This window comes from Anomaloglossus baeobatrachus, chromosome 4, assembly GCF_048569485.1.
Source record: "Anomaloglossus baeobatrachus isolate aAnoBae1 chromosome 4, aAnoBae1.hap1, whole genome shotgun sequence".
Lineage (NCBI taxonomy): Eukaryota > Metazoa > Chordata > Amphibia > Anura > Aromobatidae > Anomaloglossus > Anomaloglossus baeobatrachus.
In genome coordinates this window covers 446,776,475-446,848,563 of record NC_134356.1, presented here as the reverse complement: position 1 = coordinate 446,848,563, position 72,089 = coordinate 446,776,475, and the positions used below count along the sequence as shown (strand labels likewise).

Genomic DNA, 72,089 nt, shown 5'->3' with positions numbered 1-72,089 from the left:
GATTTCCAAGTAATAGAGGGTTAACCAGTATTTTATTACCCGGGGTATTTAAATGAGCTAACAGCGCTTTTAAAGACATAGCTGTATTATCACCTCCCCAAGCCCCAGAATAGTTGTACTCACCGACCGCTGGAGCATCTGTGGGATTCACCGATACATGTGGAGCCGTTACCAAGTCGGCAGCCTGTGGTTGAACCAAATAGGGTTCGGCATCTCTCCGGCGGCTTGATGTGCGACGAGAGCGCCTACTGGAAGTAATGGAGTCGCCGGATGACTCAGCCGTGGTTGATGGCGAACGCCATCTTGATGAGCGAGACCTACGGCTTCTCCGCGATGAACGTGACCGCCGCTCAGAATAAGCTGAGCGGCGACTGCGGTCCCTACTGTACCGCCTGCGTCTATATGGGCTGCGAGAACGTGAGGAGGAGTCGGAGGCAGCGGAGCGGTTTCCGCGCCCGCGGCGTCGCCTACCGCGGGCCGTGCTTCCAGCACCCGCAGCATCCTGAACAGGGAGAACCCGTGGTAAATTCTGCAGCTCAGGGGGCACAGCCATCGCCGGTTGTACTGCGGCTGGCAATGCCATCGCCGAAGGCGCAGCCGTTTGGAACGGCAGCACCTGCGGAGCCACGGGAGGCAAAGCCATACCCACCTGAGCTGCAAAAGGCAAGGCCATCATTCCAGGGGCAGCAGGAGGCACAGCCGTCACTACGGGCGCCGCAGGAGGCAAAGCCATCACCGCAGCAGCCGCAGGAGGTAAGGCCATCACTGCAGCTGCGGCAGGTGGCAAAGCCATTCCCCCCCCCGGGTTCATGGAATGTATTGACATTTGGGAAGGTATGATGTTGGAGGAAGCAGCAGCCCCCACCCTGCACACTTCTGAAGTAGTGCAGTGTGACAGAGAAGGGAACACAGTAGATGGTGGGGGCTGCAGACTATCAGCATGCTCCTCAGCCGATGAGGAGCTGCGGCTCTGATTACCTCCCATCCTATAAGGTGCGGGCGCTATGCAGGGAGGAGGGGTGAGCTGGTGCAGCAGGGCAGTTGTAGCAGGTGGGTTTTGGCGCGCAGGGACGTTATTTATTAAACTAAGCGGCGCCGCTTTGCCTGAGGGTGATGATAGGCTTGCGGCCGCCGCGTTCACTGCTGGGGGCGGGTGTGGGGACGCCACAGGGCGATTCGCGCGCGCCCGTGAAACTCCCGTTTCTTCTATCACAACTTATATATTCACCTGTACATCTCGTGGCTGTTATAGGGGTTGTGACTGTCACAACCTTTTCAGGTGAGTGTTTTTTGCATCACTCTCCATACCTTTAATTGTGGTAAGACCCTATTGCGCTTCTCCTTCCACAGTTCCTGTCTTCACAATGTTCATTCATTATTATTTAGGCCTCTTAGGGAACTTGAACCTGCAGTCATTTGATTGCTTATACTTTATACTTCAGTACCAAAGTTTTTTGATTTTAAGGAATACAGCACCAGAACCATCATCAGCACATTAATACAGATCTAGACTCACCATCAGTACATGAACACCGCACCAAAACCAGAGCTGTTGTTTCCAGTCATAACCAGACCATACATGAACCACATTACTATTGAAACTCAGTCAGTATCACATATAATCATCTACACCCAGGTATCTTATAGGTGAAATCTCAGACTGGAGTCATTCTCATGCCTTTCTTCTCCATTTGGTCCAGATACCTTGATGACTTTGGACATCCATAGATAATCTATTCAAACTTCCAACATCTCCATTTTTTTGCAGCACATCCCATCTTGATGCCTTTAAAAGTATATAATGCTCCTGAAGAAAAGTATCTATCGTAACTCTGCCCTTAATAATAATTGACCTTCACTGTGCTCCCTGAACAAAATATGATTCCCACACTGTCCCGCTTATGGTATATAGTCTCCACACTGTCCTCTCCTATAAAATATTAGCGTTACACCATCCAACCTTATGAATTATAACCTCCACACCTAGCACCCTTATGAACTAAAGCCTCCATGCTGTCCTCTCCTAATAAATATTGACTCCACAACGTCCACCCTTTTGAACTATAAAATACCATCACCCCTTATGATCCATCACCATTTATTATCTATAACCTCCACATCATCTGTCCTTGTGATCTATAACCTCCACACCATCCTCCCTTTTACATTATAACCTCCACACTGTTCACTCTTATGGTCTATAACTGCTATACCATCTTCCCTCTCTGGCCCCATACCAGGAAAAAACATCTGAAAATTTCTAATAAGGGCAGAAAATTAGAGACAGTGGATGTGTCGCAGGCGGAGGGGACGCGCTCGCCACGCTCAGGTCCGGGATTTCTGCTGCTGCTGCTCGGTGGCTCGAGCGGTGGACCGGACTCGGGGACTCGAGCAGTGCTCCTCGCCCGTGAGTGAAAAGGGGGTTGGTATGTTTAGGGAGATTGTTCATGACGCCACCCACGGGACGTGGTGATGTTGGCACCACCGCTGCTGGTAACTGGGATCCCGGGAGAGATGGTAGGGTGCAGCTAGGATGTTGTCCCCTCCGTGGGTAGGGGGGTTGGTGATCCCGGGGCCCGGTGGTGTAACGGGGAGGCCGGATGGCTGGGGTGCAGGGACTACGCGGCGCGGTGCCGGACGGCACTGGTGTACTCACTCAGACAATCACTGACAGAGTCGTAGGTAAACCAAAACGGCCGGATGCACAGGTCCCGCAGCCGGCTGCAGTGTTGTTGTTGTGCTCTCCCCGGACGGCTGATGGTGGCTGTCTTTCCCTGCACCTTTGAGAATGTTCTTGACTCCTGTGGTTGCCCACCGGTAGTCCGTAGGAGCCCGTTTTGCCCGCAGGCGCTGGCCCTTGGATCTCTAGCCTGTGGCGGTGGCTGTATATCCTCTCTGGGTGGATGGTTGCCTTCAATCGGGACTTGGTTGTTGGGAAACCCCTGGGGTTCCTGTCACACTCGGATTTGACTGTTGACGGCGGCTCCAAGCCTGGTCGGAGTCCGATGGCCCTGCCTGTGTGCTTAGCTTCACTCCGTTCCCCGGTCCGGTACCGGCGGGCCGACGCCCGATCCCGGTCCTTACGGCTCTGCGGAGTTCCACCAACTCCTGCAGACGGCCACCACCATCTGCCAACCTTGCTGTCAGTGCCTGGGCTCCAACCCAGACACTCAAAGTGTTCACTCCTCTCACTTTCACCTTCAAAACTAAACTGACACTTTTCCCGCCTCCAGGCCTGTGAACTCCTCGGTGGGTGGGGCCAACCACCTGGCTCCGCCCCACCTGGTGTGGACATCAGACCCTGGAGGGAGGCAACAAGGGTTTTTGGTTGGCTGGTGTAAGTGCCTAGGGTTGGGGTGTGTGTGTTGGTATGTATGTGACTACCTGGCTAGTCCAGGGCATCACAGATGCAGAGCCTAGTTTCCGAGACAGTGGTTGAGGCGGAATTTTAAAGCAGTTTTGAAAACAAGATGATCCCCCACTGGGCAATTTAGTTAGATGACCAGTCAATGACTGTAGCCGCGGAAATACCAAAACCACTAGTAAATCAGAGAGTGGAAAATTAGAAATGAAATGTCCTCAATGTGTAGTGCACCAACATGAAGGGCTACTCTTAGGGGTACTTTGCACACTACGACATTGCAGGTGCGATGTCGGTGGGGTCAAATCGAAAGTGACGCACATCCGGCGTCGCTGTCGACATCGTAGTGTGTAAATCATTTTTTATACGATTAACGAGCGCAAAAGCGTCGAAATCGTATCATCGGTGTAGCGTCAGTCATTTCCATAATTTCAGAAGGAGCAATGTTACGATGTTGTTCCTCGTTCCTGCGGCAGCACACATCACTGTGTTTGAAGCCGCAGGAGCGAGGAACATCACCTTACCTGCGTCCCAGCTGCAATGAGGAAGGAAGGAGGTGGGCGGGATGTTTACGTCCCGCTCATCTCTGCCCCTCTGCTTCTATTGGCCGCCTGCCGTGTGACGTCGCTGTGATGCCGCACGACCCGCCCCCTTAGGAAGGAGGCGGTTCGCTGGCCAGAGCGACGTCGCAGGGCAGGTAAGTGCATGTGAAGCTGCCGTAGCGATAATGTTCGCTACGGCAGCTATCACAAGATATTGCAGCTGCGACGGGGTGGAGACTATCGCATTCAGCATCGCTACCATCGGCTTGCAATGTCGTAGTGTGCAAAGTACCCCTTATTGTCCGGAATTGGATACAGGCACTTGAAATTGTTGAGCCATTCACGAAGGTTAGCTTCAGATGAACTATAGGCGTTTTAAGCCTTTTTGGAGATGAGAAATCCAAAAATTTGCTACTGCTCTGAAATCACTAAGCAATTGTTCTGAGAACACAAAGGACCTGTAGGAAATGAACATAGGCACAACAAATGTATCTTGAGTGTAAGAAAGAGTTAATTCGGAATGATACCTGCCTCTTCGGCTAGGGTCTGAAGTTCTATCCATTTAGCCTTTAGTTTGGAACATTTAATGCAATAATGATCTGGTTCACCACCATACAAACAAAGTATGCAGGCAACAAGGTCTTTCAGCTGGAGATAATCTGTAGCTATTAGTGATGAGCGAGTATGCTTGTTACTACTCGGTACTCGCACGAGTATCACTGTACTCGGGCTACTCGGCGGGTACCGAGTAATTTCGTGATACTCGTGCTTTACTCGTGGTCTTCATTTCTGCATGTTGGCGCTCTTTTGAGAGCCAGCCCTCATGCAGGGATTGGCTGGCAGACCACTGCAATGCCACAGCCCTGTTAGTTGTGGAATTGCAGTGATTGGCCGGCCTGCACAGCGTGACCGAGCCTTTATACCGGCCGGCGCGCTGTGCTCTGTACACAGCCATCTCATATTCCCTGCTTTCCACGCCCACAGGCGCCTATGATTGGTTGCAGTGAGACACGCCCCCACGCTGAGTGACAGGTGTCACACTGCACCCAATCACAGCAGCCGGTGGGCGTGTCTATACTGTGCAGTAAAATAAATAAATAAATAATTAAAAAAACCGGCGTGCGGTCCCCCCAATTTTAATACCAGCCAGATAAAGCCATACGGCTGAAGGCTGGTATTCTCAGGATGGGGAGCTCCACGTTATGGGGAGCCCCCCACCCTAACAATAACAGTCAGCAGCCGCCCAGAATTGCCGCATACATTATATGCGACAGTTCTGGGACTGTACCCGGCTCTTCCCGATTTACCCTGGTGCGTTGGCAAATCGGGGTAATAAGGAGTTATTGGCAGCCCATAGCTGCCAATAAGTCCTAGATTAATCATGTCAGGCGTCTATGAGACACCCTCCATGATTAATCTGTAAATTACAGTAAATAAACACACACACCCGAAAAATCCTTTATTAGAAATAAAAAACAATAACAAAGTCCCTCATCACCAATTTATTAACCCCGACAAACCCTCCATGTCCGGTGTAATCCACGGTCCTCCAGCGTCGCGTCCAGCTCTGCTGCATGCAGGTGACAGGAGCTGCAGAATACACCGCCGCTCCGGTCACCTCCACGCAGCTAATGAGGTGAGTATAGCGATCAGCTGAGCTGTCACTGAGGTTACCTGGATCCAGCGGTGGATGCAGCGGTGGCCGCGGGTAACCTCAGTGACAGCAGCTGATCGCGCTACTTACCGCCGCTCCGGTCAGCTTCACACAGCAACTGAGGTGAGAAGCGCGATCAGCTGCTGTCAGTCAGGTAACTCGCGGCCACCGCTGGATCCAGCGGTGGCCGCGATTAACCTCAGTGACAGCTCAGCTGATCGCTATACTCTCCTCAGTTGGTGCATGGAGCTGACCGGAGCGGCGGTGAGTAGCGCGATCAGCTGCTGTCACTGAGGTTACCCGCGGCCACCGCTGGATCCAGGTAACCTCAGTGACAGCAGCTGATCGCTATACTCACCTCATTAGCTGCGTGGAGGTGACCGGAGCGGCGGTGTATTCTGCAGCTCCTGTCACCTGCATGCAGCAGAGCTGGACGCGACGCTGGAGGACCGTGGATTACACCGGACATGGAGGGTTTGTCGGGGTTAATAAATTGGTAATGAGGGACTTTGTTATTGTTTTTTATTTCTAATAAAGGATTTTTCGTGTGTGTGTGTTTTTTAACTGTAATTTACAGATTAATCATGGAGGGTGTCTCATAGACGCCTGACATGATTAATCTAGGACTTATTGGCAGCTATGGGCTGCCAATAACTCCTTATTACCCCGATTTGCCAACGCACCAGGGTAAATCGGGAAGAGCCGGGTACAGCCCCAGAACTGTCGCATATAATGTATGCGGCAATTCTGGGCGGCTGCTGACTGATATTGTTAGGGTGGGGGGCTCCCCATAACGTGGCGCTCCCCATCCTGAGAATACCAGCCTTCAGCCGTATGGCTTTATCTGGCTGGTATTAAAATTGGGGGGGACCGCACGCCGTTTTTTTTAATTATTTAATTATTTATTTCACTGCACAGTATACACACACACCGGCTGCTGTGATTGGGTGCAGTGTGACACCTGTCACTCAGAGTGGGGGCGTGTCTCACTGCAACCAATCATAGGCGCCGAAAAGCAGGAAAGCAGAGAATACGAGATTGATTAATGACCGGCCGGCTTTTTCAAAAGAAGAAAAGCCGCAGGAGCAGTGTGAATGCCGTGCAGTGCCGCAGCAGTGATCGGCGAACGGTGAGTAAGAGAGAGGGGGGAGAATGACCGACAGACTGTGAGAGGGGGACAGACAAGACAGAGAGAGACCGACAGAGCGAGACCGACCGACGGGAGATAGAATGAAAAAAAAAATGACCGACATCGCTAGTAAAAAGCACAAAACGTGCGTTTTGGACATCGGAGTGCCACACAATGTTTATGTAAAATCTTTCATGTATTAATCTCAAAAAGTAACATACACCAGCTCTATCTCACTATTGGGTATGTGCCCTTAACATTTCCGCCATGAAAATTCATTTTGGGGTCATTTTGCAAGGTTTTCTGGTGAGTCCGTAAAAATGGCGTAAAACTCGGACAAAATTGTTCACAGCTGTGACTTTTGAGTGATAAATGCTTCAAGGGGTCTTCCCCATGCTGATGCCATGTCATTTGAGCACTCTTCTGAGACTTTTGTGACAGTTTTAGGGTTTCTCCATGCTGCCGGGGGGTCATTTCACAAAAATACTCGGGTCTCCCATAGGATAACATTGGGCTCGTTGCTCGGGCCGAGTACACGAGTATCTTGGGAGGCTCGGCCCGAGCCTCGAGCACCCGAGCTTTTTAGTACTCGCTCATCACTAGTAGCTATCAATTTTCTTGGTTTCCAGGTTCAGTCATTCTGGGAGGAGATTTTGAAGACATTTTGGGATATTAGATGCAAAAATCAATCATCTTTTTTTCTTTTCTTTTTAAAAACACAAGTCCACTTGGGTGGCAAGGGATATCAAGACATCAAGGGAGAATGGCAAATCTCTACCAGCGAGTTCATGATTGCTTCGACTGGATAAGCTGAGATAGAAAATAGCCAGGAGAGCATCATAGATCTAGTTAATTCAATAGAGTGTGGAACTGGAAGGTATAACGTCCCACTGAGTTAGTCTCTCTAGGTTTGGTAGATCCACTAAGGGCAGCTTTGCACACTACGACATCGCAGGTGCGATGTCGGTGGGGTCAAATCGAAAGTGACGCACATCCGGCGTCACTTGCGATGTCGTAGTGTGTAAATCCTAGATGATACGATGAACGAGCGCAAAAGCGTCGTTATCGTATCATCGCTGCAGCCTCCGACATTTCCATAATGCCGGTGCAGCGACAGGTGCGATGTTGTTCCTCGCTCCTGCGGCAGCACACATCGCTGTGTATGAAGCCGCAGGAGCGAGGAACATCTCCTTACCTGCCGCCGGCTGCAATGAGAAGGACGGAGGTGGGCAGGATGTTTACATCCTGCCCATCTCCGCCCCTCCACTTCAATTGGCCGCCTGCCGTGTGACGTCGCTGTGACGCCGCACGACCCGCCCCCTTAGGAAGGAGGCCGGTCACCGGCCAGAGGGACGTCGCACGGCAGGTATGTGCGTGTGAAACTGCCGTAGCGATAATAATCGCTACGGCAGCTTTCACTAGATATTGCACGTGCGACGGGGGCGGGACTATCGCTGCAGCATCGGTAAAACATTGTTACCGATGTCGCAGCGCGCAAAGCCCGCCTAAGCCTCAGGTCCAGGTTGGCACATGGACTTCAGGCTTTTGTGTAGCAGGCAGGAAGTCACATGTGGAGCAAGGACGTGGTACATTAGAGACCACAGGAGTACAGGTTGGAAAGGATGCAAGCAGGTCCAAAGCAACAAAAGCAGCAAATATTCAGGGTCGCAAGGCAGATGGAGACCAGCATCTGATCGAAGAGCACAACAAACAGCAGCGGACTATACCAAAACACAGATGGGTGTCTTAGTAGGCTTTTAATAGGCCTAGTCAGATGATGTCATGGAAGCATGCTGGGTCACTTGTAAAACCTAACGTGGAGCACAAGAGAGAGCAGCAGCCATAGTGGAAGGGGGTGAAGCCCTGCCGAGCTGAGGCTGGTGCATAACAGATCTGGACAAGATCTCTAGTGGGGGGGGGCAGATCATTCAGAGAAGAGTGACCTAACATTCATTGATCGGAGGGCAATGGTGAGCAGGAAAAGAGGGAGAAATGCCAGAGAGCTATAAATGCAGGGCCAGTCACTTTCTACTTATGGCTCATTTACATAAAAACTGTAAAAACAATTACTCAGAAATAGAATAAATGATTCATGGAACAAATGTGTGAATTTATTCTGCATTACAGCAACCTAACACCGATTACAAGATTTGGGGGTACTAAAACTTGCTGGCAGGTTGCCTTTAAGATTCACTTGGCCAATATAATGGCAAATTGCCGGAAATGATACGTACATTGTTTTTTGCCAGTCTTGAACTATGTTGAGCTGAAAAAAAGATGCACAAAATGAATTAATATTTCAGTACACCGCTTCCAGCTGTTTCTGAGTTTTTAGTACTTATAATTACTTAATGGAACTTGTGATGACTGGCAGTACTACCCTGTTCTGATAAGTTTTATTAATTATTAAGTACAGTACATATTTGTTTGCACAGTTTGGTTCAGAATATATAGACAGTGACAAGTTTTGGCATTTTAGCAATTTAATAAAACATAGTCAAGATAAAGTTACATAATCAATATTTGCTTAAAATGCAGACTCTCAGCCTATATTGTGCTTGACACGCTGCGACATCGCTAGTGATTGCTAGCAATGTCGCGAGTGATAGCACCCGCCCCCATCGTTCGTGCGACATTTGGTGATCGCTGCCGTAGCGAACAATATCACTACGGCAGCGTCACACGCACATACCTTTTCAGCGATGTCGCTGTGACCGCCGAACAATCCCTCCTTCAGGGGGAGGTGCGTTCGGCATCACAGTGACGTCACAGCGGCGTCACTAAGCGTCCGCCCAAAAGCAGAGGAGGGGCGGAGATGAGCGGCTTGAAACATGCCGCCCACCTCCTTCATTCCTCATTACCGGTGGACGCAGGTAAGGAGATGTTCGTCGTTGCTGCGGTGTCACACACAGTGATGTGTGATGCCGCAGGAACGACGAACAACCATTGGCATGCACCACCAACGATATTATGAAAAGGAGCGACGTGTCAACGATCAACGATTTTTGACGTATTTCAATCGTTGATCGTCGCTCCTAGGTTTCCCACGCTGCGATGTCGCTAACAACGCCGGATGTGCGTCACTAACAACGTGACCCCGACGATATATCATTAGCGATGTCGCAGCGTGTAAAGCACCCTTAAGGCCGGGGTCCCACAAGCGTTTGTTCTCTCATGCGAGAGTATCAGATCGATTATGCTAATGACACTCAGCTCAATTACTGATCAGAGTTTAAGCTGAGTATCATTTACTGTGATCTGATTCTCTCCCTTGCGAGAATCGGAGCAAACATGGGAAGAAGATGGAAAAATTTATTTCTCCATCTTTTCCATTGTCTGTGTCGGTGTAAATCGGTCTGCACTAGGATAACAAACTTAGATAATAGTATAATGCCTCAAGCATATGGAAAAATATTGGAAAATACAATGAAAAATGCTACTTGCTAACTTGAACATGTGAATAATGAATTGCATACCTGCCATGAATATTAGGAAAAAGGAGATATTTAGCAATCGCATTGATCAATGTAACTGAGCCCCAAAACCTCGTCAAGGTATATCTCTATATTGGGGTCCCTAGCTCTGTGACCCTAACTGTGTGTCATCTCATTGCAATTAAAAACTGCTGTTGGTGGAGAGGGGTAACCAAGGACTTTCTTATATAGGAGATGGAAAAAACATGGCCGAAAGGGGCGGAGCTGTGTTCACATTCAGAAAAAAAACTACATATAACTGAATAGGATAACTGAAGTGAGCACTAATATATATATTATGAGTGCAAGCCAAAAAATACATACTATATAAGGATAAGGCTGCACATCAAACTTAGATAATAGTATAATGCCTCAAGCATATGGAAAAATATTGGAAAATACAATGAAAAATGCTACTTGCTAACTTGAACATGTGAATAATGAATTGCATACCTGCCATGAATATTAGGAAAAAGGAGATATTTGGTAATCGCATTGATCAATGTAACTGTGCCACAAAACCTCGTCAAGGTATATCTCTATATTGGGGTCCCTAGATTTGTGACCCTAACTGTGTGTCATCTCATTGCAATTAAAAACTGCTGTGGGTGGTGTGAGGTAATGTGGTCGGCTGCACGGCAGAAGACACGGGATCCAGGCACCAATGTTCACAGCACACGGTTTATTACACAAACCAAAAGTCCAACAACAATATACATGTGCTTCCCGGGCAGACCCTCAGGGAGTTGTGTTCACTCCCTCACTCTAAGGCCCCCCGCCCATGTTCCTGTTTCCTTTTAACCCTCCTTTCAGCCTGCAGGGAAACAGCATACACCCTGGAGTGGAGTTGCTTTCTTTGCATGGAGTGAGCACAACCGGGGCGAGACGTACCGGCCGTCATAGATAACCCCGGTCACAATCTCACAGTGGAGAGGGGTAACCAAGGACTTTCTTATATAGGAGATGGAAAAACATGGCCGAAAGGGGCGGAGCTGTGTTCACATTCAGAAAAAAAACTACATATAACTGAATAGGATAACTGAAGTGAGCACTAATATATATGTATTTTTTGGCTTGCACTCATAATATATATATTAGTGCTCACTTCAGTTATCCTATTCAGTTATATGTAGTTTTTTTTCTGAATGTGAACACAGCTCCGCCCCTTTCGGCCATGTTTTTTCCATCTCCTATATAAGAAAGTCCTTGGTTACCCCTCTCCACCCACAGCAGTTTTTAATTGCAATGAGATGACATACAGTTAGGGTCACAGAGGTAGGGACCCCAATATAGAGATATACCTTGACGAGGTTTTGGGGCTCAGTTACATTGATCAATGCGATTGCTAAATATCTCCTTTTTCCTAATATTCATGGCAGGTATGCAATTCATTATTCACATGTTCAAGTTAGCAAGTAGCATTTTTCATTGTATTTTCCAATATTTTTCCATATGCTTGAGGCATTATACTATTATCTAAGTTTGATGTGCAGCCTTATCCTTATATAGTATGTATTTTTTGGCTTGCACTCAGAATATATTAGTGCTCACTTCAGTTATCCTATTCAGTTGCACTAGGATAACATCCAGGTGCAGGCCGATGTTTTGCACACACCCATAGACTTGACTGGATGCGCGCCATCCAATATACGCTGCAATAGGCATGAGCTAAAAAGCGCTGGTCGGCACAGCCCCTGAATATAATATTGGGCCGAGGGCTATCTGATAAAACATCAGATAGTTGTTGTCCATGTTATATGTTCGTGCGCGTGTGCCTTTAATTTGAGTATTCACATCCTAATTGGAGTAATGGTTTAGGAATTAAAACTCTTTGATAAGTCGCTGTATCTTATCAAGAGACCAAAAGCAATTGGACAATTATTTCAAAAGCTCAAGAATGGGCTGTATGGGCTAGTCCCTCGATAATCCATCATCAGTTAAGCAGGTAACAGGTCTGGAGCTGATTCCAGGTATGGCATTTGCATTTGAAAGCTGTTGCTGGAACACTGGAACGTCAACAGCATGGGAGGTGAGTATAAGACTTTATATTTTAACAGGGGTAAACATTGTGAAGGAGAAACGGTCCAAGTCGTGGACAACCCTATTAAAAACAAAATGACAAAAAAACCATAAACACAGAAAAGTAGGATTTTTGTGTACTCACCGTAAAATCTCTTTCTCTGAGTCTTCATTGGGGGACACAGGACCATGGGTTATGCTGCTGTCACTAGGAGGCTGACACTAAGTAAACATAAAAAAGTTAGCTCCTCCCTAGCAGTATACACCCCGAGCCGGAGGCGGGCTCAGATCAGTTGGTGCACAAGCAGTAGGAGGAGTACCAGACTCACCATACATAAACACAAGTTGTAACTAAAACAATGCAGCCGTGCAAACAAGAGGTCTATGAACATAAGACCACTGAAAAAATAGCAGGCAAATGCAATTGAATAAACCAAAATAACAAGCAGGGTGGGTGCTGTGTCCCCCAATGAAGACTCAGAGAAAGAGATTTTACGGTGAGTACACAAAAATCCTACTTTCTCTATCGTTTCATTGGGGGACACAGGACCATGGGAAGTCCAAAAGCAGTCCCTGGGTGGTAAAACCGAAAAAGCCGCAGAGGAAGAAAAACAACCTCCTCCCTCGGCGGGCTTGCACTATAATTGAGTGCTGCCACCCTATTACAGGTGTGCAACTGCTGCCTGCAAGACCTTTCTCCCAAAAATAGCATCTGCCGATGCTTGGGTGTGAACCTGGTAGAACCTAGTAAAGGTGTGCAGGCTAGACCAGGTGGCGGCCTTGCAGACCTGGTCGGCCGACGCCTGATGCCTAATCGCCCAAGAGGCTCCCACTGCGCGGGTAGAGTGCGCCTTTACCCCCCGCGGCGGCGACTTGTCCCGAATCCGATAGGCCTCTGATATGGCGGAACGGATCCATCTGGCAATTGTGGCCTTGGTTGCCGATTCACCCTTCTTGGGACCAGAAGGAAGAACAAACAGACCATCTGACTTACGGAACGGCGCGGTTCTGGAGACATAAATTCTAAGTGCACGCACTAGGTCCAGGGTGTGCAAGGACCTCTCCAAGCTGTGAGAGGGGCCAGGACAGAAGGACGGAAGAACAATTTCTTCGTTAAGATGGAACGGGGAGACCACCTTTGGGAGAAAAGCGGGATCTGGCCGGAGAACCGCTTTGTCCTGGTGAAAAATCAAAAAGGGGGAACGACAAGAGAGAGCTGCCAGCTCTGACGTCCTGCGAATAGAAGTGATGGCAACAAGAAACACCACCTTCCAAGACAGGTGAGAAAGGGAAGATTCTCGCAAGGGCTCGAATGGGGAGCCCTGAAGTGACCCTAGGACTAGATTAAGGTCCCACGGTTCTAGAGGCCGACGGTACGGCGGTGCCAGGTGGGCCACTCCCTGGATGAAGGTCTTAACCTGTGAACGAGCGGCCAGTGGCTTCTGAAACAGGATTGATAACGCCGATATCTGGCCTTTTAGTGTTGCGAGCGAGAGACCCGCATCTAGGCCTGACTGCAAGAATGCCAATAGGGAAGGAAGGGAGAAGGCGAGAGGAGAAGAAATATTCTGATCTTCACACCACCTGAAGAAAACCTTCCACGTGCGGTGGTAAATCTTTGATGAAGATGGCTTCCTGGCCCTAATCATTGTCTGAATCACTCTTGAGGAAAAACCAGCCTTAGCTAGAACCCAGGATTCAATGGCCAGGCCGTCAAATTTAGGACCTGTGAGTTCTGATGGAAGAGAGGCCCCTGGTGCAGGAGATCTGGACGGTCTGGAAGGCGCCACGGAGCGTCTGCGAGGAGCTGAGTTAGTTCCGCGAACCATGCTCGCCTGGGCCAGTCCGGAGCCACTAGAATGACCGGTATCCCTTCCGCCTTGATCTTCTTGAGGACCCTCGGAATTAGAGGGAGCGGAGGGAAGATGTACGGGAGACTGAACTGGCTCCATGACAGGGTGAGGGCGTCGACTCCTAAAGCCAAGCGGTCGCGGCACCGCGCTACAAAGTGCGGAACCTGACGGTTGAACCGGGAGGCCATTAGGTCCACGTCCGGAACTCCCCATCTGTCGCAGATCTGGTCGAAGACTTCCCAGTTGAGGGACCATTCTCCGGAGGCGAGGCCTTCCCTGCTGAGGAAGTCCGCCGCCCAATTGTCCACGCCTGGGATGTGTACCGCTGAGATCAGGGAGTGATGACACACGGCCCAGTGCAAGATCTTCTTGACTTCTCGCATCGCCCCGACACTTCTTGTGCCGCCTTGGTGGTTGATGTACGCCACCGCCGTCGCATTGTCCGACTGGATCCTGACCGGGCAACCCTGTACTAGGTGCCGAAACTGCTGCAAGGCTAGCCGGATGGCTCTTATCTCCAAAATGTTGATCTGGAGGCAACTCTCTCTCGGTGATCATCGGCCCTGCGCTGTGTGATGTCGAAACACTGCTCCCCAGCCCTGGAGACTGGCGTCGGTGGTCACTATCTTCCAGTGGAGCGGGAGGAAAGACCTTCCTGATGCGAGGTTGCGTTGATTGAGCCACCAACGGAGGGAGTGGCGGGTCTCCGGCGAAAGATGAAACCTGCGGTCCAGAGAAAAGGGAGATCTGTCCCACTTCTTCAGCAAGGCCAGCTGGAGGGGCCGGAGATGGAACTGTGCAAAGGGTACCGCTTCCATCGCCGCCACCATACGACCGAGGACTCGCATGCCGAACCTGATGGACACTTGGCGCTGACGCCGGAGAGCGCGGAGTCCTCGTTGTAGGGAGGAGATCTTCTCCTGTGTGAGGAAAACTCGCCCTTGGATGGTATCGAATACCATGCCTAAAAAGGTGATCCGACGGACCGGGATCAGAGAGGACTTCTTCCGATTTATCAGCCACCCTAACCGTGAAAGGGTGTCGATCGTGACCTGAACCCCAAGACGACAGTCCTCGAAGGAAGAGCCCTTTATCAACATATCGTCCAAGTACGGGATGACCATGACACCCCTGGCATGCAGGACGGACATGGCAGCAGCCGTGATCTTCGTAAAGACCCTGGGTGCGGATGCGAGGCCGAAGGGAAGAGCCGTGAACTGGAAGTGATCTTCCGCTATCGCAAAACGAAGGAACTGTTGGTGAGAGGTGGCTATCGGGACGTGAAGATAGGCGTCTTGAATATCCAGCGATGCCAGGAATTCGCCTACCTCCATGGACGCGATGACGGACCGGAGTGACTCCATTCGAAACGGCCGAGGTCTCACCGACCTGTTCAGAAGCTTTAGGTCGAGGACGGGACGGACAGAGCCGTCCTTTTTGGGGACCACGAAAAGGTTGGAATAGAACCCCTTGAAACACTCTGCGGGAGGGACTGGTACCACGACTCCGGTTTGGAGGAGGGAGTCTATGGAGTGAAAGAATGCGCGAGCCCGCGCGGTAGACTCGGGAGGGCGAGATAGGAAAAAACGTCTCGGTGGCTTTGCTTCAAATTCTATTTTGTAGCCTGATGTGATGATCTCTCTGACCCAGGCATCGGCGGTCAGGGGGATCCACACATGCTGAAAACGAGACAGACGCCCTCCCACAAGTCTGGCGCAGTTGCGCGCCGACCGCGAGTCACTTGGAGGAACGTCGGCGGTAACCGGAAGAGGATCTCGTGGACTGGCGGGGGCGTGAACGCCAGGCGGGATTGGTCTTGAATGACGGGGTCTTCCTGTCTCTCGGAGGAGAGCGGCTTTTCCGCGGCTGGGGATTGGAGCTGAAGCTGCGAAAGGGCCGGAAACGAGCGGTGGGGCGCCGATTCTGGAAGCGCTTGGGGCGCAATTGGGGGAGAGATGTACTCTTTCCTCCCGTTGCATCGGAGATCAGCTGGTCCAGCCTATCTCCGAAGAGACGCTCCCCTAGGAAGGGCAGGGAAGTTAGTGACTTCTTAGAGGCCGCATCCGCGTTCCAGGACCGGAGCCAAAGGGCTCGACGGATGGCCACATTGTTGCTGGCGGCCTGGGTCGCGCAACTTGCAGACGCCAGGGCTGCATTGAGCAAGTACTCACCCGCGAGGGAAATCTGCGAGGCGATGGGAACCAGGTCCGGATTGGCAGGAATGGCGCGGAGACCGCAGCGTAGCGTGTCCGCCCAGGACATCAGGGCCTTCGCAACCCAAACCGAGGCGAAGGCCGGAGAGAGGGATGAGCCCGCTGCCTCGAAGGCGGAACGGGCCAACCTGTCAATAGTACGGTCCGTAGGGTCTTTGAGAGACGTACCGTTAGTGAGTGGAAGGACTGTGTGAGAAGACAGGCGGGAAATTGGGGGGTCGACCACAGGGGAACCTGCCCAATCCTTTCGAAGACCCTCAGGAAAGGGATAATGCAAATCGATGGACTTACCACTGGTAAATACCCTGTCCGGCTGTTGCCTGTGGCTGCGCAGTAACTCAGCGAATTCTGGATGTCCGCTGAATGTGTTCTGGGCCCGCTTCACCCGCTTAAAGGAGACCTGGGTGCTCTGGGAGGAGACCGGGTCCACCTGTACCTTCAAGGTCTGGTTTACTGCTTCTATCAGACTATTTACCATGCGCCGAATATCGGCCGCCTGCTCTGAGTCCTGCAGGGGTACCGCATCGGAATCATCCTCAGAGCAGTCAGAAGCCTCCCTGGAGGACTGACGGTCTGGACCTGGGGATGAAGGTGAAACCTGGGAAGAGTCTGAGGACGAGACCTGGCGGGTCCGTTTCTGAGCAGCAGAGGAGGACCCTGCAACGGGGCTCACCTGCTCCGGAGGCAATTGCGCCGGGTCTGCGGGAATCTGGGCGAGCGTCGGCAGCAGGCGTAGAGCTTGCGCGATGGTCCGAGAAGCCTCAGAGAGGGAATCTACGGACTGGGACAGGGACGCTAGCCAGTCGGGGGGGGGCGGGACGCAGGGCCCTGCAGCATATGGCGCTGTGGCGTCTGCGGTATCAGAAACGGCTGCGGAGTCCTGCGGAGGCTGCGCGTCTGTAGAACAGACGGAGCATAGTGGGGCGTCCTGACCCTGGGAAAATTTGGAGCTGCAGGAGGAGCATGCAAACAATAGTGCAAAGGGGGCCTGCTTGGATTGGGTGGGCTTAGCCTTAGGCATGGTGCAAACAGGTACTCTCCCTGGTGGCTGCTAGGAAGGAGACAGGAGAGGGTTAACTCGTCCCTAAACTTAGAGAATGCTACCTAGTGAGGGCTACTCCTTAGGAGCAGAGCTTACCCAGGTCCTGCGTGCTGCCCACCAGTCCAGAAGTGGAGTCCAGGAATGAGCTGGCCAGAAAATTCAGAACGCCGGCGCGCTGCAGCCTCAGGGGACCAGAGGCAGGCTAAAATGGCGAGGGGACGCTGGAGGAGGCTGGGGGAGGAGCAGGATTCCGGCGCGAAAAAACCCGGAGGATTCACAGCCCCCACCATCAGCCAGGAGGCAGAGCAGTGGGAGGTACAGAGGGAGACGACCGGCGGCCAATAGCGCTGCAGCGGGGGCGTGGCTAGGACGCAGGAGCGACTAGGCCGAGACCGGGGACTAAATTTATGGAGAGGGCCGGGGGAAAGAGCAGGGAAAGTCGGTCCTACCTGCAATCGGCGGCGCCGGCCCAGCTCCCTGGCCCTGCCTGTGAACAGCGCTGCTCGTCCAGGAAGGCTCCGGGGGAGAGCGTGCTGAAGGCAGGGTAGTGGACATCATGATGGGGGTAGACAGCCCCCTCCAGGAGAATGCAGCGTGACAGGGCCCCATCTATCACACACGCTGCAGAGGTTCCATCCCTGCTGTACTCCCCTGTACGCCCTTTGGGGTGATACCTCAGGGCGAATCAGGGGTGCCCACAAAACAACCTGCCCACACGCGCACCCCCGGGAGTGGTACCACGGGGACGGGCGGGGGAGAGGGCCCCGAAGTCTCAAGCCCCTGCGACCCTGGGGAGCGGTACCCACGGGGCTGCGGAGGAAGAGTGAAGCGAATACCTGCAGAGAAGAAGACGAAAGGTATGAGAGTGATGAGCGGCGCCGAAATAAAAGAAAAAAAAGCGCAAAAAACATACATGGCTGAGGGGGGCCGAGACGGCCCACATCAGCCTCCTACGACACTAAGCTAAAACTGATCTGAGCCCGCCTCCGGCTCGGGGTGTATACTGCTAGGGAGGAGCTAACTTTTTTATGTTTACTTAGTGTCAGCCTCCTAGTGACAGCAGCATAACCCATGGTCCTGTGTCCCCCAATGAAACGATAGAGAAAACTATATTTCAAAGAAAGCAAAAATCATATATGTAAATATAAAGTGTTTAATAGCATCAACAGCTCTACATCATTCATCATGTTATACTACTTATGCAAAATTTATGCCACAAAGGGTTGTCAACAATTTCCAACTGCCCACAACAAGAGTGGCACTGTTGTTTCTGGGAGAAAAATCAGATCCCTTTTCCTTTTCCAGAAGAAACCATTGTCATCACACTGACAATCGTAATAATTCACCACTAAAGAGGACTTGTCACTTGCTCAAAAGAATTGAGTTAAATACAATGCAAAAATAATCACTATCTATCTCCCCTGATTCTGCCAGTCTCTTCTGTTTTGTACCGCATCATTCCATTGCAGAGATATTCACATGTGTTTCTTCTGGAGTGGACTATGTGAAATTGTTTCTTCGTTCAACAGGTTGCTTCTTCAGAGTTTTCTCTCTGGCTGAGAACTTTCACTTCTCCCTCCAAGTTGCTATAATGCACAGCTTGACAGCTTCTGAGACGGATAGACTGCTAGATCAGCTGCCGAGCTGTAATTAGCAGCATCTGGCACGTAGGTGTTAAAGTGCACACCCATAGGCATATTATAATCAGGGCAACCTGGGCTACTACCCAGGGACCTAGGTTCTGGAGGGCCCAATGAGAGATTGTCCTCATTATAATATTTTGTGCACCACCATTGGGGGTGGTAATCCCCATGCAAGGAGACTTCCTGGATCTCCACTGCTGGTAAAGAACAATCCCTGTTAGCGCTTAGTGCAGGGATTGCATGATCACACTGACCCTATAGGTTTTTAGGGTTTGTATTTAAGTCAGGATGAGAGTTATGGGGAATCTGCCCAGTAATGCGAGCAGGCCAGGGTAACCTATGGTTTTGCTGCGCGCCAATTCTCCTGTGTCTGATTGGTGGCTAGTAAAATTGGAACGGGCTAGTTATGTATAAAAAGGGCTGCGAGACTCAGCTGTTCCATTAACAGCTGATGAAGACAAGTTTTCCACATGGAGGAGCTGATCCAGCAGATCGTGGGAGGGCCAGCGAGGAAGATGGACCTGAATGGATACGAAGATGCCTGGAGATATCGTCATCTGGAGTGTCGTCAGTTGCGGTTACACCAGTGCCGGCGGATGGCGGCGAGCGGTCGGCACTGTCAGAGGAAGGAGCAGTGTCGGGCGCATCCAGGAGAAGGAAAAGAAAGGAAGTTTACTCACCGCCGGCGGCTTCGGGGAGAGCGTCCGGAGGAAGGCGGAAGGCGTCAGCATCTCGGGCAGGAAGAAAGAATGGTTCCAGCATGGAGAAGAGATCACGAGAACAGAGCTCGGGAGTGAGAGGTCGGTCAGTGACTTCTCGCGGGACAGCAGAGAAGCCGCGAGACTTGCCGACGTCTTTGGGAGGTGACAGACAGCAGCGTCCAGGTGACGGAGTTTCCAGCTTCTGCCCTTGGCCACGGCGCAGGTGCGGCTCCATCGGTCTGCAGGGATCTGGTGCTGGGTTGTTATAGTCCGCTGCCGGCGCCGCCACCTCCTGTGCAAAAGAGCTTTACTGAGGCGGCGGTGTCGCAGGCATGGGCATCAGAACCTTCCTCCGGTGAAGATGTCGCAGCAACAGGAGATGCGGGTTAGATTTGTAGGAGGCCCGTCAGGAGAAGATATGAAGAAGAATTTTCAGGACCTGGTGACTAGAGCGAGTTTCAGAGCAGGGATGGTGAGCAATATAACATTCCCTCTTTTAGTGGGCGGAATGTTACCCTTGATGTAATCAAAGATATGGTGCTTAATGTATGTAAGGAATTTAGGGATGCTGATAGAAGGCAGTCCGAGGTTATCCCTGGGGCATTATTTAAAGAAGCACTAACTTGTCAATCCTCCCCATTAGGATTTCATTTAAGTAATGGCATCAAAGAAAAGATATGGAGGAGAGAATATATTGATATTTTTTTCTTTGCTGCCATCTAATAAGGAGCAATCTCTAGCTGGGACCGAAGTAAAGAATGAAGGGGATGCTCACAAGAAATTTTTTTATAAATCTTTTTATAATTGGCTTCAGGCCTTTTTTATCTTTGCATCAGTGTTAGGGGAAGATTTTTTTCATTTTTTTGTTCTGGACTGTTTCAGCATTTAGAAGCCAGTTTAGAAGCTTATAGGAATTTTGGCGGAACGGCTTGGTTGGTTTACAACGAGTCGTTCCGCCAGAAGATGGCTGTTCATCCTTCAATGAAATGGGGGGAGAAGGACGTGGGCCTGTGGCTTAATTTAAAGGGGTTATCCGGCTTCTTTGACTTTTTTTTTTTATTTCCCTATTGGGCTACATTGGGGCAGGTAAGTAGATAGAGACCACTTACCTGCCCCGCTGTCAGCCCCTCTCCCCCGGCTCAGAGCGGTCATGTGACCGCTCCTGCCGCGATTTTGCTGCTTCCGGTCTTTGCACGTCTACATGGGCAGGGCCATGTTGACATGCAAATGTGGAGCAGCATGTCACCTCCCTGCTGGGTGTCTACAGTGCGAGGAGTCACCGCCCCCTTCCCTGCACCCTCCCACACATTCCCCCGCACCTCCAGTAACCTCCCCCTGCACTGCTGTGGGGGTCCGTGACCTGGGGGCGGGGCCTGGCGGCAGCTGCCGTGGTGTCAGCTCCAGCACCGGGCCCCCTGCCCAGGATCGCACATTCAAATGTACCGGCATCACAGATCACCGATGCCGGTACATTTGAAAGTGCTGATGAGAAGCAGCGCAGCGCTGCTGCTCATCACTGTCCCTCCCGCTGTCTGTGCAATCTGCAGCACAGCGGTGACGTCACTACTGTGCTGAACAGAGCACAGACAGCGCACGAACGTGCAGGAGCGGTGGGGACCGAGGACAGGTGAGTATGTACTCCACATGTGTTCCCTATGGGGATGGGGATGGGGATGGGGATGGGGGGGCTGGCAGAGCCATATGTGTGCGTGTGCAGAGCCATGTGTGTGCGTTTACGGTGCAGAGCCATGTGTGTGCGTGTATGGTGCAGAGCCATGTGTGTGCGTGTACGGTGCAGAGCCATGTGTGTGCGTTTACGGTGCAGAGCCATGTGTGTGCGTGTACGGTGCAGAGCCATGTGTGTGCGTGTACGGTGCAGAGCCATGTGTGTGCGTGTGCGGTGCAGAGTCATGTGTGTGCGTGTACGGTGCAGAGCCATGTGTGTGCGTGTGCGGTGCAGAGTCATGTGTGTGCGTGTACGGTGCAGAGCCATGTGTGTGCGTGTACGGTGCAGAGCCATGTGTGTGCGTGTGCGGTGCAGAGTCATGTGTGTGCGTGTACGGTGCAGAGCCATGTGTGTGCGTGTACGGTGCAGAGCCATGTGTGTGCGTTTACGGTGCAGAGCCATGTGTGTGCGTGTACGGTGCAGAGCCATGTGTGTGCGTGTACGGTGCAGAGCCATGTGTGTGCGTTTACGGTGCAGAGCCATGTGTGTGCGTGTACGGTGCAGAGCCATGTGTGTGCGTGTACGGTGCAGAGCCATGTGTGTGCGTGTGCGGTGCAGAGTCATGTGTGTGCGTGTACGGTGCAGAGCCATGTGTGTGCGTGTACGGTGCAGAGCCATGTGTGTGCGTTTACGGTGCAGAGCCATGTGTGTGCGTGTGCGGTACAGAGCCATATGTGTGCGTGTGCGGTACAGAGCCATATGTGTGCGGTACAGAGCCATATGTGTGCGTGTGCAGAGCCATGTGTGTGCGTTTACGGTGCAGAGCCATGTGTGTGCGTGTACGGTGCAGAGCCATGTGTGTGCGTGTACGGTGCAGAGCCATGTGTGTGTGTGTGCGGTACAGAGCCATATGTGTGCGTGTGCGGTACAGAGCCATATGTGTGCGGTACAGAGCCATATGTGTGCGGTACAGAGCCATATGTGTGCGTGTGCAGAGCCATGTGTGTGCGTTTACGGTGCAGAGCCATGTGTGTGCGTTTACGGTGCAGAGCCATGTGTGTGCGTTTACGGTGCAGAGCCATGTGTGTGCGTGTACGGTGCAGAGCCATGTGTGTGCGTGTACGGTGCAGAGCCATGTGTGTGCGTGTGTGGTGCAGAGTCATGTGTGTGCGTGTACGGTGCAGAGCCATGTGTGTGCGTGTGCGGTGCAGAGTCATGTGTGTGCGTGTACGGTGCAGAGCCATGTGTGTGCGTGTACGGTGCAGAGCCATGTGTGTGCGTGTGCGGTGCAGAGTCATGTGTGTGCGTGTACGGTGCAGAGCCATGTGTGTGCGTGTACGGTGCAGAGCCATGTGTGTGCGTTTACGGTGCAGAGCCATGTGTGTGCGTGTACGGTGCAGAGCCATGTGTGTGCGTGTACGGTGCAGAGCCATGTGTGTGCGTTTACGGTGCAGAGCCATGTGTGTGCGTGTACGGTGCAGAGCCATGTGTGTGCGTGTACGGTGCAGAGCCATGTGTGTGCGTGTGCGGTGCAGAGTCATGTGTGTGCGTGTACGGTGCAGAGCCATGTGTGTGCGTGTACGGTGCAGAGCCATGTGTGTGCGTTTACGGTGCAGAGCCATGTGTGTGCGTGTGCGGTACAGAGCCATATGTGTGCGTGTGCGGTACAGAGCCATATGTGTGCGGTACAGAGCCATATGTGTGCGTGTGCAGAGCCATGTGTGTGCGTTTACGGTGCAGAGCCATGTGTGTGCGTGTACGGTGCAGAGCCATGTGTGTGCGTGTACGGTGCAGAGCCATGTGTGTGCGTGTGCGGTACAGAGCCATATGTGTGCGTGTGCGGTACAGAGCCATATGTGTGCGGTACAGAGCCATATGTGTGCGGTACAGAGCCATATGTGTGCGTGTGCAGAGCCATGTGTGTGCGTTTACGGTGCAGAGCCATGTGTGTGCGTTTACGGTGCAGAGCCATATGTATGCGTGTGCGGTACAGAGCCATATGTGTGCGTGTGCGGTACAGAGCCATATGTGTGCGGTACAGAGCCATATGTGTGTGTGTGCAGAGCCATGTGTGTGCGTTTACGGTGCAGAGCCATGTGTGTGCGTGTACGGTGCAGAGCCATGTGTGTGCGTGTACGGTGCAGAGCCATGTGTGTGCGTGTGCGGTACAGAGCCATATGTGTGCGTGTGCGGTACAGAGCCATATGTGTGCGGTACAGAGCCATATGTGTGCGGTACAGAGCCATATGTGTGCGTGTGCAGAGCCATGTGTGTGCGTTTACGGTGCAGAGCCATGTGTGTGCGTTTACGGTGCAGAGCCATGTGTGTGCGTTTACGGTGCAGAGCCATGTGTGTGCGTGTACGGTGCAGAGCCATGTGTGTGCGTGTACGGTGCAGAGCCATGTGTGTGCGTGTACGGTGCAGAGCCATATGTGTGCGTGTGAGGTACAGAGCCATATGTGTGCGTGTGCAGAGCCATGTGTGTGCGTGTACGGTGCAGAGCCATGTGTGTGCGTGTACGGTGCAGAGCCATGTGTGTGCGTGTACGGTGCAGAGCCATGTGTGTGCGTGTACGGTGCAGAGCCATGTGTGTGCGTGTACGGTGCAGAGCCATATGTGTGCGTGTGAGGTACAGAGCCATGTGTGTGCGTGTGCAGAGCCATGTGTGTGCGTGTACGGTGCAGAGCCATGTGTGTGCGTGTACGGTGCAGAGCCATGTGTGTGCGTTTACGGTGCAGAGCCATGTGTGTGCGTGTACGGTGCAGAGCCATGTGTGTGCATGTACGGTGCAGAGCCATGTGTGTGCGTGTACGGTGCAGAGCCATGTGTGTGCGTGTACGGTGCAGAGCCATGTGTGTGCGTGTACGGTGCAGAGCCATGTGTGTGCGTGTACGGTGCAGAGTCCGATGTGGGGCTGTTATTTGCAATGCTGTAGTGATACCAGGTCAGGTGCTGGGGAAGAATATACTGACAGGGAATGTGTGCAGGGGGCGGGCAGAGGGTGCGGCTGGACACTGGGGTGGGGCTGGACACTGAGGCTGGGCGGTGACAGCTGTGACTGGGAGGTTTTGCACAGGAAGTGGTCAGTTTGCTAGAGCTGAATGTAAACAAGAAGCTGCAGAGAATAAAGGTATAATTCAAGAGGAACAAAAGTTAGAAAACAAAAAATAACAATGTAGGTGTGATTTATATGACAATACAGCACAGATAAACTCAAACATTTTTGTTAAGCTAATGTCGGACAACCCCTTTAATGATTCCTCAGCGTGGTGCACTGAATAGACATTCTAAAGAGAGTTACTTGTCATCCGGACACGAGGCGCCCTCTTTCAGCAGAATTGTTAGAGAAGTTGTGGGACGTTTTCGGTTTGGTTTGTTATCATAGAGTAGAAGCTGTTTTATTTTGGTGCGCTTTCGTTTTAGCATTTTTTATAGCATTCAGAGTTGAAGAAGGGGCTTCACCTAGCAAATTTCAAGTAGGTGGTCTTATGTTGAGGGATGTGATTTTTATTTTTCATTATTGTTTAATTTTTATCTCTAAATCTAAAACTGACCAGGTGGGTAAGGGAAAGACAATTAAATTGACTGAGATTAATGGTTCTCGGGTTTGTCCAGTGAATAATTTAAGGGTATGGTTGGGGTTACGTCCCCCCTTGGCTGGACCGTTATTTGTCCACGCCAACGGGGAACCAGCCACTAGATTTCAATTTTGTAATTTAATGAAGCGTTTGCTAAAAGAATTGGGTATGGGAGATTTAAAGTTCTCTTCCCATTCTTTCCGCATAGGTTCAGCGACTACTGCTGCATGTTCGGGTTTAACAAGAGAGAAGATAAAAAAGATTAGTAGATGGAAATCAGTTTGCTATAAATTGTATGTTCGTCCAGATTTACTGTCTAATTAATTTTCTTTACTCCTAGGACCTTTAAACGTATGGATCATTGGTCACTCTTTTATATTTTGGGCTAAGAAAAGGGCGTCTATCAGAAATTATACTGAAAATCTTTCTTTTCCTGTTTTGTTTGTTAATATTTTTTGGTTTAGCCATAGGGAAATGCGATGGGAGCATTTATTGATAGAACTGAAGAAAAAGACTTCATTGGCTCCAGTTCCGGACTTATTGATGATACACCTTAGCGGTAATGATTTGGGGAAAGTAAAAACATTGGATCTTCTCTTTTTTATTTGCCGTGACTTGGATTAAATTAAGAACATGTTTCCAGGAGTAGCTATTGTGTTTTCGGAAGTAATTCCGAGGATGGTATGGTGTAAGAACGGTTTTGTTTTCCTAGAAAAAATTAGGAAAAGGGTTAATAGATTAATTGAAAAAGCTTTAATTTCTTTAGCTGATTTTTCTTATCGTCATTCTGAGCTGGAGGGTTTTATTCATTGGTTGTACAGGTAGGACGGAGTACATTTATCGGAAATTGGGTTAGATATCTTCAACTTGGGAATGCAAAATATTGTGGAAAAATGGCTGGGTTGCCGTGGGGGGGGTCACTAATTATGGATTAGTGCCCCTGGTGGAAGACTCGCCCAGCCATTTGTGTGGATTTGGTTATTGCACACGGTAAGATTTTTAAAAATATATTGGTGGTAATTTTTGTGGTTTTGATATGATATGGGTAATGGATTATTTATTTAACTCTTAATAAACAACACGGCCATGTATTTCCACAATATTGATTGCCTTTGTGTCAATTATTTTAGTATGTAAGGTATAAGAGAGGAGTGTAGGTTATGTGTGATCATAGAGAATAGAAGCAAAGCTACATGGGGAGCTCCCATCGCTTTCTCTGCAACATGACTCAGCCAACACCAAGTGAATGAAATCAGGGAGAGAGAACATTATAATGAATTAAGAGGAGGGGCAGGAGATAGGAAATTATAACAAATTGAGGTTGAGAGTGCGACAGAGGACATTATAATGAAATGGGGGTGGGGGATGGGACATTATAATTATAAGAGTGAGAGGTGGGAGAGAGGACATTGTAATATATTGAGGGTGGGACATGAGAGATGCAATTATAATAAATGAGAGAGAGAACATAACATAATCAATTGGGGAGAGGGGGTATGTAATTATATTGAATTGGGGGAGCAGGAAGAGCATAGCGGTGGGGTGTTGAGGTCACAGAAGAATGACTGGTAATGAATGTGAGAGAGAGTATCATTGCTAATTAATTGAAATATTTATAGGATAACAGAAAAGTGGCTAATTATGGTTGAAGCACACCAATCACCAGGATGTTCCTATATAACCTAAAGCCAGTGCTATACTGGCACTATCAGGCTGATTCTGTACCTACCTTTAGTGGTCAGCTAGGATGTGTAGGTTTTGAAACACAAGCAACTAAAGTTTGTAAAATTAGCAGCTTTTTGAGTGACAGCAGCTGCCGATCAGCTGATAGCTGGGGTGGGTATTCATAGTGGTTGCTGCCCCATCTGCCTGTCCATCCTCCCCCTGTTATTTTTGCTAATTCTTTTACAGAATCGTTTACTAAGTGCTAGAAGGACCTGTGCTGATGTCATAACCATGTGAACAGAAGGGCGTGGCCTCAGCCAACAGAAAAATAATGTTGCTTCCTTATATCAGCTATGTTGGCTGAGGCCCCACCCCTAACATAATTAGCATAAATAACAGGGGAGGAAAGACAAGCAGGGGGCATGTCTGTATTCAGTGGCACATTGGGGGCTGTTTGTTACTTAAGAAACACGTGTAGATATATGTAGCTTTTTTATTTTCACAGGCAAACTCTGCAGTGACCAAGTCACAATGTTAGGATATTAACATCAAGATTTGACAATCTGAAAAAGAAAAAGGCTCTAATCAGTTGAGACGAAGCAGTTGGTTACTAAATATAAATATTTGTTATGCATTGGGCTATGTTTGCTGAGACTAACCGATGCCACTAAATGACCACCAATTGGTAAATCACTACCAATCTGCAGTTGTTTACTGCTCTCTGTCTGCTAAAATGCTAGTAAACAATGCGCACTGAGCGGCAATCTGTCTCATAATATATAACATCCCCTGTTCTTTATTACGTAGCACTCCCTTTTGTTATATATAGCACCGTCCTGTATTATATAGTGTCTTCTCGATATATATAGTGCCTTTTCGTATTACATGTTATCCTCTATTATGTATAGCGCTGTACATAATGGAAAAAAAATCTGTGGCACGCTCAGTGCGCCACTGTCTTTCATTTTGCTGCTGCAGATGTGCATCCAAGCACCTGTGTTAATCGAGTAACTTATTACATGAACTCTAAAGCGGGCTTTACATGCTACGAGATCGCTACAGCGATCTCGTTGGGGTCACAGATTTTGTGACGCACATCCGGCCGCTGTAGCGATGCCGTTGCGTGTGACACCTATGAGCGATTTTGCATCGTCGCAAAAACGTGCAAAATCGCTCATCGGCGACATGGGGGTCCATTCTCAAATATCGTTACTGCAGCAGTAACGAAGTTGTTCCTCGTTCCTGCGGCAGCACACATCGCTCCGTGTGACACCACAGGAATGAGGAACATCTCCTACCTGCCTCCCGGCCACAATGCGGAAGGAAGGAGGTGGGCGGGATGTTACGTCCCGCTCATCTCTGCCCCTCCGCTTCTATTGGGCAACGGTTCAGTGACGCTGTTGTGACGCTCAACTAACCGCCCCCTTAGAAAGTAGGCGGTTCGCCGGTCACAGCGACGTCGCAGGGAAGGTAAGTAGTGTGACGGGTCCAGGCAATGTTGTGCGACACGGCCAGAGATTTACCCGTGTCGCACAACCGATGGGGGCGGGTACCCACGATGGCGATATTGTGGCGCCCTGGACAAGCCAGGGGCCACAGAGAACAACACCAACACACCCCACACTCCCAGCAGGCACACCAAAGTCAGAACACAAAACCCTTGTTGCCTTCCTCCAGGGGCTGATGTTTACACCAGGGGGTGGGCCAGGCGGTTGGCCCCGCCCACCGAGGAGTTCACAGTCCTGGAGGCGGGAAAACCAGGCAGACCAGTCTTGGTAGTGAAAGTGGAAAGAGGGAAAGTAGTGAGAGAGGAGAAAAGTGACAGCTAAGCAGCCTGAAGTTGGTCCGGGTGTGTGGCCCGGACAGATCAGCAAGGTTGGCAGACGGTGGTGACCGTCTGCAGGAGTGGCCGATTGGAGTCTACCGTAAGGACCGTGGACGGGCGGTGGCCAGGCGGTACCGGACCGGTATGCAAAGAGAAGCCAGCACCATCTGGCAGGGGCTTACGGACCCCGGCAAGGCTAGGAGTCGCCGTGAATTTGCCAAATTCGTTAGTGAAGGGAACCTCCTGGGTTTCCCAACAGCCAAGTCCCGACAGAAGGCAACAGTCCAACCAAGTGAGGGAGACACCGCCACCGCCAAGGCAACCGTTTCCCAGGGCCAGAGCCTGCGGGCAAAAGGGGCTCCTCCGGCTCATATCCAAGCTGGGGAGCGGGTTACCGGTGGGAACCCATTGGAACCATCTACCGTATCTAGGTGCAGGGAAAGGCAGTCACCATCAACCTGCCGGGAGAAAACAACACTGCAGCCGTTTGTGGGACCCGTCCATCCAGCCGTGTGTTTTATCGAGAACTGTGTCCTCATCATTGGCTGAGTGAGTACAACCGTGCCGTGCGGCACAGCACTGCCCCCGCGACCCTGCACCTCACCAGGCCCTGTAAACCGCCTGCCATCTATCCCTACGCCATCATCGGGCCCCGGGACAACCAACCCCCTACCCACGGAGGGGAGAACTAACAACAAAGCTGCTCCCTGTCACCGCTCCCGGGATTCCCGTCCAGAGCAGCGGTGGTGTCACCAATATCACCACAACCGTGGGTGGCGTCACGGACAATAATCAAATCCCCCACCCATCAAATCCCCTTTTCACTCACGGGCGAGGAACGCCGCTCGAGTCCCCGGGATCCGGCCCACCGCTCGAGCCACCACCGAGCAGCAGCGGCAGCCGCAGCAGCAGCAGCGGCCGGACCCGAGCAGTGGGAGAGTGCAGCGTCCCCTCCTCCGCCCGCGACAATATCGGTACCGATATCGCAGTGTGTAAAGCGGCCTTTAATCCATCCCTGTGAAAAAATGTCCAGTTGAACTGCAAGCGGAGATTTCACCCAGTGCGCTCCAGTAGAAAACATGTGAATATCTCTGCAATAGACTAGCGCAGCGCAAAACATAAAACAGCGGCAGAAGCAGGGAAGCTCAGGGATTTTTACCAGGTATTTAAGTCTATTTGACAAATCCTTTTTTTTAAATTCAGCATATGTTTGTTTCTGTACGCTATATTTATAGCTTTGCAAATAAAGGGGAGAACTATAAAATATCAGTTTTTCCTCACCCTCACCAGGTCCATCACTGACTCTCCACTGCGGCTATATTCATTGTTGATAGGCTGCAGTAGTAACGTCATGTCTACATACATACAATCACTGGATTAAGCAGAGATTCTGATGCAGATGGCATGAGCTGCTAAGCACAAAGATTGATTGTAATAGTAATATTCATTGAAGAAGCGATGCCAGACCACGGAGGGTGAATAACAACTTTGATTGTAATTTTATAGGTCACCCTATTCTTGCATAAAATTTGGAAATGGACAACCCCTTTAAAATTCTTCAAGTTTCAAGTAGGGTTACTGGCAAATGTAATATTTCAAAATGTTACAGAGCTAAAAGTATCCTGAATTATTAATAAGGCCTAATATTGGAACAATTTACAATGAACTAGATGGAACTGAACAAGAACCACATTCTTATTAACAATTATCACACTGTTCTATCTTCCAACTTTAGGAATATCACAAAAACTTCAGTTGTTCTGTCGCGGGCGGAGGAGGGGACGCCGCGCTCTCCCACTGCTCGGGTCCGGCTGCCGCGGCTGCCGCGGTCTGCTGCTGCTCGGTGGCTCGAGCGATGGGCCAGATCCCGGGGACTCTAGCGGCGCTCCTCGCCCGTGAGTGAAAGGGGATTGGGATTTGGGATAGTTTATTGTCCGTGACGCCTCCCACGGTTGTGGTGATTTGTTGGCACCACCGCTGCTCTGTATGAGGATCCCGGGAATGATGGTAGGGATCAGCTAGTTGTTGTGTTGCCCCTCCGTGGGTAGGGGTTGGTGATCCCGGGCCCCAGTGATGAGGGGGAAGATGCAGGGCTTGGTGGGCGCAGGGACGCGGGGGCAGCGCTGTGCCTTGCGGCACTGTGGTACTCACTCAGCCTGAGACGTGGCACAGTTCTCGGTAAAACACACGGCTGGAAAGACGGTTCCCACGGACGGCTGCACTTGCTTTTCCCCAGTAGTTGACGGTGACGGTCCCTTTTTCCTGCACCTAAGATGATGATGGTTGCGATGGGTTCCCACCGGTAACCCGCTCCCCGGCTTGGATATGGGCCGGAGGAGCCCTACTTTGCCCGCAGGCGCTGGCCCTGAGAAACTGGTGCCCTGGCGGTGGCAGCGTCTCTCTGTCACGGTTGGACTGTTGCCTTCAATTGGGACTTGGTTGTTGGGAGACAGTCGTCCCCTTCACTGACGGATTTGGCAAATTATGGCGACTCCTAGCCTTGCCGGGATCCGAAAGGCCCCTGCCCTGGTGCTGACTGTTCTTCGTATACTGCTCCAGACCGCCGGGTCACCACCCGTCCGCGGTCCTTCCAGCAACCTCCGAGCAGTCCCCCTGCGGACTATCACCGCCGTCTGCTGACCTTGCTGTCTCTCAGCCCGGGGCACACACCCGGACTAACTTCAGGCTTTACTACTCTCACTTTTCTGTCACTTCACCTTTTCTTCTTAGCTCCACTACCACTTCACTTCCTTCTGCTTTCACTTCCTCAACTCCACTCCTTGTTTACTCCTTCACGTCCCTAGCTGGACTGCCTGGTTTTCCCGCCTCCAGAGCTGTGAACTCCTCGGTGGGTGGAGCCAACCGCCTGGCCCACCCCCTGGTGTGGACACCAGCTCCTGGACGAAGGCAACAAGGATTTTTGGGTTAGCTTTGATGTTCCTAACTGGGGTGTAGGGTGTGGTGGTGTTTTGACCTGTGACCCCTGGCTTGCCCAGAGCGTCACAGTTCCATATAAGCACATGTACCTCACAGCATATGAGGAGCAGGCAGGACAAAGAAAGTTCAGCATAAATGAGTACACCCCAAACGATTTGTCAGAAAACCTTTAGTATCCTCTCCGAATCAGTATTTTTTATGGGATACGGTACTGCAAAATACTCCCACACATGTGGGTCATTGATTGCAAACAAGATTTGTTATTTTGCACACATAAAAAGGTAATTTCCTAACAAATTAATCTTGCAAAATGAGTTCATCTCAGGCCCCCTTCACACGTCCGTGAAAAACACGGACGTGTGTTACGTTCCTTTTTTCGGGTCCGTGTTCCGTTTTTAGGTCCGTTTTTATGATACGTGTGGCATCCGTGTGAATGGCGTATGCTAGCCGTGTATGCAGGGCCGGCTCCAGGTTTTTGTGGGCCCCAGGCGGAAGAGTCCCAGTGGGCCCCATCCACACACAGACACCGATACGAACACGTACATATACATATTTAAAGACAAACTCACAAAAATACATATAAACAGACAAATCTATACAGTCATATACACTTACAGACACACACACACACAACTCTGCTACATACAGACAGACAAACACACACACAACTCCGCTACATACAGACAGACAAACACACACACAACTCTGCTACATACAGACAAACACACAACTCTGCTACATACAGACAAACACACACAACTCTGTTACATACAGACAAACACACACAACTCTGCTGCTCTGCGGGGCCCGCACCCGCGGCTCGGCGGGGACAGCACCCGCGGCATCAGCGGGGCCAGCACCCGCAGCATCGACGGGGCCAGCACATGCGGCATCGGCGGGGCCAGCACCCGCAGCATCGACGGGGCAGCACACGTGGCATCAGCGGGGCCAGCACATGCGGCATCGGCGGGGCCAGCACACGCGGCATCGGCGGAGCCAGCACACGCGGCATCGGCGGGGCCAGCACACGCGGCATCGGCGGGGCCAGCACACGCGGCATCGGCGGGGGGAGGGATTGGCAGGGCATACATCTGGGGGGGTAGAAGCAGCTCACCGGGGCCCATAATGGGGAGGCGGGGAGGGCACTTACCCGATTAGGTCACGGTGGAGAGGGGGCCCACACAGCGCCGGACAGAAGCTCGCCTCCTTCATCTGTGGGACTGAGAAGGCGGTAGCTCCGCCCACAGATGAAGTTCAAACCAGGATGTCTGCGCGCCTTAAAGTGACGGCGCCGCAGATTGCTGCCGAGGACTGCGGTCCCCGGAACTCGGCCGGGGGCAGCAGAACTGTAAAGGCGAGTGGGCCCCGGCCAAGGGACAGGAGAACTGACGAGGCCGAGTGGGCCTCCCCCGGCTCTCCAGGGCCCTGGCATTTGCCCGGGTTTGCCGGGTGCTGACGCCGGCCCTGCGTGTATGCGTGTGGAATGTCCGTGTGTGCGTGAGATACGTAAGTGACATGTCCGTGTGTTGCCCGTGTGAAATGTTCCGTGTGTGATGCACAATGTCGTTGATACATACCCGCTGACAGCAGACAGTGACGTGCGATGAGAATGAACTCAGGTGAACTGTACCCGACTTCATTGTCATACCGCGACTCTGTCTGTGTGTCGCGTACTGATTAGCAGTCACCCGTGAAGGACTCACCGGTGACCGCTAATCCACTGAGTGACTGAAGTGAGTAGCGCAATTAGCGTTGCCGTCACTCAGGCTACCTGCGGCTAGCTGGATCCTCCACCCGTGACCGCAACTCACCTGTGACTTCATCGCTGTCACTTGGGCGACTTGCTGTCACAGTTGGAGGATCCAGCGGATCAGCAAAGTTTTTTTTTTTTTTTTTTTTTTGGGGGTGGGGGTGCAATTAGAACTTCTGCTATGGGGCCACATGATTTCTATGTATGTCCCTGGTTAAAATGAAAACAAATGTAACTGTGTATCTATGTTTTTTATTGTTCCCGTGTAACTTAAACTAAAGCCGCTTTCACACGACAGTATTTTGCATCAAAATCTATCAGCCAAAAGCAGATATGTTTTCTAATCAGAGAAGATGTGCAAATCTTTCCATTGCAGTTTTTCATATTTTTAGTTACTTTCCTCCACTTCTTGTTTGGCTCACATTTACTGACTAAAATCAGCCCATATAAATGTAGCATAACTCCCTCCTGACAGAGCCAATTTTGACCTTATTGACAGGCCCCGTTTTTAAATCTAACTCGTCATTTTATGTTGTAATAACTCTGGAATGCTTGTATAAATTCCGTTGATTCTGAGAGTGTATTTTCGTTACATATTGCACTTGATGTTTATGGTAGATGTAGGTTGACATGATATCCATTTTTTTAAGAAAATATCTGAAATTTGATGAACATTTATAAAAATTAGCAAATTTCAAAAATGTAATGCTTATATCCGTAAACCAGATAGTCATACCACAAAATACTTAAAGGGAATCGGTCACCACCTAATCTGAGAGAAAAAAGAAGAGGTACTCCAAAATACCATAGCAAAATAAAGGGTAGGTCCAGATTTTTCTGGAGTCATACCCAATAAGCACAAACTCATTAGCATGTCAGAGAGAGGAGGACAAGAGTTTTTTAAGTGCAAAAATTGAACAAGTTTTATTAGACATAGTGGGGATACACATCCAAATAGTCATTAAAAACAGGTTAAAATTTAGTGACGTGTCGCCCCCATATTTGACATAAGCTGAGGTGTATACATATAAGGCATATGGGTAAAGCAAACTCAGTAATGCAAAGAAGACATGTGGGTATAATCTATCAACCTGCTGTATGTCTCAAAGCCATACTGCCAGACATATCTTGCTGCAGTGCTAGACACAGCTCTTAGTGTAAATCAGATCCCACCATGGCCCCTGCACAAACAAGTACCGATACCAGTGACACCCTGTTTCAATCAGCCGGGTGGAGAGGGGAGCTCCGTCAGGGATAGAGCCTCAGGAAGACCTACGTACGTTTCGATATTAATATATAGCAATCTTCATCAGGGAGGAGGCGTCTCCTCCCTGATGAAGATTGCTATATATTAATATCGAAACATACGTAGGTCTTCCTGAGGCTCTATCCCTGACGGAGCTCCCCTCTCCACCCGGCTGATTGAAACAGGGTGTCACTGGTATCGGTACTTGTTTGTGCAGGGGCCATGGTGGGATCTGATTTACACTAAGAGCTGTGTCTAGCACTGCAGCAAGATATGTCTGGCAGTATGGCTTTGAGACATACAGCAGGTTGATAGATTATACCTACATGTCTTCTTTGCATTACTGAGTTTTCTTTACCCATATGCCTTATATGTATACACCTCAGCTTATGTCAAATATGGGGGCGACCCGTCACTAAATTTTAACCTGTTTTTAAAGACTATATGGATGTGTATCCCCACTATGTCTAATAAAACTTGTTCAATTTTTGCACTTAAAAAACTCTTGTCCTCCTCTCGCTAATCTGAGAGAAGCAGAACGTAGGGCAGAGATCCTGATCCAGCGATGTGTCAGTTACTGGGCTGCTTAGTGCAGTTTTGATAAAATCACTGATTAATCAGCAGGAGATTATCATTAGAGGACTACTTATCCTGCTGCCAGGTAGTCCAGCATATTCATGAGCTCTCAATAACTGCTAGATCTGCAGCAGAGAAAACATTGATTTTTTTAAAAGGACAGCAAACAGCTCAGTAAGTGACACACTGCTGGAATCAGGGTCTCTGCCTCTACAGTATGCTGTTCTCAGATGGGGTAGCAAAAACTTGGTGACACATTCCCTTTAAGGTGGGAACCCCTGACGGTAAGTATGGGGGCTCTAGGTGTTGCTGCTGTGGCAAGGTGATGTGGGGTCTGGATATCACTATTTAGGAGGCTCTTGATGTGGCTTGTGATCTCTCACGGACCTGAATGTGGCTCTTATGTGGGCGTCACACGAGACGATCTATTGTGCGATCGCACCCGCCCCCGTCGTCTGTGCGTCACGGGCAATTAGTTGCCCGTGGCGCACAAAGTCGTTAAACCCCACACATACTTACCTACTGAGTGACATCGCTGTGGGCGGCAAACATCCACTTCCTGAAGGGGGAGGGACGTTCGGCATCACAGCCACGTCACACAGTGGCCGGCCACTAGAATCTGAGGTGCGGAGATGAGCGGGACGTAAACATCCTGCCCACTTCCTTCCTCCCGCATTGCCGGCGGGACGCAGGTAAGCTGTGCTCATCGTTCCCGGGGTGTCACACGGAGCAATGTGTGCTACCCCGGGTACGATGAACAACCGGCGCAGAGAAGAAGAAACGACTTTTTGAAAATGAGCGACGTGTCAACGAGCAACGATAAGGTGAGTATTTTTGCTCGTTCACCGTCGCTCGTAGCTGTCACACGCTACGATATATCAAACGATGTCGGATGTGCGTCACTAATGACATGACCCTGCCAACATATCGCACGATATATCGTCTCATGTGACGCCCGTATTAGGCTGGTGTCAGTCTTGTGAGTGACCAGCATGTAACTTGCACGAGTCTTGCATCGGCATCACCCGGCACGGCCTGACGCTCTCCGGACAGGAATCTCTCAGCTACATAGAGATACATACAGCTGACCGGCTCCTGTCAGGAGAATGTGCGGCCGTGCCTGGTGATTCGATGCGAGACTCACACTAGTCACTCACAAGTGTGACTCTGGCCGTAGAGTAAGAACGTTTGGGGACCATTGGTGTACATGGTTATTTGGAAAAGATCACTTTAAAAAATTATAAATTGTTCCATTACAAACAAGACCTCACATCACAAAGCTTCTTTTAAAAAAAATGGTTTGCATCTTACAGTGTGAATGAAGGAACCAAAAAAATTGTCTGACTGTCGGAACATATGTATAGAAAAATGTTATCTGTAGATGTGTATTTTACATATGCCTGTGTGAATGCATACGGAGGTATTATTGTGCAAAAGGACAATTATTAGCATGTAAATATAGTGAATAGCCTGGTAAATGTGCAATGTATATGCAGGTGGGCTGATTGGGGGAGACGCCCAGACACAGGGGCCCTTCACTATCAGTATCCCCCCCCCCCCCGAATAGGAGTCTCTATAGACAACTTTCCTACATAACAAAAAAGACATTGGTTTTGGAAATATCAAACGTTCACTGATTACACTAATCATCACCCTGACCTTTGTCTGGTTATAAGAACTGTATTATTATTGTTTCTGTTCCTGCATGTTTCAAGGTTAAAATTTTGTTTGTTAGACTTAAAATGTTATGGTGGAGTTTTCCGGAAGAATTCTATCACAGTCAAGGGCGCACAGTGAAGGGAAGGCCACAAGCCAAGGAGCAGATTCCACTTTACATGGCTCTCACAATTGTGAGGTAAGTGCGTATTGTGTTTAAGAATTACGGTGCCAACCATCCCTATTTGGACTATACCAGTGCCGGTCTCTGTGCTATTAAAGACCCCTAACAGTGTCTTCTCTCAACCAGAGTTCCAAATAAACAATGAGATGAAAGCAGGTCACTTCCATTGCAAAGTCTACAACTCAGGCATAGTTTACCCATAACTTTTACTAACGACTAAGTGGGTATAAGTATATGATAAAGCATCTTGGGTCGGGCATTTATTTGACTGTTGTGTTTTGAAAAAAAATAAAAAATCACAGTTTGGGTTTTTCAAGTATTTTATGTGTCTATATTTGTCTTCTTTATGTTTTTTTAAAGGGGTTGTTCATTACTTGAACAAACCCTCCTCAATTGCTATATTTCCACATGTAAAGTAAAAACAGCTTATACTCACCTCCAGTTCTTATACTCACTTCCAGTTCTTATACTCACCTCCAGTTCTTATACTCACCTCCAGCAATGTTTGTGGCGGGTCTCCTGGGGCTCACATGATGTTGTAAGAAAACCCAAACAAAATAAGTAAATGAGCAAATATTTCACTTCAGCCATATTAATTGTCACTCAAATGTTTACACATTTACTAAAATGCCATATCCAAGGAATGCCAATATTTACAAATACAATATATCACAAAAGTGAGTACATTTTTGTAAATATTTTACCATATATTTTTATGGGACAACAGTGTACAGCTTGTATAACAGTGTAAATTTGGTGTGGCCTCCAAATAACTCAACACACATCCTTTAATATCAAAACTGCTGGAAACAAAAATGAGCATGCCACTAAGGGAAAAGGTGTCAACATTTTGTCTGGCCACCATTATTTTCAAGCACTGCCTTAATTCTCTCGGGCATGGAGTTCACTAGAGCTTCACAGGAGCTACTGGAATACTCTTCCATCCTCCATGACAACAACACTGAGCTGGTGGATGTTAGAGACCTTGCACTTCCCCACCTTTCATTTGAGAATAACCCACAGATGCTCAGTAGGTTTTAGGTCTGGAGACATGCTTGTCCAGTCCAGCTCTTTTACCCTCAGTTCCTTTAGCAAGACTGGTGTGTTTGGGGTCGATATCATTTTGGAATACTGTCCTGTGGCCCAGTTTCTTAAGGGATGGGATCATGCTCTGCTTCAGTATGTCACTGTACATGTTGGCATTCACGTTTCCCCTCAATGAACTGTAGCTCACCACCACAGATAGCTGCCCTCATGAAGACCCAAACCATGACACTCCCACCACCATGCTTCACTGTAGGCAAGACACACTTGTCTTTGTACTCTTTTCATGCTTGCTGCCACACACACTTGACACCATCTGAACTAAATAAGTTTATCTTGGTCTCATCAGACCACAGGACATGGGTCCAATAATCCATGTCCTTAGTCTGCTTGTCTTCAGCAAAGCGATTGTAGGCTTTCTTGTGCATCATTTTTAGAAGAGGCTTCCTTTTGGGATAACAGCCATGAAGACCAATTTGAGGCAGTGTGTGGCATATGGTTTGAGAAGTGACAGGCTGACCTCCCCACCCCTGTAACCTCTGCAGCAATGCTGGCAGCATCATATGTCCATTTTAATAAAACAACCTCTGTTTTTCATGCTGCGCATGTGCACTCAACTTCTTTGGAACACATGCTCGCGTCGCCTCCTCCCTATGCAGCATGATTATCTGGCACTGAGTGGAACCTGTCTTGTTAAACCGCTGTATGGTCTTGGCCACCGTGCTGCAGCTCAGTTTCAGAGTGTTGGCAAGCATATTATAGCCTAGGTCATCATTATTTACAGCAACAATTCTTTTTTTCAGATCCTCAGAGAATTATTTACCATGAGGTCCCATGTTGAACTTCCAGTGACCAGTATGAGAGTGTGTGAGCTATAACACCAAATTTAACACATCTGCTCCCCATTCCCACCTGAGACCTTGTAACACTAGTGAGTCACGTGAGGGAAAATGGCTAATTGGGCACAATTTGGCCATTTGCACTATGTTGTATATAACCAATGGTATATTTATAGGTGCACTCTTTTATTTACTTGGGCATATTATATGCCATATGACAAATTAAATAGCTTTACCAAAAATGTATAAAATGGTCAAATTAGGACACGCAGTGCAGACAAGCATTGAAACAATTGTTCATAGCAATAATTCAAATTATGATTGTTTCTTTCTAATATGAGGCACATATTTCAGTTTGCTCTATACTAAGATGCAAAATAGGGTGTAAGCAGTTAGTCTTTCAACCGTGTAACTTTTGTGTGTCTACATATCCTACACAACCAAGAATATTAGAGACAAAGACCTGTTTGTGGAGAAACATTCTGAAGTTGTCACACAAGACAGGAAATGGGTTAATTTCCTAAATGTGCAATATGTATTCACATAACTCAACACCACATACATTCACCGTGTGAGAACATGGTCCTGGACAGGAATTAACGTGGTTTTACTGTTTCACCAACGCCATTTCCCTCAGCTTCAGTATGTTTAAAAATTAAAATGTGCTTTACTCATGCTCCCCAGGTCCAGATCTGAGTCTCTGCTACTTCTCTCAATGTCTCTTATAGTCTGCAGCGCTGATGTCATATTAACAACACTGCAGTCAATACTGAGCTCAGCGGCTCTGAACGGCGCTTGCCGTCAACTTGGGCAGAACCACTGAGCTCTGTTATTGGCAGCTGCTCTTTTGATGTGACATCAGAGCTGCAGACTACAACTGACACCGGGTGCAGCATTGAAGACTCAGTGCTGGACTGGGGAAGGGTGAGTAAAGCACAATTATTATTTTTTTTTAAACAAACTGCAGCCAGAGGACAAGGTTTTTTGCAAAGTCATGAAACCCCTTTTAAGTGCAGCTGAATAACTAGTTCAAACCTCAATACATGAACAGGTAGATTCAGAGGCGTGCCTAGAAGTTATGGGGTCCCATAGGAAAAGTCCAAATTGGGCCCCTCCCTAAAAAATATTCAAAATTCTGCATTGTAAAAGGAATCACAGCATATAGGCGCTTCACAAAAGCTTTTGAAGAGAGGGAAATGGATGCGTAATGTGTCATGTGCATAGTAAATCTGAAGCCCTTTAGTATTCTCATCCATTATAATACACTTTTATGCCCTATCCCTCTAGATCAATATGCCCCCCCCAAATACATCCCATCACACTGTATGATACCCCCTACAGTAAAGTCACCTACAGTAACAAAACATAGCCACATTATGATGACCTCATAGTCCCACCAGCAAAGTATGATGCAACCAAAAAGCCTCATACATTATGATGGCTCCCACAGACTTAGGCGGGCTTTGCACACCACGACATCGCAGGTGCGATGTCGGTGGGGTCAAATTGAAAATGACGTACTTCCGGCATCGCATGCGACATCGTAGTGTGTAAAGGTTCGATGATACGATTAACGAGCGCAAAAGCGTAGTAATCGTATCATCGGTGTAGCGTCGGCGTAATCCAAATTACGCTGACGCGACGGTCCGATGTTGTTCCTCGCTACTGCAGCAGCACACATCGCTGTGTGTGAAGTCGCTGGAGCGAGGAACATCTCCTACCGGCGTCACCGCGGCTCCCGTAGGATATGCGGAAGGAAGGAGATGGGCGGGATGTTTACATCTCGTTCATCTCTGCCCCTTCGCTCCTATTGGCCGCCTTCCGTGTGACGTCGCAGTGATGCCGCACAACCCGCCCCCTTAATAAGGAGGCGGGTTGCTGGCCAGAGCGACGTCGCAGGGCGGGTGAGTCCATGTGAAGCTGCCGTAGCGATAATGTTCGCTACGGCAGCTATCACAAGGATATCGCAGCTGCGACGGGGCGGGGACTATCGCGCTCGGCATCGCAGCATCGGCTTGCAATGTCGCAGCGTGCAAAGTACCCCTTACACTGTAGGATGAACCTCACAACCCCCCACACAGTATGATGGTCCCAATAAAATGTGATGGTCCCCATAGACCCACACTGTATAATGGTCCTCACAACTTCCTCAACATGCACAGACACTCCCACAGTATGATGGTCCCCACAGAACCCCCACACAAGATATTAAAGGTCTCTACAGTATGATGGTCTGCACTGATCCCTCCTAAACAGTAATATTAGTTCCCTCAGTTGCCTCCACAGTATGATGGTCCCCACAAGCTACCACATACAGAATGATGACGCCCATAGTAGTCCTCCTCACAGTATAAGACCCCACAGCCCCCTTACAAGTCCTGATTGATGAAAACATGTATAAAAATATTAACCTAATCCTGTTCCCTCAAAAAGCTGCTCTGCTTTATACAGCATGTGAACTGAGGATATGCACAGCAGGCGCAATATGGCAATGTCATCTTGCCTGCTGCACTGAGACACAGACTCACAGCTCAATGGTACAGCAGGGTGCCCTTTATCACCAGTCTCAAAAGTGGATACATGGTCTTCTATTAGTTTTGTTGCTCTGTGACATTTTTATATACTATACAGTGACATGCAAACGTTTGGGCATTCCTGGTCAAACTTACTGTTATTTTGAACGGTTAAGCAAGTTAAAGGCGAAATGATCTGTAAAAGGCTAAAAGTTAAAGATGACACATTTCCTTTGTATTTTAGGTAAAAAATATATATTTTTTTCATCTTTTAGATTTGAAAAATTACAAAAAAGACAATGGGCCTATGCAAACAATTAGGCACCACCAGGAAAAGTGAAAAATAATGTCATACAAACAGAACCACAAACATACAACCCTGACAAGTATGCGTTAGAATGTCAATAGTTCTCCAAATCAGTATAGTTTCCCTATTAGAGGAACACTAGATTGTTAGGTAAGAGTCGAGAGGTCTACTTATCACCCTCAACTCTCCCGACGCGTTTCACCCCCCCTAACGTAGTACAGGGGATCAACAGGGGATCAAATTAGAATCACTCCTCAAAAAATGACACCTGAAAGAAAAGAATACAGAATGTATATAGTGCATGTGAGACTATACAGTTATATATCTAGGACTTAATGTATCACTCACAAAAGAGACTACTATTTTCAGTCACGAGGAAAGTCTTATTTTTCCTTTGTTAGTAAATGGAATGGAATAATAATAAATAAAAAAAAAAAAAATAACAAAGGAAAAATAAGACTTTCCTCGTGACTGAAAATAGTAGTCTCTTTTGTGAGTGATACATTAAGTTATCTATATATATAATTGCCTTAGTCTGTCTGTCTGTCTGTCTGTCTTGCTCCAAAATTGTGTCGTTACAGTGACATTGTGTCCTTACAGTGACAAACGTCGGATCGGCCACTGGGCTCGGCCTAGCCCCGCCTCTCCACACGGATTGGAGGCTCGGCTCAGCCTGGCCCCGCCCCCACATGGATTAACCGTTTGGCCAGGCCCGCCCCCCGCACGTGATGCCCGCTAGGCCACGCCCCCCGCACGCGCTGCCCGCTAGGCCACGTCCCCCGCATGCGATGCCCGCTAGGCCACGCCCCGCACGCGATGCCCGCTAGGCCGCGCCCCCACATGCGATGCCCGCTAGGCCACGCCCCTGCACGTGATGCCTGCTAGGCCACGCCCCTGCACGCGATGCCCGCTAGGCCACGCCCCCTCACACTATGCCCGCTAGCCCACGGCCCCTCACACTATGCCTGCTAGGCCACGTCCCCCTCACACTATGCCTGCTCGGCCACACCCCCTCACACTATGCCCGCTCGGCCACGCCCCCCTCACACTATGCCCGCTCGGCCACGCCCGCTCACACTATGCCCGCTCGGCCACGCCCCCTCACACTATGCCCGCTCGACCACGCCCCCCGCACATGTTGGGCACCTGTACACCTCCCCCCAAGGACAACTCCTCCCATTATACTCCTCTTTCTCCAGGACTACTCCTGCCATTATACTCCTCCTATTAGAATCCTCCTATTATACTCCTCTCTGAGGGGTTCGCAGCATGGGGGATGGAGCACGATGGGGAGTGCAGCATGGGGGATGGAGCACGATGGGGGGTGCAGCATGGGGGGTGGAGCACGATGGGGGGTGCAGCATGGGGAATGAAGCACGATGGGGGGTGCAGCATGGTGGGTGGACCTCGATGGGGGGTGCCCAGAATGGGGGATGAAACATGATGGGGGGTGCGCAGCATGGGGGCTGGAGCACGATGGGGAGTGCAGCATGGGGAATGGAGCACGATGGGGGGTGCAGCATGGGGAATGAAGCACGATGGGGGGTGCAGCATGGTGGGTGGACCTCGATGGGGGGTGCCCAGAATGGGGGGATGAAACACGATGGGGGGTGCGCAGCATGGGGGATGGAGCATGATGGGGGTGCGCAGCATGGGGGATGGAGCACGATGGGGGGTGCGCAGCATGGGGGATGGAGCACGATGGGGGGTGCGCAGCATGGGGGATGGAGCACGATGGGGGATGCGCAGCATGGGGGAAGGAGCACGATGGGGGGTGCAGCATGGGGGGGAACCACGATGGGGGGTGCACACCTCCCCCCAAAACACACACACACACCGCCACACACGCACTGCACAACACACCACACACACACTGGGAACCACAAACACCGCCCTACACAGACACCCACACAGACAATGCTGCACACACACAACACACAAACACCGCGGCACACACAAATATATGCACATACCGCGCAACACACACATTGCACAAAACATACCTCCCCCCAAAACACACACACGCACCCCACACACACACACCCACACCCACACAAACCGCGCAACACACACAGCACCACACACACACAACGCTACAGACACACAGCGCTCCACAAACAACGCAACACAACGCAACACACAAACAACACCGCTCTCACATACCCCCCACCCAGACAACACCCAGAACATTTACAGCGCCCTACACAAACACTTGGCAACTACACACAACAACATCTATATATATATAACAAAAATCATACATTAACTACACAATACGTAAATTCTAGAATACCCGATGCGTTAGAATCGGGCCACCTTCTAGTAGATATATAACTGTATAGTCTCATATGCACTATATACTTTCTGTATTCTTTTTTTTCAGGTTTCATTTTTTGAGGAGTGATTCTAATTTGATCCCCTGTACTGCGTTAGGGGGGGGTGAAATGCGTCGGGAGAGTTGAGGGTGTCTAAGATAAGTAGACCTCTCGACTCTTACCTAACAATCTAGTGTTCCGCTAATAGGGAAACTATACTGATTTGGAGAACGATTGACATTCTAATGCATACTTGTCAGTGTTGTATGTTTGCGGTTCTGTTTGTATCACATTATTTTTCACTTTTCCTGGTGGTGGCTACCCCTGCTAGAAGCTAATAGGGACAGTGAGGGTGAGTCGTCTGGAGCGGGGGATGTCCAAAACATTAAGACACCCTCCGCTGTCAGGAAGGGGAAATATAGGAACTATATAGATTAGTCCCATCCTGATATATACTGAAAATCATCTAATTTTCCTTTCAATTGACCATCTGTTTCGGGCTATCCTCTGGTGCGGGTAAAGCACTGTTGGACACCTGCACTTTAGTGTGTGTTCATGTGTCTGTGTTTGTCATATGAGAGAACATTATAGGTGTTCCTTTTAAATATTTATGAATAAAATATATTTTTATGAGGGTAGTTAATTAGTTTAGTGGTGTATGATAATTATATTCTACCTTTATCAAAAAACCTCTTGTGGTTCTAGAGAAACATTTAGGCACCCTTGGAGATTTGTGTGCTCAGGTAACTTTGAACAAGGTTTCAGACCTTAAATAGTGTGTTAGAGTTAGGGCTTGTTCACTTTATCCTTAGGAAAGGCCAGGCAAATTTCACAGCTTTATTAAAACCCAGCCTTTTCTAATCTTGTGCCAAAACACAGCAGCCATGGGTTCTTCTAAGCAGCTGCCTAGCACTCTGAAAATGAAAATGGTGGAGGTCCACAAAGCAGGAGAAGACTTTCACAAGATAGCAAAGTATTTTCAATTTGCCCTTTCCTCAGTTTGAACTGTAATTAAGAAATGGTAGTTAACAGGATCAGTGTAGGTCAAGATAAGGTCTGGAAGACCAAGCAACATTTCTGTGATAGCTGCTCGTACGACTGCTATAGAGCCAAATCTAAACTTCCGCCAACTGCAAAAGACCTTTAGGGAAATTGGAGTTGTAACACATTGTTCTACTATTTAGAGGCACCTGCACAAATATGGCCTTCATGGAAGAGTCATCAGTAGAAAACCTCCCCTGCGTTCTCACCATAAAATTAATTGACAGAAGTATGCAAAAGAACATCTAAACAAGCCTAATGCATTTTTGAAAAAAAGTCCTGTGTACTGATAAGGTTAAAATAGAACTCTTTGGCCACAATGATCAAAGGTATGTGTGGAGAAAAAAAGGCACAGAATTTCAGGAAAAGAACATCTCGTCAATCATTAATTATTGTGTGGATCAATCATGCTTTGGGGTTGTGTTGCAACCAATTGCACGGGGAACATTTCACGGGTAGAGGGAAGAATAGATTCAATGACATTTCAACAAATTCTTGATGTAAACATAACACCATCTGTAAAAAAGCTAAAGTTTAAAAAAGGATGGATTATACAAATGGATAATGATTCTAAACACACATTAAAATCCACAAGACCACCTCAAAGGGCACAAGCTGAAGGTTTTGCAATGGTCCTCAGAGTCAGCTGATCTGAACATCTTTGAAAAACTGAAAGACTCTTGGCTGGCTACAGAAAGCATTCACAAGCTGTGGTACTTGCCAAAGGAGGTGCTACTAGATACTAAACATGCAGGGTGCCCAAACTTATGCTTCGGCCCATTTTCCTTTTTTTAATTTTAAAATGTAAAAGATTAAAATATTTTTATTGCCTAAAATACAAAAGAAATGGGTTATCTTTAACTTTATGCCTTTTGGACATCATGTCATCCTTAACTCACTTAACTGTTCACAATAACAGTAATTTTGACCAGGGGTTCCCAAACTTTTTCATACCACTGTAATATATATATATATATATATATATATATATATATATATATATAATCTATCCCAAACATCTGGCCATACGCTGATCCCCATATACAATAAGTCAATGGGGAACAGAATCAGATTCTTTAAAATGGTGATAGAAGGGATAGGGGGATTAGAGAAAGTGCGTGATAGTTACCAGTCTGCCACAAGACTGTAACGCTACTTGTGAGGCCAGTCATTAATCTCATGCATATCCACTGCTTTCCCTGCCCACCAGCAGTCTTGGCGTATGTAATTGTTTGTAGTCAGACTTCAGCCAATCACAGATGCTGTGTGTGTCTCTATAGTGATGTAAAAATAAATGAAAAAAAATTGGCATAGGGTCTGCCCATATTATGATACCCAGCACAGATAAAGCATATGGCTGCGGTGACAATTGACAATAAGGGGTTAGTGACAACTCACAGCTGCCACTAAGCCCTAGATTAGTAATGGAAAGTGTATATGAGACCCCCATAACTAATCTGAAAAGAAATAAACACAAACACCGAAAAAATAAGTTATTTGAAATAAAATACGAAGAAACCTCGCCTCTTTCACCCCTTTATTAACCCTAAACACTCAGTTCCGATGTAATCCACATGAGGTCCCATGATGATTCTGACTCTGCTACATACATACTGAAGTCACAGTGTGCGGGCACAAAACATGATCGCACACTATGAGCTTCATGGTCCCGCAGCTTTGACCAAAGGTAAACTGACCTCAAGTGATCTCATTAAACTCAGTTATTTCATCTCAGGTGAGGTCACTAATTTCACAGACCTGCATCTCCTGGCAGAAAACCGTGTTTTTTTTGCCAAGAGATGCAAATTTGGTGCTGAAATGTATACACCATATTCCTGCACCTATTCTGCATCTTCTGGCAAAAAAACTGTATCAAAAAACAGTATGCAAGTTTTGATGCGATCGTGATGCGATTTTTCGCTAGGAGATGTAGATTTGGTGCAGGAATATGGTGTATAAATTTCAGCACCAAATCTGCATCTCTTAGCAAAAAAATGCCCAAAAAACAGTTTTGACGCTGTTTCGGTGAGGTTTTCTGTCAGGAGATGCAAATTTGTGTTGAAGTGTCCGCACCAGATTTCTGCACCAATTTGCATCCACTAGCAGAAACAGCGTTAAAACCATTTTTGTGTGTTTTTTTTTTTCAAGCAATGCAGATTTGGTGCTGAAATTCATACACCATATTCCTGCAACAAATCTGTATCTCCTGGCAAAATATCACATCAAAACTGTATGCATTATATAATGTGATTTTGATGTCGTTTTTTTTGCCAGGAGATGCAGATATGGTGGAGACATATGGTGCAAAATTTCAGCACTAAATCTGCATTTCTTGTTAAAAAAAGGCACAAAAACTATTTTGACGCCATTTCAGTGCAGTTTTCTACCAGGATATGCAAATTTGGTGCAGTCATTTCAGCACCAAATTTGTATCTTCTAGCAAAAAACTGAACCAAAATTCCATCAAAACTGTTTTTGTGCATTTTTTTGCCAAGAGATGCAGATTTGGTGCAAAAATTTACACACCATATTCCTGCACAAAATCTGCATCTCCTGGCAAAAAAAATCGTATCAAAACCACATTGTGTTTTGATGTGGTTTTTTTTGCAAGAAGATGCAGATTAGATGCAGGAATATAGTGTATAAATTTCAGCACCAAATTTGCATCTCTTGGCAAAAAAACATGTTTTTTGCCAGGAGATGCAGGTCTGTGAATTCAGTGACCTCACCTAAGGTGAGGTCACTGAGTTTAATTAAGTCACCTGAGGTCAGTTTATCTGCAGTCAAAGCTGGGGTACCATAGGAACCTTTAACTGTGACCGTGAATAAACTAAGTGACATCACTGCTCATCGCTGTGATCACAGCTGGAGATTCCCATGGCCCTCCACCTGTGACCACAGGTAATCTAACCTCAGAGGACCTCAATGAACTCAGTGACCTCACCTCAGAAGGTCCCCTGAGGTTAAGTTACCTGCAGTCACAGGTGGAGGGCCGTGTGATTCTCCAGCTGTGACCGCATCTAACTTGAGTGCCCACTGTGCCTTCAGTATGTAGCAGAGGTGGAATTGTTCTGCGATCACGTGTGGATTAGATCAGAATTGGGTGTTTGGGGTTAATAAAGGAGTATCAAAATTGTGGAGGAACACACGGCATTTAAAAAAATTATTTATTTAAATATTTTTTTTAAATAAGCCGCATAGGGTCCCTCTTATTTTGATAGACAACCAAGATAAGCACATGACTGGGGGCTGCAGCCTGTAGCCGTATGCTTTATCCGTGCTGGGTATCAAAATATGGGGGGACCCTAAGCCAATTTTGTTATTTATTTTAATTTTCCAAATGATAGGGTTACACACAGCGTCTGTGATTGGTTGCAGTCAGGTAGTCTGTCACACAAGATAGGGGCACAGTGTGACTACAACCAATCATAAATGCTGGGTCTGCCACCGGTGGCTGGGGAAATCAGTGCATATGCAAGAGGTTAATGAGCGGCCCCGGAAGTAGTGTTACCGCTACGCGGGAGACTGGTAAGTGTAGCATGCCTGCTCTATCCTTATTTTCCTTCTTTTCCTTTTCTTTTTAAATTATTCAGATGGCCAGATCTGGATAATTTCCTGGAGTTCCCTGAGAATTCCGGTCCCAGGACCAGAGCATGAATACTAGGTTACGCACGCATATCCGGACTTTTACAGTATGCGTCACCCATCACTACTCACAAAGACAACTTTTGTCCATATGTCCAAATATCAATGCTGTGGACAGAATCCATGTTCATAAACTGGGTTAGCTTTCAAGGTTTGTAACCTGTGAAGATTGTGCAAAGAGCATCTCTCTATGGCTCCAATGTATTAGCACTCAGCACATCAAATGGCTGGGACAAATAAAATGGCCTAACAAGAATTTATGGTTTACATAAGAGAATATTGCAGCACTCTGTAAGTGCTGAGATGTGCAAACATTCAATGTATGAAATTTCAACTCGCTCTCAAGAATTGGCCAATTTATGAAGTACCTTCATTTTAGAAGTATATTCTCTATAGCAGTAATGCAATTTATATTTCATATATTCAGTGTTTACATATCTCAGTGCTTATACATTACTCCTGAAAAGTTAAGGATTTCGGGTGAAATTTATGGAAAAAGTAAAAACTTCACGTTACAATGATATTTTATCATGAAAGTCGGGCATTTAAGTAGAAGCATACTATGGTGATTTCCTCATCTCAAACAATTTATTGATACAAAATCCAACAGATGTTTTGGGTTTACAAAGCAAAAAATGGCAGTGTCTCTATAACTGTCCTGTCGCCTTAAGCATCAATTACAGCTGACAATGATGTCTCATGCTGTTCACAAGTCGAGTTATTGTTTGCTGAGTAGGGCTGAGTGGACCCGGAGCCGTTTGGTTTCAAAGATGCCCGGGTGCGGGCCCGGGATTCCGGTTGTACAATCTGGATTCCGCACTGGGGAAAATAAAGAAAACAAGAATTAGGCGAGAGTGTCATACTTACGGAGCCTTGGTGTCATTGCGGCAAAATGCTTCCGGGTCGCGCATTCACTTCTTGTACTGCGCAGTTGGCTCATCGCATACACACAGCTTTCCGTGCTTTCCCCGCCCACTGGCCATCCTGTCATCTGTGATTGGTTGCAGTCAGAGACATTCCCAGCCTGAGACAGCGTCTGCCTGCAGTCATCGCTCATCGCGGCTCAGTCATTGTTTACACTCACAGCTGGCTGTCGTGTTCTATGGCCGCTCGCTGTGAGATGTAGCAGAGCTGAAAGCGGCGTGGGACCTTGTGTGGATTACACTGGACCTGCATGGTATTTGGGGTTAATAAAGTGGTGAAGGAGGGTGTGTTTTTGTATTTTATTCCAGATAAAAGATTTTTCTCTGTGTTTGTACTTATTTACTTTCATTTACAGGTTTGTGATGTAGGTATCTCATAGATGCCTGTGCCATCACCAACCTAGGGTTTAGTAGCAGCTGTGCGCTGTTATTAACCCTTGCTATTACCCCGATTGCCACTGCACCAGGGCAATTCAGGAAGAGCTGGTAAAGCACCAGGATTGTCATATCTAATGGATGCTGCAATACCAGGCGGCAGCGGTCTGAGAATACCTGCCCCCAGCTGGCTTTATCTTGGTTGGGTATCAAAATTGGGGGAACCGCACGTCATTTTTTTTAAAATTATTTATTTAAGTTAACAAAAAGCCGCATGCGGTTTCTTTTAGGCTGGAGTTGTACTTGTGAATCTCGTGTCGCATCTCCTGGCACAGCCGCACAATCTTCTGACAGGAGCGGGCCACATGTGTTTCTATGTACATGTACGTTCACGTTCAGAGAGCGGCAGGCCGTGCCGGGTGATGTCATGTCAGACTCGCATGAGTCTGACATTGCATCACCTGGGGCAGCCGCACACTCTTCTGACAGGAGCGGGCTGCATGTGTTTCTATGTACATGCACGCTCACCATACTGACCCATAGACACTTGCACTGCTTTCCCTGCAACTGGCCGTCCTTGCACCTGTGATTGGTTGCAGTCAGCTAACACGCTGACACTCTGGGTGGGGGCGCATCCAACTGCAACCAATTATATGCGCAAAGCAGTGAATATTCAATTGTTGCCTCCGGAAGGGAAAGTATGACCTGGTAGGAGTGTGCCGCCATGATACAGCCTCAGTGAGTACACCGTGCACGCGCCTACCCCCCTATCCCTTCCACCAACATTTTTAATCTCTAGATTCTGGTCCCCATAGACTTATATGGGTAGTGGATTCCAGAGCGGATTGAGATTCTTTGTAAATTGAGAAGGCACCCGCCGGACCCATTCTTTTGCGAGTTCGACCAGCTCTACTGCTGAGCCATAACATCCGACTCTTCTTGAAGGGTGGCACTTAGGTTATTGAGGTTCTAGGGCACAGAGTTATGAACCTCTACAGAGAGACTCAGCTAATTCCATAGGTTTTCTATGGGATTCCGATCTGGAAAAAGTGCAGGCCACTCCATTTGAGGTACCCCAGCCTCCAGCACCCTTTATGTTATCTAATGATGCAACCTTGATGAGCTGCAGCATTGTCATCCATGAAGATGAAATTAGCCCTGTGCTGCTCATGCAGAGGCACAATGACTGAATTAACCCCTTCATAACCTTGGACATACCTGTACATCGTATTTGGTGATGACTTCCTGGCCTTGGATGTACCGGTACGTCCTAGTGGGGCACCCTGGACAAGCCAGGACGTCACAGGTACTGCAACAACACACCCCACACCCCGGTTAGGCACATCAGTCACACACATAAATCCTTGTTGCCTCCCTCCAGGGGCTGATGTCCACACCAGGTGGGGTGGAGCCAGGCGGTTGGCCCCACCCACTGAGGAGTTCACAGTCCTGGAGGCGGGAAAAGGAGGTCAGAGAGAGAAAGGAGTTGAGAGTTGAGTGAAGTGGTAGTTGAGGAGCAAGAGCAGACTGACCGTGTCCGGGTACGTGGCCCGGCCAGGGACGGGCGGTGGCCCACCGGTACCGAACCGGGGAGCGAAGAGAAGCCAACACCATTTGGCAGGACCTACGGACCCCGACCAGGCTTGGAGTCGCCGTTAAACCGGTCAAATCCGTCAGCGACGGGAACCTCCGGGGTTTCCCAGCAGCAAAGACCCGACTGAAGGCAACCGCTCAACCATGAAGGGAAATACAGCTACCGCCACAGCTAGAGTTCCCAGGGCCAGAGCCTGTGGGCAAAAAGGGGCTCCTCTGGCAAATACACCACTGGGGAGCGGGTTACCGGTGGGAAGCCATCGGAGCCGAAAACACATCACAGGTGCAGGGAGAGACAGTCACCGCCAACCTACCGGGAGTGACCACCGCAGCCAGCTGCGGGACCCGTCCATCCAGCCGTTTGTTTTACCAGAGACTCCGTCTACGTTATTGGTTGAGTGAGTACCACCGTGCCGTCTGGTACCGCGCTGCCCCCGCGACCCTGCACCTCACCAAACCCCGCCATCCACCTTTCAGTCACCATCACCGGGCCCCGGGACCACCAAAAACCCCCTACCCACGGAGGGGAGAGAAACATCTCGGCTGCTACCTATCATCGCTCCCGGGATCCCCGTCCAGAGCAGCGGTGGTGTCCCCAACCTCACCACAAACTGTGGGTGGCGTCACGGACCAACTCCCCAAACCCCCAAAACTATTCCCATTTCACTCACGGGCGAGGATCGCCGCTCGAGTCCCCAGATCCGGGCCACCGCTCGAGCCACCGAGCAGCAGTAGCAGCAGCGCCGGACCTGAGCGTGGTGAGCGCAGCATCCCCTCCCCGCCCGCGACAACTTGGCGTCACGAACAGGATCTTACCGTTCTACCACCTGGTAGAAGAGCGCCTTGTGTCCCGCCGGAGGTGTCCGGCCGAAAATTTTCAGAAGCCGCCATCTTGGGCGCGAAAAGTTCCCCGCTCGAGCGTCTTCCCGAGCAGTGGAGGAGCGAAAGCCAAAGCTCCACCCCTGAAGAGGAGGTGCCGTAAATAAACCAAGGGGGGACGGATGGCGTCCGGCCGCATGTGAGCCGCGGTTATAGAAGCAGGGACGCCAGGACTCTGCGGGCATGCTTGGTTCCTAGGAAGCACCGCTGCCAAGATGCACCGTCCGACCAGCAACACTGTAGCCCCCGCGCCCGGCACCGCGGCGTGGGTGGAGGTCCGGACCGTCCAGCTGAGTAGCCGTCTGCAGATCCGCGTGCAGCTCCTCTTGGAGGAGTGGGAGGCCGACATGGCGGATGTGGTGGCGGCCATGCGGAGACGCGAGGTGGAGGAAGTTTTGGAAGAGCGGGTAAGCGACCCACGCCCCTGTATCCCTATCGGGTCGGTCGTCGCGGCTGAGGGGCCTGGTCTGCGCCCGCTCGCACTGCTGCCTCCCCCGCTGCCCGTGTTGGCTACTGCTGCACTGCATCTAGGCCCGCTACCACCGCAACCGGTAGCGGTACCCTGCCTATCCGCCCAAGTGGACCGACCTGCAGCCGAAGCCTGTGGCCGCCCTGAACCGCTTCCCTGGAAGCTGCCGAAGACCGAGCCCGTCAGCGGAGATATACCGGAGGCACATGTAGTGACCGTGCCTGGTCCCGTACCGACTCCGGCAGTCCGTCCCGTGCAGGAAGAGGCGGAGGTCAAGCGGGAGAGGACCCCTGTACCCATCCCCCACGCCTCGGCTGAGGCTGCGTCGGGTCGTCGCTGTGAGGCAGCACCCCAGGCCATGACACTGCGAGACCTTCCACCCAGAACGCCAGTAATGGGCAGCGTAAAGGAAGCCTCGCGGGGCCCGACCCGCGCGCAGGGGCCCGCAGCAGCCCCTTACTGGGACAGGGAACCGACCCCGCTGGGCCGAGAGATTGTGGAGAGGGAGAAGAGGAAAGCTGAGCTGGTAGCCCGCACCATCCAGCAGAAGGAGAGCCTCCGCAGAGCCACTTTCCGGGTACGGGGCCCGAGATATGAGGGGCAAGTGAGGAGATTCGATGTCCGTAGGGGATACGGATTCATCTTTGAGCCGGGCCTGGAGGCCGAAGTTTTTGTGGCCCGAAGGGACGTGAATGCCCACCTGCCGGCGGACCACCGTGGCCGCAACCTGCTGCCCGGTGACCTCGTCACATATACCCGGCATTGTGGGGAGAGGGGCTGGTTTGCCCTGGACGCTAGGCTGAGAGGAGGCCAGGGGCCCCAAGCACCAGCCCAGCCCCCTTCCCCTGTCTGTGGGGTGGACCTGAAGTGAGGCAGCGGTCCTCCGCTGCAAGTTGTCCCCGTTGGGACCACCAGTACCGTTGTTAAGTGAATGTATGAATAAGTAACCGAATGATAAGAAAAGTAATCAACCGATGTTTATCTGATTTGCAACCGTGATTGAACCGGCCGTTGCTGGCAACTAGTCCCCATAGGGACTCTCTGCACCGTTTGCGTAAGAAACTGCTTACGGACACGCCCGAGAACTTGCAGGGCAACCACAAACTTGTGGCATGTAAATATATTTGTGTAATACTATTGTATGTTTTGAGGATTTCGATAGCGTTAGGGCAATGACAGCCAGAGACGAGTTTGTGGTACAAGATGTTTTTATGATATGTAACCACGGTAGATACACAACGGAAATACACAGTATAACAAACACAAAAATAATACCTTTCTGAAACGGAGCGAAGGGGATTCCCGGGGCCACGCACCGGACTCCCCCAGGGAGACCACCAGAGCGAACCCCTATACAGGGACTGTCCGGCAATCAACCCCGGAAGGCCTAAATGCGCCGCAGCCGGGACACAAGGGGCAAGCGGTAAAGTCCAGAAGTGTCCGTACGGAATGAAAGTCCAGAATGGTTATGAACCGGAAGAAACCGGGCAGACGTGCTGACAAAAGACGGCAGACGGAGTCCGGGCACAGTTTGAAGAAACCGGGTATGGTCCAGAGTCGGTCGGTAGATTTCCAGGAGGATCCAAAGGTAATCAAGTAGCAGCAGCAGCAAAGCAGGAGCACACAGCAAGCAGTATACTCAGGCACTGGACTAAGCTTAGAGGCGGCCTTTTAAGCAGCTGGACAGGAAGTAGGGCAACAGAACACAAAACTCCATGTTAACCGAGGGCAAGCTTTTTCAAAAGAGGACTGGAAAACCCGGAAACCTGACAATTTGCTTTATTCCGTGACCGCCTCCGGAGAGGCAGATTGGAGGAAGGGCCCACAGCAGAGTAGGCTGGGGCCCGGTCACCACCTGGACCGGTGGCCATCCTCCGGGGGTCAGGGGTCCCCCATGGACGTGGGTCCCCTGAAAGGGACCGTACCCGCTTGGGCAGCCTGGTGATGGACTGGGGCAAGGGGTGCTGCCCACTTCTTAGGGGCAGCCTCAGGGCCAGGTTGTTTGGGCGGGGGAAGAGCGGAAGCCATTACCATTAATAAAATTGACTACCGTTAGCAACATTTAAGAAAGTGCCTCCCGTAAGGGAAGATTTATAATATGCTTATGTTTAAATGTTTTATATGTTTTTCCCCTTTTTCTACAGTTACAAAAATAAAACCGGTGATGGACGGGCAGCCCGCGGACGGTCTGCGTTTAACCAAGGGGGAATGTGGCGCCCTGGACAAGCCAGGACGTCACAGGTACTGCAAAAACACACCCCACACCCCGGTAAGGCACATCAGTCACACACACAAATCCTTGTTGCCTCCCTCCAGGGGCTGATGTCCACACCAGGTGGGGTGGAGCCAGGCGGTTGGCCCCACCCACTGAGGAGTTCACAGTCCTGGAGGCGGGAAAAGGAGGTCAGAGAGAGAAAGGAGTTGAGAGTTGAGTGAAGTGGTAGTTGAGGAGCAAGAGCAGACTGACGTACTGGTACGTGGCCCGGGCACACAAGAGTAAGGTTGGCAGACGGTGGTGACCATCTGCAGGAGAGGCCGATTGACGCATAACCGTAAGGACCGGGAATGGGCGATGGCCCGCCGGTACCGAACCGGGGAGCGAAGAGAAGCCAGCACCATTCGGCAGGGCCTACGGACTCCGACCAGGCTTGGAGTTGCCGTTAAACCAGTCAAATCCGTCAGCGACGGGAACCTCCGGGGTTTCCCAGCAGCAAAGACCCGACTGAAGGCAACCGCTCAACCGTGAAGGGAAATACAGCTACCGCCACAGCTAGAGTTCCCAGGGCCAGAGCCTGCGGGCAAAAAGGGGCTCCTCTGGCAAATATTTGCATATTCCCAGTGCCTTCTGGGATAAGTGAAGAGTCACCGCGAGCTCAAGGAGAACCGGGTTTTGGCCGTTACAGCCGGAAGGAAGACTTCTGAAAGCCAGGGAAGGAGTCTTGTGAGGATAATTTGCATATTCCCAGTGCCTTCTGGGATAAGTGAAGAGTCACCGCGAGCTCAAGGAGAACCGGGTTTTGGCCGTTACTGCCGGAAGGAAGACTTCTGAAAGCCAGGGAAGGAGTCTTGCGAGGATAATTTGCATATTCCCAGTGCCTTCTGGGATAAGTGAAGAGTCAACGCGAGCTCAAGGAGAACCGGGTTTTGGCCGTTACAGCCGGAAGGAAGACTTCTGAAAACCGCGCGCCTAGCGGCGCGTGAATTTTAGCCTGTCTTCTTCATTGTGAGCGTGAGTGAGCAAAGTGTGAGCAAAAGTAAGTGTGAGTAGAATTGTTTGTATTTAGTTGTTTAATTACTTAACATTTGTTTAGTGCTATCCCCATTAGAAAATGTGCTCCACTATTGCTAATGCGATCCAGTGTACATCTTGTCTCATGTATGCAGTCCTTGAAAAGCCGTTGGAGGGTGCATACTGTTGTTCGAGATGTGAGCAAGTTGCACATTTGGAAGCCCAGATACTGGATCTAAATGAGCAGCTGGCAACTCTGAGATGCATTAGCAATGTGGAAAGGAGTTTGCTGCTCACTGAGCAGCAGCTTGCTGGGTCAGATGTGGGGGAGGATCGTAGTAGGGAGCGGCAGGACGGTGAGGTAGGTAGCTGGGTGACAGTTAGAAAGGGGGGTAAAGGAAAAAGTGCTAGGAAGGCTAATCCTGAACTGACACACCCCAATAGGTTTGCAAACTTGGCAGATGAGGGGGATGTCATTACAGGGGTAGCATTGCTGCAGCAAAGCATGACCTCTGAACGCCAGAGGAGTGTCTGCTCCAGTAAGGGGGGGAATAGGTGTGCAGGGCAGGCAAGACAGGTACTGGTAGTGGGGGACTCAATTATTAGGGGGACAGATAGGGCAATCTGTCACAAAGACAGGGATCGCCGAACAGTGTGTTGTCTTCCTGGCGCTCGAGTTCGGCACATCGCTGATCGGGTTGACAGATTACTGGGAGGGGCTGGGGAGGACCCAGCGGTCATTGTACACATTGGCACAAATGACAAAGTTAGAGGTAGGTGGAAGGTCCTTAAAGATGATTTCAGGGAATTAGGTTGTAAGCTTAAAGCATGGACCTCAAAGGTGGTATTTTCGGAAATACTACCTGTGCCACGAGCCACACCAGAGAGGCAAAGAGAGATCAGGGAGGTTAACAGGTGGCTCAGGAATTGGTGTAGGAAAGAGGGTTTTGGGTTCCTGGAGAATTGGGCCGACTTTTCAGTTGGCTACAGATTCTATGCTAGGGATGGGCTGCATCTTAATGGGGAAGGTGCAGCTCTGCTGGGGCAGAAAATGGCTAGAAGGTTGGAGGAGTGTTTAAACTAGGAATGGGGGGCGAGGGTATTCACTTTATAGAAGGGGAATGTAGTGCAGATAGTGACCAGGGCACAAGTAATGAAATTGGGGGTGGTACGGGGGGAAGGGTTAGGACAGTTAATACAGTAAGCAGGAATACAGGTACAGAGTCATACGTAACGTGCATGTACACTAATGCCCGAAGCCTCACAAATAAGGTGGAGGAATTAGAATTAATATTGTTGGAAGAAAATTATGATATAGTGGGGATATCAGAGACATGGCTGGATGAGAGCTATGACTGGGCTGTTAATTTACACGGTTATAGCCTATTCAGGAATGACCGTACAAATAAGCGAGGGGGAGGTGTGTGTCTATATGTAAAATCATCCTTAAAACCCATCCTGCGTGACAACATATGTGAGGGTACTGAGAATGTAGAGTCCCTATGGGTGGAAATAAGGGGGAGGAGAATGAATAATAAAATACTGATAGGGGTGTGTTATAAGACGCCGAATATTATGGAAGAGGTAGAGAATCTCCTCATAAAGCAAATTGATAAAGCAGCGAGTCTCGGAGAGGTAATTATTATGGGGGACTTTAACTATCCTGATATAAATTGGGGAACAGAAACTTGCAGTTTCAGCAAAGGATATAGATTTTTGATAACAATGAAAGATAATTACCTTTCACAAATGGTACAGGACCCCACAAGAGGGGGAGCACTACTTGACCTTGTACTAACCAATAGGCCAGACCGCATATCAAATATACAAGTTGGGGGTTACTTGGGGAATAGTGATCACAAAATAATAAGTTTTCATGTATTCTTTAGTAAGATGTCTAGTAGAGGGGCTACAAGGACACTAAACTTCAGGAAAGCAAATTTTAAACGGTTGAGAGATGATCTTAGTGCAATAAACTGGGATGATGTACTAAGTAATAAAAGTACACAAAGCAAATGGGAGACTTTTATGAGCATCCTGAATAGGGCTTGTGCAGAAAATATACCCTATGGGAACAAACATGCTAGAAATAGGAGGAAACCCCTATGGCTAAATAGAGCTGTAAGGGAAGCAATAAAAGAAAAACAGAAAGCCTTAAAAGAATTAAAGAGGGTAGGTAGTGATGAGGCATTATATAATTATAGAAAATTAAATAAAATATGTAAAAAGCAAATTAAGTTAGCTAAGTTTGAGACAGAGAGACTCATTGCGAGAGGAAGTAAAAATAATCCTAAAATATTCTTTAACTACATAAACAGTAAAAAACTGAAAAGCGATAGTGTTGGCCCCCTTAAAAATAGTCTTGGTGAAATGGTGGAAGGGGATGAGGGTAAAGCCAACCTGCTGAATGACTTTTTTTCTACGGTTTTTATACAAGAAAATGCCATGGCAGATGACATGACCAGTGGTACCATAAATTCACCCTTGAATATTACCTGCTTAACCCAGCAGGAAGTACGCCGCCGCCTCGAAATCACTAAGGTTGACAAATCTCCGGGCCCGGATGGCATACACCCCAGAGTACTACAGGAATTGAGTTCTGTGATAGATAGACCATTATTTTTAATCTTCTCAGATTCTTTAATAACAGGGTCGGTACCGCAGGACTGGCGCATAGCAAATGTGGTGCCAATATTCAAAAAGGGGACAAAAACTGAGCCGGGAAATTATAGGCCGGTAAGTTTAACCTCTACGGTTGGTAAAATCCTTGAGGGTTTCTTGAGAGATGCTATACTGGAGTATCTCAAGAAAAATAACCTTATGACAGAGTATCAACATGGGTTTATAAGGGATCGATCCTGTCAAACTAATTTGATCGGCTTCTATGAAGAGGTAAGTTCAAGTCTGGACCAGAGAAATGCAGTGGATGTTGTGTATATGGACTTTTCAAAAGCTTTTGATACGGTGCCACACAAAAGGTTGGTACATAAAATGAGAATAATGGGGATAGGGGAAAATATGTGTAACTGGGTTAAAAACTGGCTCAGTGATAGGAAACAAAGGGTGGTTATTAATGGTACGTACTCGGACTGGGTCTCAGTTCATAGTGGGGTACCACAGGGGTCAGTATTGGGCCCGCTTCTTTTCAACATATTTATAAATGACCTTGTTGGGGGCATGCAGAGTAGAATTTCAATATTTGCAGATGATACTAAACTCTGCAGGGTAATCAATACAGAGGAGGATAATTTTATATTACAGGGAGATTTATGTAAATTGGAGGATTGGGCTGAGAAGTGGCAATTGAAGTTTAATGTAGATAAATGTAAGGTCATGCACTTGGGTAGAGGAAATAACATTTATGATTATGTACTTAATTGTAGAACACTGAGTAAAACAGACACAGAAAAAGACTTGGGTGTATGGGTGGATGGTAAACTTCACTTTAGTGGACAGTGTCAGGCAGCTGCTGCCAGGGCTAATAAAATAATGGGATGTATTAAAAGAGGTATAAGTGTTCATGAAAAAAATATAGTTATACCTCTGTACAAGTCACTAGTGCGACCGCACTTAGAATACTGTGTACAATTCTGGTCACCGATATATAAGAAGGACATAGCTGAACTGGAGAGGGTGCAGAGAAGAGCGACCAAGATTATTAGAGGAATGGGTGGGCTGCAATACCAAGACAGGTTATTAAACTTGGGGTTATTTAGTTTGGAAAAACGAAGGCTTAGGGGGATCTAATCACAATGTATAAATATATGAGGGGACAGTACAGAGACCTTTCCAAAGATCTTTTTACACCTAGGCCTGCGACTGGAACACGGGGGTATCCGCTACGTCTTGAGGAAAGAAGGTTTAATCATAATCACAGACGAGGATTCTTTACTGTACGAGCAGTGAGACTGTGGAACTCTCTGCCGCATGATGTTGTAATGAGTGATTCACTACTAACATTTAAGCAGAGCCTGGATGCCTTTCTTGAAAAATTTAATATTACCAGTTATGTATATTAGATTTTATGACAGGGTATTGATCCAGGGAACTAGTCTGATTGCCGGATGTGGAGTCAGGAAGGAAATTTTTTCCCCATTGGAACTTGTTTGCCACATTGGGGTTTTTTTTGCCTTCCTCTGGATCAACATGTTAGGCTACGGGTTGAACTAGATGGACTTAGAGTCTCCCTTCAACCTTAAAAACTATGATACTATGATAAATACACCGCTGGGGAGCGGGTTACCGGTGGGAATCCATCGGAGCTGAAAACACATCACAGGTGCAGGGAGAGACAGTCACCGCCAACCTACCGGGAGTGACCACCGCAGCCGGCTGCGGGACCCGTCCATCCAGCCGTTTGTTTTACCAGAGACTCCGTCTACGTTATTGGTTGAGTGAGTACCACCGTGCCGTCTGGCACCGTGCTGCCCCCGTGACCCTGCACCTCACCAAACCCCGCCATCCACCTTTCAGTCACCATCACCGGGCCCCGGGACCACCAAAAACCCCCTACCCACGGAGGGGAGAGAAACATCTCGGCTGCTACCTGTCAACCCTCCCGGGATCCCCGTCCAGAGCAGCGGTGGTGTCCCCAACCTCACCACAAACCGTGGGTGGCGTCACGGACCGACTCCCCAAACCCCAAAAACTATTCCCCTTTCACTCACGGGCGAGGAGCGCCGCTCGAGTCTCCGGATTCGGCCCACCGCTCGAGCCACCGAGCAGCAGTATCAGCAGCGCCGGACCAGAGTGTGGTGAGCGCAGCGTCCCCTCCCCACCCGCAACACTAGCGATCAGGAACTGTTGAATCGCCACCAGGAGCTTGGTTTACGTGACAGCCAATCATTGGTTCTCAAAGCCATACTGTTTAACCCCCTAAATGATCGATATTGATCACAGCATTGTGTTTTGAAAGATGCGCTTTGAACATAAAGACACTGCTAAATAAAGTTTAAACAGTCAAACACAATGAAAAAAGGGGAAAAAAAGGAACACATATATAAATATTGAAATGATAAAGAAAATAGTTACAGTGCCTACAAGTAGTATTCAACCCCCTGCAGATTTAGCAGGTTTACACATTCGGAATTAACTTGGCATTGTGACATTTGGACTGTAGATCAGCCTGGAAGTGTGAAATGCACTGCAGCAAAAAAGAATGTTATTTCTTTTTTTATTTTTTTTTTTTAAATTGTGAAAAGTTTATTCAGAGGGTCATTTATTATTCAACCCCTCAAACCACAAGAATTCTGTTTGGGTCCCCTAAAGTATTAAGAAGTATTTCAGGCACAAAGAACAATGAGCTTCACATGTTTGGATTAATTATCTCTTTTTCCAGCCTTTACTGACTAATTAAGACCCTCCCCAAACTTGTGAACAGCACTCATACTTGGTCAACATGGGAAAGACAAAGGAGCATTCCAAGGCCATCAGAGACAAGATCGTGGAGGGTCACAAGGCTGGCAAGGGGTACAAAACCCTTTCCAAGGAGTTGGGCCTACCTGTCTCCACTGTTGGGAGCATCATCCGGAAGTGGAAGGCTTATGGAACTACTGTTAGACTTCCACGGCCTGGACAGCCTTTGAAAGTTTCCACCCGTGCCGAGGCCAGGCTTGTCCGAAGAGTCAAGGCTAACCCAAGGACAACAGGGAAGGAGCTCTGGGAAGATCTCATGGCAGTGGGGACATTGGTTTCAGTCAATACCATAAGTAACGTACTCCACCGCAATGGTCTCCGTTCCAGACGAGCCCGTAAGGTACCTTTACTTTCAAAGCATCATGTCAAGGCTCATCTACAGTTTGCTCATGATCACTTGGAGGACTCTGAGACAGACTGGTTCAAGGTTCTCTGGTCTGATGAGACCAAGATCGAGATCTTTGGTGCCAACCACACACGTGACGTTTGGAGACTGGATGGCACTGCATACGACCCCAAGAACACCATCCCTACAGTCAAGCATGGTGGTGGCAGCATCATGCTGTGGGGCTGTTTCTCAGCCAAGGGGCCTGACCATCTGGTCCGCATCCATGGGAAGATGGATAGCACGGCCTACCTGGAGATTTTGGCCAAGAACCTCCGCTCCTCCATCAAGGATCTTAAGATGGGTCGTCATTTCATCTTCCAACAAGACAATGACCCAAAGCACACAGCCAAGAAAACCAAGGCCTGGCTCAAGAGGGAAAAAATCAAGGTGTTGCAGTGGCCTAGTCAGTCTCCTGACCTTAACCCAATTGAAAACTTGTGGAAGGAGCTCAAGATTAAAGTCCACATGAGACACCCAAAGAACCTAGATAACTTGGAGAAGATCTGCATGGAGGAGTGGGCCAAGATAACTCCAGAGACCTGTGCCGGCCTGATCAGGTCTTATAAAAAACGATTATTAGCTGTAATTGCAAACAAGGGTTATTACACAAAATATTAAACCTAGGGGTTGAATAATAATTGACCCACACTTTTATGTTGAAAATTTATTAAAATTTAACTGAGCAACATAACTTGTTGGTTTGTAAGATTTATGCATCTGTTAATAAATCCTGCTCTTGTTTGATGTTTGCAGGCTCTAACTTATTTACATCTTATCAAACCTGCTAAATCTGCAGGGTGTCAGGGCCAGGCGGACGGGCAGACCCAGGAGGTGGATCCACTGGGCCGAACTCCAAGATGGTGGTAAGGAGTCCGGTAGCTGAAGCACTATAGGCAGCTGAACAGTCCGTGCATATGAGGATAACGGAGAAGTCCCTGGGACCACGGAGTCACTGATGGTAGTCCGGGTGACGCAGGTCAGGTTCGGAAGCCGAGATGATGTCAGGCGGGGTCCGGAACCTTTGGAGCGAGACGAGGGGTCACCGCAGGGATCCGAGATGGTGCGGACTGTCAGATGGTAGATGAACAGTGTGCGGGGTTCGGGATTCAGCAGGACCGGATGGCGAGGCAGGATCAGCTCTAGAAGAGAGATACGTGAGTATGGCAAAGCAACACCAGGAGACCTGACTCCTAGCTTGGAAAACACGAAGATCAGGCCCCGCCCCCTTGGACATTAAACCCCTTTATACCCTGTACCTGTTTGCATCATTTCCTGTTAATGGACGCTGGCCCTTTAAGAAAGGGTCAATGACCGCGCGCGCGCCCTAATGCGCATGCGCGCTGCCCGAGTGCCAGAAGCCAGAGCAGGAAGCTGCGAGGAGGAAGCAGCAGGGACGGCCTGGGGCTGAGAAGCCGACGGGCGCCGGGAGCGGGGACCAGGACGCCGGGGACGTGCTGGCAATGGAGGCAGGAGAGCGGGGAGCGGCGGTGACCGGACCAAGGAACCGGGAAGCGAGGCAGGGGAGCCGGGGAGCGTGACAGGTGAGCCGGAGGGCAGCGCAGGGGACCCGGGGAGCGTGACACAGGGGGTTAAATACTACTTGTAGGCACTGTATATTTCATATAATTATAGCGGTTTTATACTATTTAGCGGTAAAATAGCATTAAATTTATATTTTTCATTAATTTAATTGGCGGACTATGTGTGTGTGTAAAGGGACATATTATTCCATTATTTTGAAGTCAGAAAAGCATGCGTTTTGGTATTCCAAAACGCATTGTTTCTGCAGCTAAAAAGCAGGTTAAACGCTAGAATTTTGATGTTTCTTGCTTTTTGCTACTTCTAATTGACTTCAATGTTAGCAAAACGCAGCCCAAATGTCAAAAACAATTGACATGCTTCTTTGAACGCATGGTTTTTGCCACAAATTATGCAAATTAAACGCAGCGTTTGGAAACGCAAAGTGCGGACAAGAAATCCCCATTTTCCATAGACTTTGCTGGAAAATAAAAAAGCATGCATTTTGGCATGAAAACGCTGCAGCTCAAAACGGACCTAAAAGGCAGCTGAAACGCAGGTGGAAATGGAAAGTGCGGACACAGCCTTAGTGTCTACATGTTTTGGCATTGTTGTAGTGAGGATATGTTGGCTTAATTTATGGGGTGTGTGTTTCCAGAAGCTCAAGCTGGGCACAATGTATGGGCAATACAATGTACGGGGAACTACAAGGGCTTATTTGCAATTTTTAGATTTTTAAGATTCAAATGCATTTGACATGAGGTGGACATGGCAGTGTAGGTGGATGAGGATGAAAAGGTAACCAAGACTTGTTTTTTTTTAATTTTGTTTTGTTTAGGAAAATGACAGATTAAGATAGAATTAAAAAAAAAAAAAGTCTTAAAGCAGGAGGAGGTCAAATTGACGGAGGAGGAGGTTGAGGTAGACTTGGCGATGTAGGGGGAAGAGGCAGAGGAGAAGGTAGCCAACCCTTTATTTTTATTTTTTATTTTGGGATGCCCCAAAACATTGTGAATAGCAAGATGTGCATACCAATGGCTGGATGCTGCTAGTATAGTTGTCTAGTCAACCAAATGTACGGACAAGTACTGCTTGATCCACGCCTGGTTCATTTTAATGAATGTGGCTGGGAACAGGCAGCTTCGCCTGTCTGTGAACACACCTCCTGCTGTGCTAAACACATGTTCCAACTGTACACTTGACACATGGCATGCCAGCACCTCCGAGGTGTAAAGGGCAAGCTCAGGCCATGTGTCCAATGTGGAGACCCAGAAGGTAAATCGGGCAAACCCATCACTTAGTACGGTTAGACATGTGGACATGAACTCTTCCACCATGTTGTTGAAATGCTGCCTCCTGCTAATATGGACCAACCATTTCAGATGGTGGTGTCAGATGTTGTGTTGTGCTGATTAATTTTTTCCCCATTTTGGCCATGATAAACCTCCTTTCCGAGATGGTGCTGGTGCACCAGCTTCATTGGCTACTTCCTCCTCCTCTGCTTTGTTCTTCCACTGAGCTCCTGCTGTCATCTGGGAACAACGTCAGTAGTGCCTTTACCAACATGCATTTTCTGATCTCACTCCAGTAACTGAAGTAATGATGGTACATTGTCCTTTAGCATGAATGTGACGCCCTGGACAAGCCAGGGGTCACAGGTAATGACATCACCCCACCCTACACCCCGGTTAGGCACATCAAAGCTAGACCAGAAATCCTTGTTGCCTTCCCCAGGGGCTGATGTCCACACCAGGGGGTGGAGCCAGGCAGTTGGTCTCCACCCACCAAGGAGTACACAGTCCTGGAGGAGGGAGAACACAGGCAGTTAGAGTTTGGAGGAGGAAGTGAGAGGAGTTGAGTGGTAGAGGAGCAAGTGTGAGGAGAAAAGTGACAGCAACAGAGCCTGAAGTTAGTCCGGGTGTGTGCCCCGGACGGAGACAGCAAGGTTAGCAGACGGCGGTGACCGTCTGCAGGAGTGGCCTATCGGAGGTGCCGTGAGGACCGTGGACGGGTGGTGACCCGGCGGTACCGGACCGGTACACAAGGAGAAGCCAGCACCATTGGCAGGGGCCTTTCGGATCCCGGCAAGGCTAGGAGTCACCGTAAATTTGCCAAATCCATCAGTGAAGGGGACCTCTGGGTTTCCAAACAACTAAGTCCCGATTGAAGGCAACAGTCCAACCGTATGAGAGAGACACCGCCTCCGCCAAGGCACCAGTTTCTCAGGGCCAGCGCCTGTGGGCAAAGAGGGGCTCCTCTGGCCCATATCCAAGTCGGGGAGCGGGTTACCGGTGGGAACCCATCGCTACCAACATTACACAAGGTGCAGGGAAAGAGACAGTCACCGTTAACTACCGGGGAAAAGCAACAGCAGCCGTCCGTGGGAACCGTCTTTCCAGCCGTGTGTTTTACCGAGAACTGTGTCACCGTCTCAGGCTGAGTGAGTACCACCGTGCCGTGAGGCACAGCGCTGCCCCCCCGTGACCCTGCACCTCACCAGGCCCCGCCCCTAGTCTGCCATCCCTCATCCTCCACCCCATCACTGGGCCCCGGGACAATCAACCCCTACCCACGGAGGGGAGAACTAACAACTCTGCTGCTCCCTGTCACCGCTCCCGGGATCCCCATACAGAGCAGCGGTGGTGTTACCAAAAATCACCACAAGCGTGGGTGGCGTCACGGACAATAAATCCCCAAAACCAAACCCCTTTTCACTCACGGGCGAAGAGCGCCGCTCGAGTCCCCGGGATCCGGCCCATCGCTCGAGCCACCGAGCAGCAGCGGCCGCAGCAGCGGCAGCCGGACCCGAGCAGTGGGAGAGCGCAGCGTTCCCCTCCTCCGCCCGCGACATGAATCCAGCAGGGAGGACAACCAGTAATCAGTACTGGTCACAATCCTGGCAACCCGGCATTTCTTGCACAGGCACAGCAGCATGTATTGGCTCATGTGTGCCAGGCTGTCCAGAGGCTAAAACAAGCTGTCCTCAGTTGGAGTTGTATGGGATGGGTCCTCTGTATCGCCCCAGCAATGCACAAGTGATGCTCCTGAGCACATTTCAGTGCCACCCTGCTGTGAAGACGGTTTCTCCTCTTCCAAAACTGTCCCCTGGCTGGACCCTTGTGTACATACCCTCTGTTGGAACAGGAATGCACCTTTGGTGCCATGTGTGGACGACAGCCCTCATAATGGTCCCTGTTCCTCCTGCTCCTATTCCTTCTGTGCCAGCACCTCATCCATTTTGATTATAATTTTGTTTCTCTCACTGAGAGCAATCAATCAGCACCTCATCCATCATAGCCTTAAGCATTTTTTTCAAGCAAGATAGTAACGCTGATGTTGACATCATTACTGCTAACCATGTTGGGGAAGTATTCAAAGCAGCACAACACGCACACAGGTCCCACATGGAGCCCTACTCATGAGTGTGAGCTGGTATTGTTCCACAGAGCGACCAACTCAGCCATGCGTGCTGCAGCTAAAGGACATATATACCAGGATGATGCCCAGGCTGTGGGAGTTATATACCAGGATGAGATTCAGGTTGGGGGACATATATACCAGGATGAGGTCGAGGCTGGGGGACATATATACCAGGATGAGGTCGAGGCTGGGGGACATATATACCAGGATGGGGCCAAGGCTGAGGGACATATGTACCAGGATGGGGCCAAGGTTGGGGGACATATATATCAGGATGGGGCCAAGGCTGGGGGACATATATATCAGGATGGGACCCAAGCTGGGAGACATATATATCAGGATGGGACCCAGGCTGGGAGACATATATACCAGGATGGGGCCCAGGCAGGGATACATATATACAAGGATAGGGCCCAGGCTGGGAGACATATATACCAGGATTGGGTCCAGGCTTGGAGACATATATACCAGGCTGGAGCCCAGGCTGCAAGACATATATATCAGGATGGGAGACATACTGTATATTCCAGGCTGGGGGATATATATACCATGCTGGGAGACATATATACCAGGATGAGAAACATATATACCAGGAAGGGTCCAGGTTGGGAACATACTATATATACCAGGATGGGGAACATTTACAAGGATGGAGGATATATATTCCAGGATGGGGAAATGGGTACATAATGAAGGGGGAGCATCAAATATGTATTTATAGAATTTAGAAAGTTACAAGGGCCTCTGTATCTGAAATCAACATGCAGGGGCTGAGAATGGGGGGGCCAGATCCAAATCTTTCATCGGGGTTTATGAGACTCTAGTTTTGCCACTGATGTGGGGGGCACTTATACAGAGTGGGGGACCCTTATACAGTGTGGGAGCTAATGTGGGGAAGCTGTTATATATTGTTGGGACTACTTTGAGGACCATCATACAGTGTGGGGGCTACTATTGAAGCCATTATACAATGTGGGGGCTACAGTGGGGACATTTCACCAGTGTGTCGGCTACTGTGGTGGTTATTATACAGTGTGTAAACCATTGTTTTGGTGGAGCTGTGGGCCCATGATACTATGTATAGGGGAGGAGGTGTAGACGTTTCATACTTTGTATAGGGGAGCTATGGGAATTTCATACTGAGTATAGGGGAGGTGCAGGGACTTTATACTGTGTATAGATGAGTGTAACGTCCTGGAGGTGGATTCACTGGACCGTACACCGGACTCCCCCAGTGAGGCAACCCGGAGCTAACCCCTATACAGGGACTGTCCGATCACCCCACCAGAGGGTCTAGATGCACGGTAGCCGGAACACTAGGGGTATGGGATCAGAGTCCTTCAGGGATCTTGTACGGGAATGTCTCTGAGTCCAACGAACACCGGAGGCCAGACAGATGACTGGAACCGGATTCAGGTGGCGGGTAAGAACCGCAGACAGGGTCCGGGTCCAGCGAGACGTGAAGGCTGATGTTACCAGGTGAAGTCGGGGATCGGTGACGAGTTCAGGCTGACGGTAGATGGCGGGATCCTCAGCAGATGGTCACCGGGAGACTTCCTGGGGAATCAGCAGTCAGGACCAGGTTAAGGTGGCAGGACGGGTTCTGCGGAAGAGACAGAGTTAAACGGGGGCAAGGCACAAAGGGTCCTGAACACCTAGCTATGGGAACACGTTGATCAGGCACCGCCAACATGGAAAAGAAGTCCTAATATACCCTGTACCTGTAATTGACCATATCCTGTTTCCAGGACGCTGGCCCTTTAAGAGGTGAGTGAGCGTGCGCGCGCCCTAATGCGCATACGCGAGCCTCGTGTGCCGGAGACCAGAGCAGGAAGCGGTGCTGGAGATGCACGGGGACCAGACAGAGTGTCCTGGGTCGCAGGGGGACGCCGGGACCGACGAGCAGGAGGCACGGAGGATGCAGAGGAGGGAGAGTGAGGAGGGAGAGTGAGGAGGGCAGCCGCGGGCAGAAGGACCGGTAACCGGAGCGGTGAGTGACAGACGGCGCCGGGAGCGTGACAATGAGCTGTACATAGGGAGACATTATTAAATGTTAAGTGAATATTTAAGAACCATTACTGTTATATGGGCACTCAGGGTATTGTGACCGTCACAGGCTCACTGGGATCATTATTACTTTCTGGGAGAAAAATGTGGACACTTTTCTAGGGCATGTGCACAGAGCAGTAATATTTTCTAGGGAGCAATTTTAACATCTAGAGAGCACAATGGAGGCATTATTACCATCTAAGGGGCACGGTGGGGGCATTACTATGTGGGGCAGTAAGAGGAGTTTGTTTTTTGTGGCACACACCAGGTAAAGAAATACGGACACATATGGAAGCAGGGGCTCAGTATTGGGGTATCAGAAGGATGAGGAGTTTTTGCATGTTGGGACTAGATGGGGACGGTGCTGTAAATGTGAGTCAGTTGTGTCTTTTTTGTATTCTCTATAGATGAGTCGTGGCTGGAAGAGGTTGTTATGTTGGTCTGGGCCAGATGGAGAAGCTGGGAAAATTGAACAATTCCATCCCAAGGAACGTCAACTGTAAGTCATCAGCATATAGTGGTAATATCTGTGTCACCTGCTGAGGTTCCCTTATACCCATGATTATTCTGGGCCACCATAGTTATTACGCAGTTAGGGGTTCACTCAAATTTTTCGTGCCTCCCCTTAGCTACGCCTTTGGACTGGACAAAATTGCTGGCACCTTTCCAGAATTGTGAGTAAATAACTTTGTTTCAAGGACGTGATGCTCGTTCAAACTCACCTGTGGCAAGAAACACGTGTGGGCAATATAAAGATCACACCAGATCCAGATAAAAATTTCAAAGGTGACAATATTTTAGGCCATGACTGTACTAGTAGTAGCATAGTAACATGACTTGTAAGGAGAGGAGATGGATTGCTTCCATTACCTGGTTGTTGCTAATGTGTTTTTGCACTTGTTTAAATGTTAAAAGGATTGTCTTATACCTCAAACCATATGGCAAATTTCCTTGACTTGTATACGTCTCCCCATCACCACTCCTCTTTTCTTGAGTGAACCAGTGGAAGGGAAACATATTGAAATCTATTTGTGTACCAAGTGAGCCTGTTTGTCTAAATTTGACTATATTTCTATTATGTTGTTCCTTATGTTTGGTTTTCAATCTTAAAACAGCAAAGTACCAGAACCCTTCATGAGTGAATTAGTGTAAGCCTTATCATTAATCTGCATTCTGTGTCTCGACCACCAGAATAACCTGCTGGGTTTTGTTCCTTCTAGCTAGCCATATTCTTGCAGACTGTTCAAGCAAGATGTGGGTGCTGGAGAGACAAAAAGGCGCAGATAGGGTCATACCCGGGTGGAGGTCAGGTAGAAATTATACCAGGGTTGCTCAAATGGGGTAGTTGTGAAAGTCACAACTACTGTTGGCGCATGTGATGAGCGGTTATCAGCTGCTGCATTCCCTGTGGAGGATGATCAGAAGAACTGCGTAAAGGAGGGCTCAAACACCGCTCTGCGATGCAAGGAGACTTCAAAGTTCAGTAAGGCATGAAATGATTTATTTCTACGCATTTCGGAGCTCAAACTCCTTCTTCAGTAAAACATCACAGATATACCGTACATCTTTGATTTTTTTCCTGAAGAAGCAGTTTGAGGTCCGAAACGCGTATAAATAACTTGCTTCAAGCCTTACTGAACTTTTAAGTCTCCTTGCATCGCAGCGTGGTGTTTAACTCCTTCTTTTCGCAATCCTTATGATCAGACTGTTGAAACAGTCATTCTAAACTCATTTCAGGCATTCAGATTTAATTCAGCATGGAAGATTATCTCCAAGGATAAATAATTCTATCATATTTCTATTATAATTATTAACATTAGTTGCAAGAAGGCAGCTAGATTAAAAAAAAACATTTTCATACCTTTCAAAATTATTGAAAATTTGCTGACAGTTTTCCTTTTTACATTTCTGTAAATTCCAATTAATATTTCCGTACTTTACAGATTTGTATTAACAACATCAATACCAGGGTGACAGAGAAATGTATGAAAAGGCATCCTTCACTTCTTTCATCTAGAATATGTACTGTGTATATATAGGAAGATTAGTCATAAATTAATATACAGACCTGTAGAAGTGTGGCCACATGCAAACTGGCCATCGTCTATCTGCACTCTGTAAGCTCCGTGAATTATATGTATATTTTAAATTAATCCAATAAAGACTGATATTTTACTCCAGATCATGAGTGCTGCTACAACTTTTTCACAAAGATTAGCCTTCAAGATCTGTTGAAAAATTTGGTGAGAAATCGAATGACGCTATAAGTAGTAGTCATGCTGATTATTATCCAACTGTTATTTTCTAAATTTACCTAGAAAATAGGTAAAACTCAATTTCTTTGTATCAATTAAATATCATTTTTCCTCAATTTTAGAAAAGTAGATTGCAACAGTGTCATGACATTTGAATTCATGTTGTATTAATTTGGCACAAAACTGCAATTTCACAAAAGTAGTATGTTTTCTGCAGCAGGTTAACTATGTGAACACAGCATTGAAACAACTGTTGACCCTTAGGCCGGCTTCTCACTTGCGATTTTGTCGCAGTAGTGCAATGCGAGAAATTCTCGCATTGCACTCGGACACGTTATTCAATGAATCAGCTCTCATCTGCGATTTTTTTCTCAGTCCAAATCGGACTGAGAAAAAAATCGCAGCAGGCTGCTATTTGTAGAGTTTCTCGCACGAGTCACTCCAAAGCAACTCTATGGGAGCGGGAAAAAAAAGCATGTCACACGGACCGGCACTCACACCATCCTAGTGACATTCGTTTTTCTAAATACATTAATCGCTTGTTTCTCAAAACACTGGAAATGAGTGAGGTCTCACAATGTCGGTCAATCATAGAGATTGACCGACATTGTGAGACCTCACTCATTTCCAGTGTTTTGAGAAACATGCGATTATTGTCAGTCGGTCTCTCCCTCTCGGTCTCTATTCTCTCTCTGTCGGTCTGTCTCTCTCTCTGTCGGTCTCTCTCTCTCTGTCCATGTCGGTCTATTCCTCCCCCCCCTCTCTCATACTCACCGATCACCAGCGCGGCGCTGCACGGCGTTCATACTGCTCCGGCGGCTTCTCCTCTTTTGAAAAAGCCGGCCGCTCATTATTCAATCTCGTATTCCCTGCTTTCCCTGCCCACTGGCGCCTATGATTGGTTGCAGTCAGACACGCCCCCACAATGAGTGACAGCTGTCTCACTGCAACCAATCACAGCTGCCGGTGGGTGGGTCTATATAATGCAGTAAAAAAAATAAATAAATAATTAAAAAAAAAACAACATGCGGTTCCCCCCAATTTTAATACCAGCCAGGGTAAAACCACACAGCTGCAAGCTGGTATTCTCAGGATGGGGAGCCCCACGTTATGGGGAGCCCCCCACCCTAACAACATCAGCCAGCAGCCGACCGGAATA

The 72,089-nt window shown here is 48.9% G+C and overlaps 1 protein-coding gene across 1 annotated transcript in view; it reads right to left on the bottom strand.

Moving 5' to 3' along the window:
* The window catches only part of LOC142301652 (uncharacterized), a 5,215-nt gene extending 4,035 nt beyond the window's left edge, over positions 1-1,180 (bottom strand). The window contains exon 1 of the mRNA XM_075342672.1: positions 124-1,180. Coding sequence (XP_075198787.1) covers positions 124-985 — 862 coding nt within the window. The 5' untranslated portion in view covers positions 986-1,180. The remainder of the gene's footprint in view (positions 1-123) is intronic.
* Positions 1,181-72,089: the final 70,909 nt, after the last annotated feature.